Source organism: Mytilus edulis, chromosome 7, assembly GCF_963676685.1.
Source record: "Mytilus edulis chromosome 7, xbMytEdul2.2, whole genome shotgun sequence".
Taxonomy (NCBI): Eukaryota; Metazoa; Mollusca; class Bivalvia; order Mytilida; family Mytilidae; genus Mytilus; species Mytilus edulis.
The window spans coordinates 4,192,024-4,264,112 of record NC_092350.1 but is presented as its reverse complement, the minus strand read 5'-3'; the positions used below and the strand labels follow the sequence as shown (position 1 = coordinate 4,264,112).

The window sequence follows — 72,089 nt, the reverse complement described above, 5'->3', positions numbered from 1 at the left end:
CAATGCACCGTTGTATATACATTATTACATGAAGGCTAGGTATTCAATAAAAACAAGGTATGTCCCCCGATTCGCTATTTAATTTAATGTTTATTGAAGCCATGAAGGAAATTTGATTCGCCAAAATCTCATCCTGGGTAAAAATATGTTTTTGTATGAATTATCGTAATTTCTTAAGTCGTAACATGAGTTTTAATTTAAAACAAAAATGTTTTTTGCAAACGTTTTTTGATCTGCAGAGGCCTTACACTTTCAATATGCCATGTTTTAAATTTGAGGCAACTGTTGACTGGGCGTTGCTGTGTTTTTATAAATCCATGTGGATGCGCATCTGCAGCATGCATTAATGTCGGATTAAAACGATAAATTCTGATTTTTTTTATTACCTAGTAGACAAATTCGGGATAGTTGTTCCTATGACTGTATGTCGTCATGTAAATGCACAGCAATGTATATTGCATTTACGATCATGGAGGAAATTTACAGTCGTTTCTCAAATAAAATGTACTGTAAACAAATTTCAGAATTTTATAAGCGATATCTCATGCATTCCTGTGAATACTGTACGACGTTTTCCTGAGCTGTTCATCATCTTGACTTTACAGAGAATATTCAATCTGAAATACGAGATATATCAGAACGCATTAATGAAACTTGTCAGAACTGGTTCCTCTTAACAATGTCATGCAATTTGAAGGTACATGATATATAATAAACACAATTTTACAAAAGTACCAAAATATGTTCTATATATATATTACGAAGACTGTTCTGAAAACTCAAAATCTATTAACAAGATAGATATCCACATCTAATCGTATGCCCTTGATGTCGGATGAGCGAAATCAAAGTCAGGACTTTTTCTATTACCTAGGCAATCATTGAAGGGATGATCCTGTATGTACGCTGTCATTTTAATTAACATCAATGGCTATTTTATGTTACAATATTAATCATTTGACGAACTTTGCTATGGTTTATACACGTACACTCTTAGTAACATGACCTATCATTTGTTAAGGTTTTAAAACATCACCAGCGTTCCTGTTGAAGATAAAATCAGAAATGTGCCTCAGGGCCACGAAATTAATAAAGTGTCATTTTCATTTACTAATGGGTAAAATTTACCATTTTGAAAAAGGACAAATAAGTTGTCATATATATTAATTTTATATTTTTATAAGTAGTTTTATCAATTTATCATATGCTTTACTAAAACAAAGACTACTCTTGGTCAAATATTTGATTATTGCATGGTTTGTCAATGTACACCAATACGAATGATCAGTTTCACAAAAACTCGAACGACTAACGGTGAAAATGGTATAAGGATCATCCTTGTGAAAACGGTTCCTTGAATGTATTGAGTCACCATTGCGTAAATTTTTATGATTTGAATATCTAAACAAACGAACACATGTACATAAAAACATTTAAAAAAACCAATTTAAAATCCAATAAAATTTAACATAGTTTTGCCGTCAATTTGAGTTTCAAGCTCCTGAATATCAAAAACGATGGAGAAAGTATATTCCATATCCAGGTATTTAATATTTTGCTACTAAGGTAGGTGAAATTGTACTGAGGTGACCGCTTATGTGAAACTCGAAGTACAAGTCAAAAATTGGGCAGATCAAGCAATGTCTGATGTTTCTTTGATCCTCTAGTTCTGGTGAATAAATGAATGGAAATCAATCAGAAACGTGTGGATTAATAACAAAAAGAACATCACCAACATATCTGAATGTGAAATTAAAGCCTCGGTCACACCTTACCTGATAGCACGAACGGACGCATAACAGATGAATATAAAAGTTGTCCGTTGACAAAATTGTTATCCGTTGGGAGTACGTTGATTTACTGACCAAATAAAACAGACGCGTAACAAATGCAAAACGGACACACATCGTATATGCAACGTACAAGAAACGGAAACATACCGGACAGAACGGATGTCGAACGTATACGTACATCCAACGGACGAGTACCGCATAAAACGGACAGCTAACGGAAGCGTACCAGATAAACCGTATAAACGAGATATTCGGAAAAATTAAAGGCAACAATAACATGAATAATAAAACATGTTAATTGCATAAATATTCAAAATGTTTCTGTGTAACTGGTTTTGGTTTGTTCATCAAAATAAGTATTCATGAAATAAATCTAATTGGCATTTCTGACGCAAAATTTTTCGGACATTTCATCCGTTGGGCGTCCGTTCAAAGTTTTGAACATGCTTAAACTTTTCCATTGCGGACAGAACGGACGTCGACGGATAAAACGTACGCTAAACGGACATGCAACGAATATGGACAGACGTCTAACGGATAAGAACGGACGTCTAACGGACATGAACGGATTGAAAAAAAGTTATCCGTTAAACTTCCGTTTCATATAGGGATTGGTGGTATACACGGTTAAAAAAACGGTTTTGATAGAACTAATTTCAAATTTCAGAGAAAGATGGGGATATAATTTAGAGTTATTATAGAATCAGCATATGGTTAATACCACTACACGAGTAAACAGTTTCACAATGTTTCTGTATACCCTTTTTCGCTGCTTATAGAATCTTAACCAAGCTTATGGACAATTATTTCTTCGAATATATAGATGAGCTAGAAAGGCTAGGTATTCAATAAAAACAAGTTATGTCCCCTAAATCGCTTTTCAATTTAATGTTTATTGAAGCCATGAAGGAAATTGTATACACAATAATCCCATTCTGGGTAAATGATATGTTTTAAATTTGAGCCAAATATTTACTTGGCGTTGCTGTTGGTTTTTTTTCCATCTATGCATCCGTATACATGTAGATGCTCATCTGAAGCCTGCATAAATGTCAGATTAAATAGACAAATTGGCTTATGGAAGGTATAAGACTTTTTACAATGATTGGTTGTATGTCAAATTTCATTATTTACATTATGATGTCAACAAAAATGAGGAATGAAATCGTTTTGCTCTCCAAGGAAATAATTACCCGCTGTACACACAAGGATCAAATGAATCAGATACGGGACGATAAACATAGTAGAACACAGTCAACAGATAAGACAGCGATGATAGCAATGGAACAATCAGGACAAACCTGTCCACATCAGATAGAGATAAATACGACGGTAGAGCAAGACCAAAGCCATTCAGAGATAGAGATGAATACGACTGGACAACCAGGACAAAACCGTTCACATGAGATAGAGATGATTACGATAGAACAGCCAGGACATTGCTGTACACATGAGGTAGAGATGAATAGGATAAAACAACCAGGACATAGCCGTACACATGAGGTAGAGATGAATAGGTCAGTACAACCAAGACATAGCCGTACACATGAGGTAGAGATGAATACGATAGAACCACTAAAACAAAACTGTACACAAGAGGTAGAGATGAATACGATAGAACAACCAGGACATAGCCATACACACGAGATAGAGATGAATAGGTCAGAACAACCAGGACAAAGCCGAACACGATATAACCACTGAAACAACGCCGTACACACAAGTAGTAACGATAACTGAAGAAGATCACAACCTGCTCACATTGTTAAGTTATACATGTATTTTACCTTAGTTCATTGTTTTAGTTATTACTATGTCACAATGTGAATTGTGTTTTTGTTAGAATTCCCCGTTGAAAAATTAGAATTAAAAACAAATTATATCTCGGTAATTTTACCTTGACTTTAAGGTTCCTTTTAGACACAACGTTGCTAACATTTCTACGGTTTTTTAACATCTGCATTCACATGTTTAGATATAAGCATTTCAAACGCACGTAATTTTTACACTCTTTTGGCAATGAATTAATTTGTATTTATTAAATCAGTCTGATAACTGTAAATACCCACTTAATTTTCATTTTTCATATAAATATTTTGACACATTGTTGCACGCCTGTTTCAAATCTAAAGTTGTAGGTTTAAGCAAATAACTAGACAAAATATTATATCCTATTAGTCCAGACAAACCTAATTTGAACCTGAAACTGATTGCATCAGAACATATTTAAGTTCTAATATATAGCAAGCCCCAAATATACACAGAAAAAAGTCCCGAAAAATCTAGCTTGAGGAAAACACAAAATCAGCATTTTCAATTTCTTATGGAAATTAACATTGGAAAGGTAAAGAATTCTGCCAAATTTAGTCTATTTTTTGTCAGTTTTGGTTGATTTTCTTAATAGTCATGTAAAATATGATATTTTGATGGGGTTATAAGTTCGTATTTGACAATTCATTTACAATTCTGCTAATGAAAAGTACAAAATCGAAGTGTTATGTGTATTTTTAATTGAATCAATAAATGAATTCTTTATTTGCAAAGCAGTAGTTACATGCTATAGCAACACAAACATATTTACATTGTGACAGACAATAAACAACAGAGAACAATATAATAAGATATTACAATAGACAAATGATCAACTTATAATAAGATATTACAATAGACAAATGATCAACTTATAATAAGATATTACAATAGACAAATTATTAACTTTTTAGATGTGATCAGATTTCAAATAATTACATAATTTTCCAACTAAAGATCTAGATTTTGTTTGATAGGTTTTGTCACTTTTGGCCACGAACTTTAGAATTGTTTTGGCACATGTTTCATTAAAGAAATTGTAAATTTGAAACAATAATGTCAATGTGTGGTATTGTTTATATCTGTAAATTATATTTGTGCAACATCTACCTTGTTTAAAGAAACTATCAACCTCAAAATGAAGAATAGATGCTTAATTCCTATTAATCAATTTGAGATTCTTTACCTTGCAATGCTGAAATATCTAATAAATGGTCAACTAATGAATTATGAAATCTAGGTTGTAGCTTGATACAAGATATGAAAGCACCTTTAGAGTTATATGTTATACTCTAAAGACAGCTTACATTTCAAGAATCAATACATTCTGTTGAATAAGAGTTATAATTTTGTATCAATTTTTTATTGATATTTCTGGCTTTTTTGCAGAGTTATCTCCCATATCAATGCAAATCTCCATTGGAATTTTAAAACTATGATTTTTTAGTTTCCCTTAAGTTAGATTTTATGGGACCTTTTCTGTGTATATTTGGGGTACAGATTGAAACTTAAAAAATCTTCTGTTACAAATACTTCAAGGTTTTGGGTCAAATTTGTGCTAGATTGACTGGAATTAGTAGCATATAATATGGTAATGTTATTACGTTGCACAGATCCCAAAACTGATCGGAATAAGTGTACATCAAATGCAAAATTGAGATTTATTGAGGTCAACGAGAAACTAATCAATCCTTTACAAAAATTCAAATGCAAATCTAAAAGCTTTTGTGTAAGGTGAAATATGAGGCACTTTACATTTACATGAGCACCTGATTACACTCCCAGTTTTTAAGTGGAGGTCTTGTTGTTTCTTATTTATTATTTATAACTGTTGATGTAAATGTCCTTTGGTTTTGTGAGTCTTTGTTTACTCCTTGGTTTTGATTGTTATTGTCTTATATCATTTGTTATGATTTAGTTATGCTTATTTTTTTAAAGTAAAATTTATAACATTTTATTTATTGACTGTATTGATTGATTTTTATGTTTCATTATGTAGTTTTTTATTAATCTGTCACATGCATTCCGTGAGTGAAGACTATTATTGGTCAAAGATTCGATTATTTCCAGGTATGTCAATGTAAACTTACATCAATATAAAAAAGAAGATGTGGTATGATTGCCAATGAGACAACTCTCCGCAAGAGACCAAAATGATACAGAAATTAACAACTTTAGGTCATAGTACGGCCTTCAACAATGAACAAATACCATACCGCATAGTCAGCTATAAAAGGCCCCGAAATGACAACGTATAACAATCCAAACGAGAAAACTAACGGCCTTATTTATAAAAAATGAAAGAAAAACAAATATGTACCACATAAACAAACGACAACCACTGAATTACAGGCTCCTGACTTGGGAAAGACACATAAATACATAATGTAGCGGGGTTAAACATGTTAAAGGGCAGTAATAATCAGTTTCAAAAACATCTTACGACTAAAGGTGATCATTCATGTAAGTATAATGATCATGACTTACACTCACATTCATTCTTGAGATTTTTGGTTAAAATTATCACAGAATCCTTCTAGTAAACAGTCCCCTGACAATATTAAGTCATCACTGCGATTCTCGGTGTCGAACTATTATTGAGATACATTGTACATCACAAGACATGTATAAACCGCGAAACAGAAAAGTTTGATATAAAACTTAGTGATGTTTAACAAACTGTCAACACCGCGATCAATGTTGTCAGAAGCTATATAAAGAAACCTAGTAACTTGGCTAAGGTGTCAAAACTTGTAGATTTTACTTAGGTTGAATTGTTTATATTATATTTGGAGTAACACATGAACAATCGGCTCGCATTTTACAAGAAAAAAATTGAAATCGACTAACAACCCGGTGAAACTCTATACTGTATATCTTTATTATGACGTGAATTGTTAAATATATAATAGTTTAAACCCGGATGTCATGGTTTATGTAATAGGTTTAAGTTTTAGTTTAAGTTTAAGTAAAGTGTTGGTTTCACTTACTGTGGATTCATTTATTTTCTGGATTGAGTTTAATTGTAATTTCATGCACCTTTGACTTCGTGATTTGTCAAAGTGATGAGATAACTTGAAACCTCGTTCAATAATTGAATATGCAGTCTTATCAATACACACGCAAACCATGAAAAATAGGTATTCATTGAATGATGATTAACCTACAGTTACTGTTTACGTCCATTTAGAAGCCTTTTCACCAGAGCCATATGACTTAGAACTTACACAACAGTTACTGTACGTCACCGTCCTGTGACAAAGAAAAATTGTCACATTGCATAGCCCCCTGGCATAACAAAGCAAAGCATGATTCAAACAAGAAAACTTACGCGTTGGTCAATATTCATAAACGAAAAACAGAATTGACAAATAACAACAAACGACAATTACTTTTTACTCAATAATAGGCTTCTGTCTATGTATATGAACATACAAAATGAGCGAGGTTATGATTGGGACGCAGCATCTTCCAGCTTACCCTGGTCAGTTGTACAACAGTACAACACATGAACAAAATGTACAAAACAATTTACATACACAAATACGATATATCGGAACAAATGAAACCATAGAAGTAAATATTCCTGCCTTAGAACAGGCATATGCAGAATGTTGTGGGGTGAAACAATTTGGGAACTCACCTTCTCATCCCCTAAACCTCGGAAAGTGGTCCGATAGCACAACAACATTACACACCATGATAAAAAGCAATAATTTGTGTACATTATGAAGTGAAATTCACATCACTAAATTTTAAACAGAAATAGTGATTGCCATGATGTCATACGAATAGATGAGTCGGGTTTTTTCTGGTTAGTGTTGTTTTTTGTAATTTTGTGTTTGTTTCATTTGTATAGTTATCGGCTCACATTGGCCATCGTAGTTTTCCTTTAAGATTTTCATTTTGAAGAGCATGCTCTACATTAAATTATGTATTTCCTACAGTGGAAAGAGGGACAACCGACTAAACTTACAATGAATTAATCCTAACTACACACACCAAAACAATATGATAGAGACTGAATTATGTTTGTATTATTTAATTACATAATATAATAAACTTATACTTTAAGGTAAAATTAACTCAAGATAAAAGTCATCGCTAAAATGGAATATACCGTGTATTGCTTCACCAGTGGCTCTAATAACATCCATGCAGAGTAAACTATTTTACAGATAAAAGAGTAGACATATAGTTTTAGGTCACAAGAGTACAACTATGTGTAATGCATTTTCCTTGGGATACCAGTGGTGTTCCATATACGTTTCTGTGAAAAACAATTCCGAGTCCAAAAAATGGATAGCAATTCATAGAACTAGAAATGTATTACATATGGACAAAAGTTGACCTGAAATGCTTTAGGAATAAAATAGTTTAATTTTAAGAGAGAATAATTGTTTTTTGCTCATTCTTTAATATATTCTAAAATATACTTTCTTCACTTTATTGAATATAAAGTTTATTTTCTTGATTTTCTACACTTAAATAACTGGGCTTTTAATTAAAAATGATGAAAATTGTGCATCATTCAATCCACATTCACCCAAGTACCACCTTGGGGTAAAATGTTGACGGTGAAATGTCGGTGTGAAATGTAAACAATAAATTGCGCTATTTAACCTATGATTGAGCATTTACAATGTCTTTTGACCACGAAGGCTGGGAGCAAAATCCGTTCGAAATAATGAACCTCTACCGAAGCGACTCAGCTTATAAATGGGGATGTAAAGTTTGCATTAACTTGATAAAATTCAGATATATCGTACTCGCAAAGTATCAGTTTAGATGTTCATAAGGCATACGTGTTTGAAAGAAACATGCATTAGAAAGAGTTGTACAGTCAAGCTAGCGATAAAATATTAATCTCATAGTTTTAACGGTTCGATGTATAACTGTTTTACTTTAAAATGTGCATGTGTTTTATAAAAGATAAACTAAGATGTTATTTTACATTAATAGGTGTGTTAGACAAATGAATACGTTTGACAAACAACAAACGTAAGTCAAGAGACGAAAACATTTTAAAATGTCGTCTCAACAGACGTTTTGGTTATTTCTATCATAAACATTTTGCATTCTGTAAAGTCAACAGTAAAGACTTCATTATTATTTTCAGGCATATAGATTGTGTGCTCATCCTACCAAACAAGCCCAATTTTAAAACATAGGTTTATTTAATATTTAAGACTTTGACATAAACTCGTATTGGATAACAGTGAGTCTGACATTTTTACCCGTGGTCATTTTTCCTGTCTGGTATTTCAAACCCAATGGAAAATTGAACGCACTTGTTTAAAATAAATATACATTGCAACGAAATAGTGTACATGACGTTTTCTTTTTAACTCGGAGGTGTAAAGTAAGGAATTCAATATACCATGGTAGAAAGGTCAAAATATCATGGCTAAGAAAAAAGGTCAAAATATCATGGCTAAGTAAAAATGTCTAAACATCTTTATAAGCATGGTTAATATATACAAACTACTTATTGGAGCATGTTATATAGAAAATTAGTCCTGATATCTATGATGAGTTTATTGACTATATAATGAAAACGGGTTAAAATAGGCATAATTCTTCTATTTTGAGGTGTACAAGATGGTTTCCTGATACCATGTCAAAAGTGGGGGTCTAAATACCATGGCTAAGTTAAAAAAAATTCCAAAACAACCTTATAAGCATGCTTGATACATAGCAACTACTTATTTGATTATTATAACTATGTACAGGAATTAGATTTTTTTTTAAATTGGAGTTAAATCAGTGGGGTTCAATTACCTTAACAGGTGATCAAAAAAGGTCTGATATATGAAAAACATGTTGAAAAAGATAGTTTGTCAATGTATCTACGCCCCTCCACTTTTTTACCATGGAAAATTGAACTAGGTTAATATGCTAGGGTTTCAACTAATCAACGCGTTTGAGGCACATGGTGTTGTGTTAACGCTCCAATAAGTATTTTGAATGAAATTATGTTGGTATAGACTTAAGGCAACCTAATGGTATGTTTTGTACATACTTTGAAAAATTTACTTCCCCTTTCGTATGTTGGATTTTTAACCTATAAAAAGCTTTAAAATGATGCATAATCTTCTTATAACTTTCTAAAATGGAAAAATGGGGCCAATTTAACAGGGGTGTTGGAATTTTTCGTACAAGGTGTATTGAATTTATCATGGAGGGTTCAATTTCCTATAGCAGCATTTAGAACACGGGATTAATTTTCAATGGCGTTCGTTCAAAATATCATATGACACCGGATTAAACATATTTGTGACCCTCACCACTTCTTCCCTAAACATGGCCATATGTTCTGTTCTTTACAGCACTATTTCTTTTCTATATTGATACGTGCATGTTTGATTGCTCAACACCCTATCTACATGATACGTCCCTTTTAGTAACAGTATCTAGTATATTAATTTTAAGTCTCTCGTTTACATATTGATTTACATATGGATCTTTGAAAATCCTTAGTTCATCAGTCAGTGAACAACAACACCATACCGCAAAATACAAAACATGGCAAAATATCAAAGAATTCAAACGTTAAAGGCAAACGACAACCACTATGTAATAGTATCCGACTTTGAACATGCACATATATAATCTGGCGGGGTTAATAGGTTTGTCAGCGCTCACGTTGCACTTATTTCTGAACTTGGAAAGAAGTATAACACCACAATATAATAAAAATATTTAAAAACCGTATTGAAATGACTTGCCTTTTATATTGACATGAAACACTCAATTACCCGAAACAACGAAAACAAAAAGGAAAAAATACCAATCTTATAGTTCTAGTTAATAAACCTAGTTCAAAGCCAATAAATCATATTTTCAAAGAGTTAAGTGTATTTTTTGTTTTGTTGTGTTTTATAACCATGTGCAATTTTTCTCCTCCTATTTATATAGATCGACACTTAAAATATAAACACCTTTGAAAAAATCTAATGACAAAACTGTACAACAAACAAACGATCATATAATACAAAACAAAAGAGGAATGTTTATAAGGGATAAATTGAACCAATACTAGTAATATCCCAATATGGAATGTTTGGATTTTTTTTTTGCTTTTGATTTGCACTAAGGTTTAGTCTCGCGCATGGATATACATGTTATCTCATCCATGTGTCATCATAGATACCAGGATAGATATTTTTATTTGCACCAGACTGGGGTTCCGTCTACAAAATCCTCATCACAGACGCGCGAATGCCTTTTTTGGAAATATTATACACCAAAACAATAAGACAAGGTAGACAATGACAAAGTGGAACTACGATTTGATAGTTTGATATCAATTATTTATTTCATTCAGATATAAGAAATGCTGAGAACATTGACCAATGGACACCATATGCATTTTCAACAGCTCCATTGTGATGGCGTATTGTCAGGTGTTCCCCCTTCTTCAAGTCCATTACGGTATTCAAAGAACCTTGTGAATATCCAGTACTAAACACTCCAACATTTGACTGATCATTCCTCCATAAGTGACAGTGTAGATGTTTTCCTGAGTCAGACATCATAGAACTTGACACCAAATATAAACCATTAATTGGTACTGTGAATATACCTGTTGAGGGATCATAAATGTCTCCGGTGTTTAACCAGACTTTGTCAAATTTAATGATTTCCTTTGCTGCAAGAGTTTTTTTATTAGTCAGTGATGCAGTAAATGCAGGTCGAGTTGTCCTTGTTAGCCCTATAAAAATTAAAGATAAACCAGAAATCATTCATAACAAGGAACATTTATAGAAAAGGCGAATTTTCAATATTTTCTGAATCGACGCAATAAAATATAAAAATAGTACGGTTTGAAAATCATAGGCAAACTATTCATAAAAAGCTACAGTTTCATAAACTTTAAATAACTTTAAAATTAAACGTACCTTCAATTTCAGTGTTTTGTTTTCGAGATTTACATAAGAAGTCCAGCAGGTCTTCCGATAAACCATTATCTGCAACACAAATAATTCTCATAAAATGTAACAAATACTACGCATTATTTTAACAAAATGAAAAAAGGATTGTCAAAAATACTGATAACATGTTTGGATTACTCTGTTATTCAATTTGATAAAACGTAGAAATTTAGGCTGATAGAAAGATTTGTTCGAGGAACAAATTATACACAGCAATTATTTAAGTGATGGATAACATGAAAGCTCAAAACAAACGAATTATCTTGTTATAACTGAAAATAAGTAAATATAATTAGTGACATTTCACTACGTCTTGATATGACTCTTCCTTGAAGTGGCTGACAAAGACGTTTATCGCTGAAGACAGGCAGTACAATGACACGTTTTATTGAGCCCCATACAGTATTCAGAATTATAACATGTTCCTGCAAGCAAATAAAATATAAATATTTCTTTCAATATTTGTGTATCATAATTGCAATAGAACCATTACAAAGCTACAGTTTCTACTATACTGCAAGACCGATGTTTTTATCAATTATGTTTACCTTTCTTGCAAGCTGCTAATATTTGTCCCATTTGCATGACAACTATCATAAGAAGTATACTGACTGCAGATTTCATCCTTGACAAGACTGGGCTGGAAAATCTATGGAAAATACCTGTTACCGATTAGAGGCAGCAGGCTGATGTTATATAACTGAATTCCTTGTTGAACTATTTGACAAACGATTTAAATGTAATTTGAAACTTTGACATTTGAAATACATGCAAATGAAATCAATATGCATGTTTAATATAGATTTAAAGAAACAAACAAACACGTCAAAATTTGAAAAGAGATGGTTTTCTTTCATTCGTCTTATCTTCACACATAATTGTAAAATTAAAACGCATCTTCTTATGCTTTGTTGTTGTATATAAGGCTAAGCCGTAATTTGAAATATTCATACGAAAGCTGATTTTTTTTTAATCGTTAATTTTACAATATACCAAATATCATTTTTATTTTCTAAAACCTATCATTTTAACCAGTTGGTTAGCTTTTCAATTTTACAAATCTGACTGCTCGAAGTTTAATTGTCAAACACATTTCATCTAGTATCTACTCTATATTTCTTTCACGTTTTTTGTTATTGTGTTTTTTTTAATGAAAAGAAATTTCTGTGCATTTAAAATTGATCCTGCTGTTTTTCGGCACCTTTTTGTATAGCGAACATCCGGATTTAATTAGATGACAATTACGAGTTTTTTGTAAGTTAGAATAATTGATTGGTATTTTTAGACGTTTGTAAACCAACAAATGTATATGTTTTATTTTTGTGGTCAAGAACGAAATGAATCGCTTCTAGTTAGAATTTAGTGATAGGCTTTCTGATTTCAATCACAGCTATTGCACAGCTTCGAACTAGTGCCACTATAAAGAAAAAGTGTAATATGATTTCCTTAATGAGACCGAACGACATAGATATTAACAACCAAAGATAACCGTACTGCCTTCAACAAGAACCAAAGACCATACTGCATAGAAAGCTATATAAATTAAAAACGATTCAAACGAGAAACCTAACGGCTACAAACAAATTTATAACACAATAACAAACGACAACCACTGCAATATTTACAGGCTTCTGACCTAGGACAGGCACATACAAAATGGGCGGGGAATAACATGTTACTTGCCCTTATCCTGGTACAGTGGTTCACCAGAACCATACAAGAATTGTACAGTTGCCATTATTTATATCACAATGTAAATACAGTAAATATTAACCATGAGATTAACCTCAATTTGATTAAACAAACAGTGTACTACACCGTCATGTCATTTCAGCATCTATCCTGGTAAGGTTGTGTTTGTTGTGATTAAACCACGGTATACGGTATTAGTATTCAAGTTTTTGTATGTTAACACAAACAAATCGTTACTGCTCATATATAACTGATATTATATTTAGAAATGATTACAAACAGATTGTTGTAACTGTATAAAGATAATTTTGTAAATTCTCAATGTTATCTACAATTACAATATTTTTTCTCAACTTAGTAAAATGAAATTGCAAGACAAGGCATGCCCCACTTAACCTGTACTGCTTTCAGAGGTTACAGTTCTTTCATGGTATTAACCATCAATAACACATACGAAGGTCGTTAACACGTGTAATATTAATCATTGATGTAAGTGTTTAGTGGAGAATTTGTCAAATACCCCATACTAACACAACAAATCAAAGACATGTTTCTAAGTCAGCGGAAAATGAAGGGTAATTACCATGAATTAAAGGGAAGTAACTCGCTATAATCTAAACAATCTTTAAATCATTAGGGAAAGTACCGTATCTTGTAACGTGCTGTTAGTTCATAAGGAAAAGTCATTTGACAAACGGTTATGAGTTATACAGGGAAGATAAATAAATCTTTAAAGGGGACTTAATATCAAAGCAATCTCTTCAGATAATCTTATGTTTTCATGTACGTTAAAGTACATTTGTATAAGCGTGTTTTCAATCTAAACAACATTTACTTAACTAAAACGTTCAGAAAAAGCAACAAAGGAATACAAAACCAAAATCGTAATGATAAAAAACGATGTTCAGACAAATGACAAGTAGCCATAAGAGCTGTATATTTTATATATGTAGCGTTTTTGTTTTTTTGCAAAACATTTACACATTATAATTATTTCTGCGTTTTCGTTTTCGTTTTATTTTGTTTTCCTTGTTGATTTTTTATTTGGAACCAATTACACATTGTTTTGCAAATGTATTGCCTTAATCTAGACATTGTAGTGTCCATGTTTAGTAAATTCTGTTACTTGTTATATCATCCTCTTTCCTGTAGCTTTGGAAAAAAAGTAATTGCCGACATGAGTAGTATCTAAGGAAAAACGAACAGCATGATATAAAATAAAATAACAAAAATACAAAACTCTAAAGAAATTCAAATCGGAAAGTCACTTACCAGATGATCAAACGAATGGAAAACAACTGTCATATTACGAAATTGGTATAGTCAGATAACACAACTTTATAATGCTACATGTATAAAGAGAAATATAGGTGGGGTAAATGACCGGAAACGCATCATGAAGACAGATTGTATTGACTTTTGTTAACTTTTAGTTCAAGTCGTCATTTATTTCGCTATATATAGTACATAGTAATCTTCATTACAAGTTTCTTCTGGAGAGTAAACAAACATTTGAAGACAGCTAAGAATGTTACTAGTTGACATTGAATACCTTTGACTGCCTTTAGTCATACGATGAAACAATTTATTACATATAAACCAGTCAGTGGTAATTATTGGAACCTTTGTGTGTCAGGACTTGCCAGAAATTTATGTTGTTAATGTATTAATTAATTCCGTGGTTCAACGTTAAATGCAAGATACAAGATACCAATGTCTTTCATCTTGTCCTTTTATTCTCTTTGCATACCACTTTAATGCTAACGTGCCACAAATCAACATCTTTATGGTGAATTCAAAATGATATTTTTATCAATAACGTCTTTTCGATAGAAAGTGTATTGTTCATTAAAACTATTTGAAAATGTGATAGGTTGGTGTGTATTTTCACATTATTTTTCAGCTTTGGACGTGATAAATTCCATGGAATTTTTATATAAAATGTGTGTTTAAATATTTTGAATGAAATTGTATTAAAAGAAAAAAAATAGTCTGATACTAGATAGCACATAACTTATAAAAACAATACGAACAAATAATAAATTAACAAAAAATACCGAAGAAAAATGGCAAAATCAAAATGTCAAAAACATCAAATGAATAGAAACCGAGTACAATATTACTGACTTGTTACAGACATGTTTGTAAATAGAAATTGGTGGATTAAAACTAGTTTTAAAGCTAGCTTAACCTTTAATCTAGGTAAAAATTTAAAAAAAAATAGGGATACAGCCCGAAATTGTGTTATATTCAGAATCACTATAATATTATAAAACAAAAATAAATATGTCAACAAAGAAATACCAAAAGGCATATAGACAAAGCACATAAAACAGAAATGAAAGACAAGAATACAAATTTGCCATATCATAATAACACAAAAACGGGATGTTTAAGTACCGAGCCACGTCAAAGTTTTAGATTTAAAACTGAAATGTAATGGCAATAATTTTATAATTTTATAATTCATGTGAGATTTAGCTAGCTTTCAAACCAGGTTTAATTCACCATTTTCTACATAAAAAATGCATGCACAAAGTCAGGAATATAACAGTTGTTTTCCATTTGTTTGATATGTTTGCCATTTTATTAGAGACTTTCTTTCTTTAATTTTTCTCTCACTCAGTTGAGTTTTTTTCTGTGATATTACTTTTAACAAAGACAAATTAAGATGATAATTGTGACGTCACTTTTATTGCGTTGAAACAGTCGTTTGACGAACAGTTCGTGGTTTATTGTGCTGTTTTTGTGTGCTGTCATTGGTTGTTTTACGTGCCCGTTGTTATTCTGTAGTAAGCATTTCGAAATGTACTAGTGTATTGTTTATTTGTGTACTTTTCTATCCTGAAAGTTCTTACATTTATTTGTACTGTATTACTGTCATGTAATATCTCCTTTTAGTGGTATATTTTACTTTGCCATAACGGCGCGAGGTATCAACACAAGTTTTACACACCATTTTATTCTTAAAATGTACTGTACAAAGTCAGGAAAATGGGGCAGTGGTAATTTAATAGATCGTTTCTGTGTGTGTTGCATTGTCATTTGTTTTGTTGAACTTCAGTTTTTCTGTTGTTTCGTTGTTTTTCTCTTATAGTTTACGTTTTTCCCTCGGTTTTAGTTTATAACCCAGATTTGTTTTCTCGTAATTGATTTATGACTTTTGAACAAAGATATAGAATCTAACATTCAAGGCAATCATATTTTATTTGTGAACTTGATGCGGAATATTTATCAAAAAGGTCTTGGTTTCTTTCTATGTTCTTTTGTATAACCTAGCTATGGCCTGATTCGTCAACATAAAAAACCTACTACTATTAATAATAACATTAACGGTACCAATTTTTCTGCACCAGTTGCGCATTTCGACAATACATGTCTCTTCAGTGATGCTCGTGGCCAAAATATGTAAAATCCAAAGCTTATATAAAAGATGAAGAACTATAATCCAAAAGTTCCAAAAAGTATAGCCAAATCCGTGAAAGGAATCAGAGCTTTGCATGTTTAATAAAACAGGGCTGATCAACAGAAACACCACGTAAAACCGAGGGATGATCTTATAGATTTTGCAGTTGTATCGTATATTTTACAAATGAGAGTTTGGTGTGTCATAGGGTGAAACTTGCATTTTTATATCTTATCTCAGATCCGTATTTAATTGCCCACATAAATTTTCTATAGTAAAGAGTGTTAAGTATTTGACCGTTAAATTTAATGTATAATGCAGCTGTGTTTTAACTGGTATCATTTCCAATTAGAAGCCGTATAATTTATGTCTCTGTTTGTTTATATTCTGTCCCTATAGTTGTGTGGTCTGGGGATGAATGACAATTTTATGTGTGAGAAAGTGATGAAAGTAGTGAAGGCCTTCACGAGAATAAAACTGGGTAAATGTTGAGATGCGGGAGGGTTGAGAATAGTTAACGAGAGTGCCTTAGAACAGCTCCCGCCTCCGTGACATTATGGTGGCCAGCGGCGGGATTTACTTATTTTGGATTTATTTTGGATTTAATTAATTTAACATTTCGGACTTAACTTTCAACTCTACAATATGCCGCCCAAAGGACGATCAAGAAGAAATAGATCGGAAGATGACGAAATTGAAATACGGACAAACTTAAGTACATTTAAACCATCACCTACTAAAGACATTGTGAAACCTACTATATTTTATGGAAATCTGGACGAAGATATTGACAGTTGGCTGAAAAATTTTGATAGAATTGCTACTGCAAATGAATGGAACCGTGAAAGAAAATTAAATACGCTTCCTGCATTTTTGAGAGACCGTGCAGCGGAATTCTACGAATCTCTAGAGGACGACAAAAAAGGAAGATATAGCAACATTATGTGAATCCCTTAGGACAAGATTTATGCCCAAGGAATTACAATCATTGTATTACAGTAACCTTTTCCAGGCAAGACAACGTGAAGGACAAAATGTTGAAGATTTCGCTTCGGAAATTAATAAACTTGCAACACGCGCATATTCCGATATGAAAAGAGATCAGAAAGACGTTCTGATTAAAGAACATTTTATTCAAGGGCTCAAGCAGGACATTAAACGATTCGTCATGTTATCGAATCCTACAACATTTGAAGAAGCGTTTAGGTCAGCAAAAAGAGAAGAATGCAACAATACTTTGACAAATCGGGACAAACAAACAGTTGCAGCATGCGCAATAAGTAATAACAATTTGGAGGATAACATTAAAGATCTTTCTGAACAAATGAAAGTGTTGGCAATGCAAATGAACAATATACCTACGAGAGGAAGAGGTGGTTTTGGAAATCGTGGGAATAGATTCCAACAATCAAGAGGACAAGGAAGAGGACGAGGATATGGAAGCAACAGAAACCTACGAGCATCAGACGGTAGACCAATTTGCAACTACTGTATGAAAGTTGGACACGTAGAGAGAAGTTGTGATGAGAAGAATTCTACTTATGCGTTGGGAAACTAAGAGCTGCTTCCTTAATAGGAGGGAAGGCAGCAGGAAAGGAAAGGAATCCTCCTAATGTATTTGGAAATAGAAATTTCGGAAATTCGTCTGTCGCGACGTCTGTTCTGAATGATTTGGATATTAGTACTGAAAAATCTTGTCTCGCCAAGGTTAGTTCAGATGTGGTAAAGGAAAATGTTATTTCCGATGTTGTAAAGGAAAATGTTATTTCCTGTGAATTAAATCCAAAATTTTGTGTCGCCAAAATTAGAGGATTAGTCAATGAGAAAAGTGTTTTAATGTTAGTTGATACGGGATCAACAGTTAGTATTGTGAATGATTGTTTTGTTAATAGGAGGGATGTATCTGAAGTAAATAATGTTTGTATTACTTCGGCGTCAGGTGATAAAATTGAAATTATTGGAAAAGCAAATGTAGAATTCAAGATTGGAAATAAGTGTAATTTTGTGTATAGTGTCTACGTAGCTAGTAATTTTTCTTATCAGTGTATTATAGGATTAGATATTCTGTGTGATTTTTCATGCAATGTAGATTTAGGAAATAATTGTATTGTGTTTAATAATGAGGAATCCATCAATTTTGAATGTTTAGAAGATATGCAATTTTCTGAAAGAGATAATTTACAGTATGATTCTATGAATGGAATAGATATAGAAGAAAGTATTAATGACAATACAAATACATTCAATATAGATGAAGGATTAGATAATAGTGATCAAGAGAAATTAGAAATTCTTTTGAAAAAGTACAAGTCTATATTTGCATTTTCTGATAATCAGCTTGGAAATACTACATTGATGGAACATTCGATTGATATTGGTGATAGCAAACCAATCTATCAACGTCCGTTTAGAATCCCATTCAGTGAAAGGGGTTTGATAGATAATAAAGTTAAAGTTTTATGTGATCAAGGGATTATTCGGAAGTCTAAAAGTCCGTTCTCTGCTCCGATAGTTTTGGTTCCCAAACGTGATGGATCGATAAGACTGTGCATCGATTATCGTCGGATAAATGAAGTTACGAAAAAGGACGTATATCCGATTCCGAGAATTGACGAAATGCTAGATGCTCTAAACAAATCGAAATACTATACTGTTCTAGATATGTGCCAAGGATATCATCAGGTACCTGTTAAAGAATCCGATAAAGAGAAAACAGCCTTTTCATATTTTGGTGGTCACTTTGAATTCAACTTTATGCCGTTTGGATTATGTAATAGTGCGCCGACGTTTCAACGACTTATGGATACGCTCCTTTCCGGATTATTGTGGAATTCTTGTCTTGTATATATCGATGATGTTATAATCTTTTCTGAAACCTTTGAAGAACACGTGAATAGATTAGAAAGTGTCTTTACTAGATTTCAAGAATCAGGATTAAAACTCAAGGCGAAAAAGTGCTTCTTTGCAAAACGGGAAGTCACTTTCTTAGGACATTGTGTAAATGAACATGGTATTTCACCTGATAAAGAGAAAGTAAGTGCAATCAAAAACTTTCCGAAGCCAAACAATGTTAGTGAACTCAGAAGTTTTGTAGGATTGATATCATACTATAGGAAATTTATTCCTGACTTTGCAAGTAAAGCAGACAGTTTTCATAAACTTTTACGGAAAGGTACGAAATTCATTTGGGACGAAAATTGTGTAAGAACCTTTGACATGTTTAAGCAGGCCTTGACACAATATCCCATACTACACTATCCGGATTTCAATTTGCCTTTCCTATTGATGACAGATGCTTGTGATACAGGTCTTGGAATAGTCTTGGCTCAACAGGGACCAGATGGTGAAAGGGTGATCGCATATGCAAGTAGAACAATTAAACCGAACGAACGTAATTATGCGGTGATAGAAAAGGAAGCTCTAGCTATTGTGTGGGGTGTGAAATACTTCAGACATTATCTCTATGGAAGAAAAGTAACAATTATAACTGATCATAATCCATTGAAATGGCTCATGAACATTAAAGACCCAGCTGGAAGGTTAGCACGTTGGTCATTGACCTTACAGGAATATGATCTTCAAATTGAACATAGAGCCGGCCGAAAGCATCAAAACGCAGATGCACTATCGCGAATTCCTCCTATTGCGCCATTAAGAGACAATAAAATTGAAGATGTTATTCCCAAACTTTCGATTGATAGACTTTGTGAAATGCAGAGAAAAGATTCAAATTTGTTTGCAATAATAAACTACTTGGAAAAAGGAGAACTGCCGGACCAGTCATCGAAAGCGCGAGAAACTGTGATTTTATCGGATAATTATGAATTAGACAATAGTGGTATTTTATATCATTTATTCACACCGGGATCCAGAAAGCGACGACAATGTTTAAGAAGACAATTAGCAATACCAAGATGTTTAATTGATGAAATACTGTATGCGTGTCATGATGATGCCACAGCGGGACATCTATCTCTAAATAAAATGTACACTAAGATTCAAGATCGTTTTTATTGGAAAGGAATGTATTCTGATGTCGAATTTTGGTGCAAATCTTGTGTTGACTGTGCAACTAAGAAGACTCCGAAACACCGACCTAAAGCGCCATTAAATCCATTACCTGCAGTTTCAGGGCCGTTCGACCGTGTTGCAGTTGATGTACTTGGACCTTTTCCACCAACATATAACTCTAATAAATACATATTAATATTTAGTGATTATCTGACAAGATGGCCTGAGGCAATTCCTGTGCCTAATGCCGATGCTACCACTACCGCTAAAGTATTTATAGAAGAAGTTGTTTGTCGTCATGGTGCGCCGAGACAGCTACTATCAGACAACGGGAAAAACTTTCGATCAAATCTTGTTAAAGAAATTTGTAAACTTATGAACACAAAGAAAACATTTACAACAGCGTACCATCCTGAGACTGATGGTTTAGTGGAACGTTTTAATGGAACATTAACTGCTATGTTATCAATGTATGTTAGTGGACACCAGCGTGATTGGGATACCTTTATTCCTTTTGTTTTGTTCGCTTACAGAACTTCGTTACACGAAAGTATACAAGAGACTCCGTTTTTTTTAATGCATGGCCGTGATCCTGTACTACCAGTGGAAGCAGTGATGTGTCCGCCTACCATAACGTATACCTCGAGTGACGATTACAAATCAGAAATGGTAACTAGACTGCAAGAGGCATTTACACTAGCCAAAGACAATTTGCAGGCAGCGCAGCGGAAGCAAAAAGAACAATATGACTTGAAGTCTGATGTGATTAATTATGATATTGGTGAAAAGATATGGGTTTTTAATCCAAGTACAAAACCAGGACTATCAACAAAACTGTTACATAATTGGCATGGACCATATATTATTATTGATAAACTTTCAGATGTGAACTATAAGATTCAAATGTGTGATTCGAAAAAATCTGAACAAACGGTACATGTTAATCGTATCAAACAATTTGTTGATCCTGATGATAGGCCCATTACAGATGACGGAGATATTGGTTCGAACATTGATTCAATTGAAAATAATGACAATACAATGGTCAAAATTTTAGATACAATGAGATCACGAAATGAGTCTAAGAGATTAGAAAAACATTATTTTGTACAGTATGAGAATGGTGAAACCAAGTGGGTAAAAGAGAATGATATTAAAGATTTTGCTATTATAAATGATTTTCATATTTCGAATGAGAATGCATAGACTTTGAATTTGTTTAAATGTGTTTTAGAAAAAGAAAAAAAAAAACAAGATATAATAATAAAAAAAAAAAAAAAATAATAATATTATTGTGTATGTATATAAATTCATGATGTATGAGTTAGAGTGTGTGTGTGTGTCGGGACGTCACAGTTAATTGGGGAGGTATGTCATAGGGTGAAACTTGCATTTTTATATCTTATCTCAGATCCGTATTTAATTGCCCACATAAATTTTCTATAGTAAAGAGTGTTAAGTATTTGACCGTTAAATTTAATGTATAATGCAGCTGTGTTTTAACTGGTATCATTTCCAATTAGAAGCCGTATAATTTATGTCTCTGTTTGTTTATATTCTGTCCCTATAGTTGTGTGGTCTGGGGATGAATGACAATTTTATGTGTGAGAAAGTGATGAAAGTAGTGAAGGCCTTCACGAGAATAAAACTGGGTAAATGTTGAGATGCGGGAGGGTTGAGAATAGTTAACGAGAGTGCCTTAGAACAGCTCCCGCCTCCGTGACAGGTGTTATCATATATTCTACGTCTCTGTCATTTGTCCCTACTGAGACTATGACGCTATTGTTATATATTCTACGTCTCTGTTATGTTTCACTACTGTGAATTTGGTGTATGCAGCTATTTTGCGTCTCTGTTATGTTTAACTGTCATATATTCGGCTTATGTTTCGTGTTTCTATACGAAGGATTTTTTATCATGTTTTCAGATATGAGAGTTTGACGTCTCTGTTTTGCTACTGAGATTTTGATGTTGTTGTCAAGTATTCGACGCCTCTGTTTGGCTACTGAAATTTTGTTGGTATTGTCAGATATTCGGCGTCATAGTAATCTTTCACTGGTTAACGTGTGCAAACTCTGAAACAATGATGACATAATGCTACTATTCATTTGTATAAAAAAGGGAGACTGACACAAACAATTACATGAATAGCACTGTATTGAGTTTTGGGAGTTTGGTGTAGATATTTGGCATTTCTGTTATGTTTCGCTAGCTACTGAGAGTTTTGTGTTTTGTTCATTTATTTTAGGTCTCTGTTATGTTTCGCAACTAATTAAAAGTTTGATGTCAACTATGTGGTTTCTTTGTTATGTGAACTTTGGTTTTGTTTTCAAATATTCGAACTCCCTGTTATGTTTCGTTACTGAGACTTTGGTGTTTTTGCGTCAGATATTCGACGTACCTGTTATGTTTCACTACTGAGGCTTTGGAGTGAATGTCAGATAATCGGCGTTGCAGATGTGTTTTGCTACTGAGATTTTGGTATTGTTGTCAGATAATTGGTCTCTCCATAACCGAAACTTTGATGGAGTAGAAAACATTCGCATCTCTGTTTTGTTTCGTTATTAAAATTTTGATATTGTTGTCAGATAATCAGTGTCTCTGTCATGTTTCACAACTGACATGTTGGTGTTGTTTTCAGATATTTGGCACTTCCTTTATATTACGTTACTTAAGACTTTGGTGTTGTTGTCAAATATTTTGTGTTGTTCAATTTAGTTGAATTCATTTGCAATTAACCCTTTTTTAGTTTTATACACGACATCGTTAGATCACGATAATAGTTGCAATAGACCCATGCAATAAACGTGTTTATGTTAACCTTTTAGTAAACTTGAACTGTTGGGTTTTGGAGATATCACCGATTATTGTAATCTTATATATTTGTACAATGTGTATGTTGAATGGATTACCTAACATACTTGTCTGTCAGTGTTATTCAAGGTTTATTCCAATAATTCGTTTTTGTGTGTGATCTATTTTGAAACAACAATGTAGTAATGACGTTTTAGTCTTGCCAGATGTCATGTGATGACAGGAATTGGTCACAGAGACATAATATATATCACGTGTGATGATCCGAACACATTATAGCTTATTATTAAGACAAAACATTCATGATTCCCTGGCATTTATTTTGAACCATTTTTTCATGACAATCTAATACAAAATGCATATGCCAAAACTATCTTTATTTACACCGAGTGTCGGATATACAAAATACAAAATACTAACTATAAATATGTCTCGTTCAACTTAATCACAGGCAGATCCCGATAGGTGCAAGAAGGTCCGGGTCTTCTGTCGTTTGGCCGATCATTTCATTATTTTTATGAGGGGTGCATATGTCCTTCAATTTACAAAACAAAAAAGTTTTAAAGGTATACATGTTTTCAACAAAACCATCTATCCATAGCATAAATATGTAAGTTATGTTCTGGATATAAGCACAGATGAAGAGAGGGCTTTTAAGTTAATACCTTAATTCATTATGTAGTGCCATTTAATACAGCAAAGTAGTATGCACTTTATTTTGTTCATTGATCCTTATCCTTTAAACTAAAATGTTGCCTTATTATGGTCGTGCTCTTTTAGATCAACCAATCAAATTATGATGATCTCTTCTAACTTTATTACAAAAGATTGGATATATTGTATAAATATATGACATATAACTTCTCAACTCACTTGCCTGTTAATGAAAGAGATGGTGTGTTTTGATGGTCTTTTCTTCTCTTCGACTTTTTTTCAAGGAAGAACTTTTCTTTGACAAATGCTATGAACAGTCATTGAAGCTTTGTTTCATCTTCTAAGCTGTATGGCATGTATGTAAATAAAATCTGCAGGAAGTCTACATACCAGTTCTCATAATTCAGAGTTATGCTTTGTCTACCTATGTTAATGTCTTATTTCATACCTTCATAATTTGTCTTATGAACCCACACAAACACATGTGTACATACTCATGTTTACATTATTGTGTCGTTAAAATATAGGATTCATTTTATATTGTAATTGTAGACAGATGTAAACATTTTATTATAATACATTTCATACATCAGAACTTTCATGTCATCTTTTATCCGATTCTTTACGAATTAAAGAAGATTTCGGGTATACGCCAAAGTACTCCGTTCTAGTGTTCTAAAATGAAAAAAAAAGCAGATGATAACAATGGTATTATCAAAACTAATTTGTCGAAGAAAAACGGATAATGCCATGACAAAAACAAATGAAGGACGAAAAGATAAAGAACGGTCTACAAATTACTATAAGGAAAACAAAAGATCCTCAAGCAAAACAAGGGACGATTTAAGTTGCTTTGAAAGGATTGGCAGAATCTGATCAACTAGTAGCATCCGTCGTGTCGTTCATGGCTATCACAATCTATGGCGGAAAAGATGAATACAATGTGGAAATAATAACATGCAAATGGCCAACGGTGACAAAAGGGAACCACATCATGCGTCCACAGAACTTTTAGTCCATGTAGAACATGGTGGATTTAACCTGATTTTATAGCTAGCTAAACCTCTCACTTGTATAACGGTCGCATCATTTTAAAGGAAAACAAACTGTATTCCGTTATGTTAATCTAAAGTGCTAGTCAAAGAATATTTGACAAAACATGTTAATGTTCTGCTATCAATTTTATGACTATTTGAGTACATTTAACATCCTACTCATAGTTTTTCCTTTTCTGTTTGGCTATTTTTAACATATTTTGTTTAGAGCGTCACTTATTAGTATTTTGAAAGACGAAACGCGCGTCTGGTGCATTTCAATAATTTCAATCCGGGTTTTGGCCACCCAATGTGCTTATTAATTTGGGTATAATAATCATTTTGTATAATGACGAGCTAAAGTACAATTCACGTAGAAACGTGTTACTCTCTTAAAACAATACAATATGAAATAACTGTCATTATTGCTTATCTTAGAATATTATTGGGTATCATGCCTTTAAGCTATATCAGTGTTGTGTTTTATGGAATATTAATATCACAATTGTATCTATTAATCCACATTACCATGCAATTGACCACTTGAAGCAATGTTTTATCTTACAGAATGGTCGTAAAATGTATACTTTGGTTATTTTATGCACTGTATCTTGGGTGTGTTTTACTTGATTCTTAATGGAACCATAGATCTATATATTATGTGTAACAACAGACAAACAATTATTCATTAAATACCAAAAAAAGCCATTACGTCACCCACAACATCATAACACTACAACACAAGTCTATACAAAAGTCCTTACGTCACTCACAGTATCATAACACTACAAAACAACTCTATACATGGTTGTGTAAATACCACTACAATACAAGTCTATACATGGTTGTGTAAATACCACTACAATACAAGTCTATACATGGTTGTGTAAATACCACTACAATACAAGTCTATACATGGTTGTGTAAATACCACTACCATACAAGTCTATACATGGTTGTGTTAATACCACTACAAAACAAGTCTATACATGGTCGTGTAAATACCACTACAATACAAGTCTATACATGGTTGTGTAAATACCACTACAATACAAGTCTATACATGGTTGTGTAAATACCACTACCATACAAGTCTATACATGGTTGTGTAAATACCACTACAATACAAGTCTATACATGGTTGTGTAAATACCACTACCATACAAGTCTATACATGGTTGTGTAAATACCACTACCATACAAGTCTATACATAGTTGTGTAAATACCACTACAATACAAGTCTATACATGGTTGTGTAAATACCACTACAATACAAGTCTATACATGGTTGTGTTAATACCACTACAAAACAAGTCTATACATGGTTGTGTAAATACCACTACAATACAAGTCTATACATGGTTGTGTAAATACCACTACAATACAACTCTATACATGGTTGTGTAAATACCACTACAATACAAGTCTATACATGGTTGTGTAAAAACCACTACAATACAAGTCTATACATTGTTGTGTAAATACCACTACAATACAAGTCTATACGTGGTTGTGTAAATACCACTACAATACAAGTCTATACATGGTTGTGTGAATACCACTACAATACAAGTCTATACATAGTTGTGTTAATACCACTACAATACAAGTCTATACAAAAGTCCCTACGTCACCCACAGCATCATAACACTACAATAAAAGTCTATACATGGTTGTGTAAATACCACTACAATACAAGTCTATACATAGTTGTGTAAATACCACTACAATACAAGTCTATACATGGTTGTGTAAATACCACTACAATACAAGTCTATACATGGTTGTGTTAATACCACTACAATACAAGTCTATACATGGTTGTGTAAATACCATTACAATACAAGTCTATACATGGTTGTGTAAATACCACTACAATACAAGTCTATACATGGTTGTGTAAAAACCACTACAATACAAGTCTATACATGGTTGTGTAAATACCACTACAATACAAGTCTATACGTGGTTGTGTAAATACCACTACAATACAAGTCTATACATGGTTGTGTGAATACCACTACAATACAAGTCTATACATGGTTGTGTAAATACCACTACAATACAAGTCTATACATGGTTGTGTAAATACCACTACAATACAAGTCTATACATAGTTGTGTAAATACCACTACAATACAAGTCCATACATGGTTGTGTAAATACCACTACAATACAAGTCTATACATAGTTGGGTAAATACCACTACAATACAAGTCTATACATGGTTGTGTTAATACCACTACAAAACAAGTCTATACATGGTCGTGTAAATACCACTACAATACAAGTCCATACATGGTTGTGTAAATACCACTACAATACAAGTCTATACATAGTTGGGTAAATACCACTACAATACAAGTCTATACAAAAGTCCCTACGTCACCCACAACATCATAACACTACAATACAAGTCTATACAAAAGTCCCTACGTCACCCACAGCATCATAACACTACAATACAAGTCTATACATGGTTGTGTAAATACAACTACAATACAAGTCTATACATGGTTGTGTATATACCCCTACAATACAAGTCTGTATATGGTTGTGTAAATACCACTACAATACAAGTCTATACATGGTTGTGTAAATACCACTACAATACAAGTCTATACATGGTTGTGTAAATACCATTACAATACAAGTCTATACATGGTTGTGTAAATACCACTACAATACAAGTCTATACATGGTTGTGTAAATACCACTACAATACAAGTCCATACATGATTGTGTAAATACCACTACAATACAAGTCTATACATGGTTGTGTTAATACCACTACAATACAAGTCCATACATGGTTGTGTAAATACCACTACAATACAAGTCTATACATAGTTGGGTAAATACCACTACAATACAAGTCTATACAAAAGTCCCTACGTCACCCACAACATCATAACACTACAATACAAGTCTATACAAAAGTCCCTACGTCACCCACAGCATCATAACACTACAATACAAGTCTATACATGGTTGTGTAAATACCACTACAATACAAGTCTATACATGGTTGTGTATATACCCCTACAATACAAGTCTGTATATGGTTGTGTAAATACCACTACAATACAAGTCTATACATGGTTGTGTAAATACCACTACAATACAAGTCTATACATGGTTGTGTAAATACCATTACAATACAAGTCTATACATGGTTGTGTAAATACCACTACAATACAAGTCTATACATGGTTGTGTAAATACCACTACAATACAAGTCCATACATGATTGTGTAAATACCACTACAATACAAGCCTATACATGGTTGTGTAAATACCACTACAATACAAGTCTATACATGGTTGTGTTAATACCACTACAAAACAAGTCTATACATGGTTGTGTAAATACCACTACAATACAACTCTATACATGGTTGTGTAAATACCACTACAATACAAGTCTATACGTGGTTGTGTAAAAACCACTACAATACAAGTCTATACGTGGTTGTGTAAATACCACTACAATACAAGTCTATACGTGGTTGTGTAAATACCACTACAATACAAGTCTATACATGGTTGTGTGAATACCACTACAATACAAGTCTATACATGGTTGTGTAAATACCACTACAATACAAGTCTATACATGGTTGTGTAAATACCACTACAATACAAGTCTATACATGGTTGTGTAAATACCACTACAATACAAGTCTATACATGGTTGTGTAAATACCACTACAATACAAGTCTATACATAGTTGGGTAAATACCACTACAATACAAGTCTATACAAAAGTCCCTACGTCACCCACAGCATCATAACACTACAATACAAGTCTATACATGGTTGTGTAAATACCACTACAATACAAGTCTATACATGGTTGTGTAAATACCATTACAATACAAGTCTGTATATGGTTGTGTAAATACCACTACAATACAAGTCTATACATGGTTGTGTAAATACCACTACAATACAAGTCTATACATGGTTGTGTAAATACCATTACAATACAAGTCTATACATGGTTATGTAAATACCACTACAATACAAGTCTATACATGGTTGTGTAAATACCACTACAATACAAGTCCATACATGGTTGTGTAAATGACGACTACCTGGAGTTCGTGCTTAAAAAAATTATTTTGTTGGTGTCTTTCTTAGACTAGTTTGTAAGAATATTGTGATTTTTTGTTCAGTTGTGTTGTTTGTCTGTATGTGTTTGTTTGAACAGTTTTGGTTGCTTGGTCCTAATCATTGTCACATCAACCTATCATATCTATTTAGGATGCTCAGCCAATTGTAATAGGACGAAGCTTAAATAACTGTAATACACATGGGAGGTTATAATATGTTTCAAAACAGGTTTAACCCACATTTGTCTTCCCATATAGCCTGTACCGAGTTAGGAGTATGACAAAACAGGTTTAATCCACATTTGTCTTCCCATATAGCCTGAACCGAGTTCAGGTTTAACCCACATTTGTCTTCCCATTTTTCCTGTACCGAGTTAGGAGTATAACAGTTGTACAAGTTCCATTGGTTCATAACGTTGGATTTTTTCCTTTTTTTATCGACTTCCCCTTTTTGAATTTTCCTTGTAGTTCCCTAATTTTGTAATACTTTTTTTAACAAAGAAAATAGACAATGTGTATTAAAAAAGAGGGACGAAAGAGTCAACTATCGACATAAACTCAATAAAAAGCCAAATAACAAAAATACCGAACACCAAGGAAAAAAGAAACCGGAAAGTATCCCACCAAATAGCAACATTAAAACCTCAACACACATCAAACGAATGCAAAGTAACTGTCACACTTCATACCCGGCACAAACATTTCACCATGTATATAAGGGAAGATTGAATCTGGCCTCACAGCTAGCTTACCTCTGAGGTAATTGTGGATTGTACATAAAATATGATTATAATGACAACAATGTTTGAGCAAAACAAACAGACACAATAGGGAAAAATGTCATAAATAGGGGTGCAGTAGTCAGCATTGTTTTATATTCTTAATGACTTTAAAAAATGGCCCCCCAAAAAATAACAGTTAAAACAGTTCAAACGGGAGAGCCAACGGTCTAATCTATATAGAAAACGAGAAACGAGAAGCACTTATGAACCACAAAAACGACAACTACTGAACACAGATTTCTGACTTAGGTCAGATGCAATCAAATGCAGCTGTTTTAAACGTTTTAATAGGTACCAACATTCACCCTTATCTGAAACAATAGTGTAATATCACAACATAGAAAGACAGACTATACAATATCAATTGAATTTGTTTACGTTTTAATAGGTACCAACATTCACCCTTATCTGAAACAATAGTGTAATATCACAACATAGAAAGACAGACTATACAATATCAATTGAATTTGTTTGTTTGTTGTGTTAGACTCTGATGTGTTTGTTCTGGTGCTTTAAAAAATCTAAATTGACCTCAGTTATGTATGTGGATTTTAACGACATTTTCGATCATTGCATTAGCATCTATAACTAATGCTTCGTGTTTTCTTGCTGAGGAGCCTGTTAGGATGTGCAGCACATAAGTCACATGTAAAATACATTGTCACACTCTTGTTTGTCGGGATGAGTATAATTATGTGAGTATGCACGGTTGAATAAAATTGAGAATGGAAATGGGCAATTTGTCAAAAAGACAACAACCCGACCAAAGAGCAAACAATGCACGTATTAAAATGTCTAACGTTAATACCTAGTGAGATGTGTCCATTTTTTATGATCTGATTACCTGTGTATTCCTTATAAATACTAAAACAACTGTTAATAAAACAACGCACTTTATTACCAATTTGTTTGCCTCAAGTATTTAAAGGATTAGGGTGGTTTTTAACGATTTCGCGCGATCGACTACCCATACGCGGTCGGCAATCATTTAGAAACTGTAGTGTCGCGGTTTCATAATTAAAACACAGTTTTTGTTCACTCATTCTTTATAATTCAACTTCCGTTATTCTCATAGAAATGCATTGTCGCCAAGTTCAAAGATGCAAACGCGCGTTCGGCTTGATAACATATGTGCGAGACATTCCATATATATTACCTACATCAGAAATTCACAATATTATTGTTTGATGTAACCCATGGATCGTATTAACAGTGAAAAGACTGATACTTCATACAGAATAGTTTACATTTCCCTTAAATTATAGTGTCTCTAGAACTAAGCGACAATTACGTGTTATGGCTTTGATGTTATGATGGTGAGGCGGTGATTTGTTTCTTACCATGTGGTAATGCACTGTATTGCATGTACAATGTATCCATTTATCTCCATTTACATACAATGCATCCTTAAATCATAGAGTCGTTTTGGGTCCACCTGCTTTAATGAATAATTAATCCAATTATATACATGCACATTAAGTCCGGAAACTTAAGTTACAAATTGTAACAATAAATATTTATGCATCATACCTATACAAACATCTTTACATGTTTTGCCAATAAACTTCTTTACCTAAATACAACAAGTGATTATCAAATTGAGACATTTATTCAAATACTTGATCATTTAACAACGATAGATAATGCATTCAAAATATGGAGATTCCCAAACTATATAATTGTAAAACAAAAGAAGACGTTGAAAGATTGCCTATGAAACAACTTCCATCACGAGACCAAAACGGTGTAAACGTTTTAAATTAAGGGTCAACATACGACCTGGCCTTGAAGTCATAAAACTTTTCAGTCAGTTTTTTGTACTCATACTCAAAAATCAACCAATCAAAATGATGGATTTCATGTTTCGAGCATGATTTTTGTGCTCCGAGCACTGAGCAAAGTTATATGACTTCAACCCCTTATGTATTGAGCTATACCAAACCACATTAAAAGCAATTTGACATGACAAATGTTAAACAATACAAACAATACTCTATAACGACCTGATTTATGTAAAAAGTAATAAGGAAAATCTAACTTGATATACACAAAAAATCATTCATTACAGGCTCCTTACATGGGATTACATGCTTGCGAGTGCCTAAACCTTCCCGTGCATAGGAAAGTGGTGTAAAAGCACAACATTATAACAAACGGACAAATGGATTTAAATCTTCAGAACAGGCATTGAAGTCATAAAACTTTCGAGTCAGTTTTTTGTATTCATACTCGAAAATCAACCAATCAAAATGCTGGATTTCATATTTCGAGCATGATTTTTGTGCTCCAAGCACTGATCAAAGTTTTATGACCAGTTATTTGAAGCTCAAAATATATTTTTCGATGGAGTATAATGTGAAGTGATGTTTGTCTTTTCTTGATTTCCTTTCTTCAATAATTTTGTGTGGCCTTCTTCGACTAATGATTTTGATTTAATACATGTATTGATTATCTTATCTATATAGATGATGTTTTTTCATTAAATAATTCAAAATTTGGTGACTATGTTGAATGCATATATCCCAGCAGCGCCTGCATACGGAGGATATATCTCCCAATTGCTACGATATTCCCGGGCTTGTATTTCCTATAGTGATTTCCTTGATAGATGGTTGCTACTCCAAGGAAACCATTGAACCAAGAGTTCAAATGGTGAAGTAGAAAGCAGGCCTTCATAAATTTTACGGACGACATCACGAGTTGGTGGACTGTTAAGCAATATCCGTTTCACAGATGATATCGTATATTTTCTCTATATCGTAACTACAATCCCGTTCCCTTTTCACGAAAGTTACCTACCCAATTATCTAGTTTTCTATGTTGTGAGTGTATTTTATGTACTATTATTTGTCTGTTTGTCTCTTCTTTTTTTAGCAATGGCGTTGTCAGTTTATTTTCAATCTATTGAGTTTGAATGTTCCTCTGGTATCTTTCGCCCCTCTGTTATCGCTTTGCTATCTTCAATAATATTATATGACCTATTTCGACTAACGGTTTTATTGAATACGTGTAATAAGTTTCTTCGCGCTTCTCTTTTCCAAGTTGTGAATGAACTTTTTTCAGTGGGGAAAAACACTAAAGACACAAAGACTCATCTTTATGAATGCTAATTCAAAGTCAATCACAACGAATAAAATATGCATGCATCCAGCAAAAATATCAATAAGTACAAATCTAATGGATTTAGTATAACAATGTCATAAACACGGTCTGTTATGAAAAAATATTAACTTGGGCAATGCCAAGTAACCACAATTGTTAATAACTACCTACAATGTAGCCTTATCAAACTAGTTATATCTAAATTTATTAATAACACAAACAAAGATAATAGTACCAATGAAACACTATTTAAAGATATTGTATTAATATTTGTTGATTTACAGGCCATTTGTCATAAGTTTTCAATTGGTATAGCCAAACTTCCAAACAAGATCTGTGTGTTTATATAAAAAAACAAGACCAGTACCGAATACGGACCTGCGTCGCTGCATGCAGTTGATTGAATTCACACGTATAATGATCATTTGCAGACCATATATCTGTATTATTGACGTCAAATTTAAAAGAGCCAAGACAATTTGACGAAAATCTTCATTGTGCAATGAGTGATGTTAAATTTCAAACTATCGCAATCAAAGAAATTGCTTCAAGGCATATGTAGGAATTACATACGTGCAACTCCACATTATCAATCTGTATACCACTACTTTTATTAGAATAGGGCAGAATAAATCAAAAGGACAATCAAAATTGAAATTATTAACTGGAAGAGAAACCGACAAAGCCATGAAAAAAACCCGTTAAAACAAGAAAAAGTAAGAGAGTCGATGAGAAATGAGAAAATATTAGATCGATTATTCAGCAGGAAATTAGTTAATTAACAGACGAAACTATAAAATAATGTATGCTATATCAGCTATAGTGCTACTTTGGTACTGTAAGACAGGAAACACCTGCTAGAAGGTTCCTCCCGAGAACTATCTTCTTCTGGCAGCATGATTATTGTCAATCACTTTTATAAATTATGATCGGTTTTCAGATATATATATATCTATTTTCTTCATGCAAACTTCACTGTAATATCATCAAAGATGCACCTGTGCCTATAACAGCAACACTTACAGATATGGAATATAAAAAATATAAAATCAAGCAGATGCGTTGATAAAGGAATTTGATACCACCTAATAAAATCATGGGAGACAACCGAGTTAATAAGAATTCAAATACTTTAACTTCAAACTTCGTTCAAGATATTATGTTAGTTTACTGTGAACGTTTGAACAGTGTCTTCTTTAAGATAGTCCTTTAATGTTTCATGTATATTACGATTCTGTGTTTTTGGTGTTATGTAAACAGTAAAATAACAAAATATCGAACTCCAAGGAAACATCAGAACGGAAAGTCTATTATCAAATGGCAAAATCAAAAGTTCAACACATCAAACGAATTGTTACTTTACCATTGTAATAAAACACATTTGAAAATGTGCCACATTGTTAATGGTATGCTGTAAATTAATTTATATTCTGATTTCAGAGGCCTCTATAAAGTGACAGTGTGTTTCTATACTGACATATGGCTTTACTGTTGTATAATGAGTCCTTTGTGACATTTATCCCTATATTTCTTGTGTACTTATCTGTTATACTCAAACTCCTCTCTAAAGTATGTCTGATTCTATGGTGTGATGTTGCTTATCTTTTGTCATATTAAGTCATCTGTAAAGTGTGCCTCAATGTTTCTGATGAGCTGTTATTTACTGTATTAAAAGAGGGACGAAAGATACCAAAGGGACAGTCAAACTCATAAATCTAAAACAAACTGACAACGCCATGGCTAAAAATGAAAAAGACAAACAAACAACAGCACACACGACACAACATAGAAAACTAAAGAATAAACAACACGAACCCAACCAAAGAACTAGGGGTGATCTCAGGTGCTCCGGAAGGGTAAGCAGATCCTGCTCCACATGCGGCACCCGTCGTGTTGCTTATGTGATAACAAATCCGGTAAATAGTCTAATTCGGTAGGTCACATTCAGGAAAGGGAAGGGGATTGTAGTTACGACGTAAGGAACATATCCGATATCATTTGTGATACGGTTATTCCATAACGGTCAACCAACTCGTGATGGCGTCCGTAGAATTTACGAAGGGATGATTTCAACTTCACCATTTGGAACTCTTGGTTTAATAGCTTCCTTGTGAGCAGCAACCCTCTATCAAGAAAATCATGATAGGAAATGCAAGCACGGGAATATCGTATCAATTGGGAGATATATACCCCGTATGCAGGTGCTGCTGGAATGTTGCTACTTAGAAATGGAAAGTTCACAATTGGAAAACTGAAATCATCTCTTTTGTCGTAAAGTTTTGTTTTCAACCGACCCTCATTGTCAATTTCTAGATGTAAGTCAAGATATGAGGCCGACTTAACTGTATCTGTAGTATCCTTTATCTCTAGCTCGATGGGATAGATGCGTTCCACATAGTCACCAAATTTTGAATTATTTAGTGAAAGAACATCATCTATATAGCAAAAAGTAGAGTTAAAGGACAGTGCTAACTTCTTATCTTTCTTCCTAAGAAGTTCCTGCATGAAGTCAGCCTCATAATAATAAAGAAACAAGTCGGCAAGTAGAGGGGCACAGTTTGTTCCCATTGGAATGCCGACGGTCTGTTGAAAAACACGTCCTCCGAACGTAACAAATATGTTGTCAATCAAGAAATCAAGCATCTTGATAATATCAGTTTCAGAGAATTGTTTGTTCGAATAAGAGTGATCCTTTACAAAGTAGGATTTATCCCTCCCTAAGACAAGATACTTGTATCTACGTTGGCCATTCTTTTTTACGAAGCAAAGCAATACCAACTCTTTCAATTTGTCTTTTAGTTTGGAATATGGAATACTAGTGTACAGAGTAGAAAAGTCAAATGTTTTAATACTGTTACAAGATGAAAGAGAGTTAGATTGTATGTACTCTAAAAGATCTTTGGAATTCTTAAGTATCCACATCTGATTCACGCCCCCTCTAGAATAGGCAGTTTCACAATAACTTTGAAGCCCGTCTGTGATTGCTGATAAAATAGATGTTAATAATTTAGAAAGAGGTTTCGTGGAGCACTTGGAAGACCCAGCAATATACCGTTGTTTGTAAGGACACTTATGTAGTTTAGGTATCCAATTCAGTGATGGCAGATCCAGTTCTTCATCTTTGGTTGAAATTCCATTATTAAGTCTTTTAAGTCTTTTAAGTCTGATTTATGTTATACTATAATCAAAATCCTGAGTTTTAAGAACTTTAGCGATTCTGATGTACTGTAATTTTACTATCTATTGAGATTTCTCTTTTAAATGTGCTAATATATTTCGGTGTATTGTAACTCTGCTATTAGTTGGCAATAGGCACACGATACTAGAAAAAAATATGCATATATATGAAAAACAAATCTTTTATGAGATTTTTATACATTTTAAGTCATTGCTGTGATATCGAACTCAAAATAAAAAATAAACTGTAGTTCTATTTGGTTTAATTTACTTAAATGTTTTGACTCTATACCCTGTAAATTAATTGGTGATTATTTGGTTTTCCATAACAATGACATCTGCAAAGTTTTCACTGACCTCGGATTTTAAATATCTAGTTACACGTAATTACGTGTTGTTGTGGTGTAGTCTCGTTGGCGTTAGCCTCACATCTTGATACAACATATTGATACTAAACAAATTACATATTCTGTGGTTACCCATTTTCTTCCTTCTAATCTTCAATAGCCTAAATACATTTTAACAAAGAATTGAAATCATAAAGTACCATTAGCTAAAGGCTTTAACATGTAATGTCTTCAGTTAAGCAGTATACCATCATTATTCGCTCTCAGACAGATAATAGCATGCGGCCTATAAATCTGTTTAACAAATGTTTTGTGCCAGGAGAGCATTATTTAAACTAGACAGCAAACGTTCAAAAGTTGTCTTTAATTGTAATTTACAATTATTTATTGTAAAGCAGCTATATATTTTACTTTTTGCTTCATGTAAAATAAACCTGTTGAATGATATGACTAAATTGAGATGAATCTGTAAAATTTCCCTATACTGACAACGTGTACAATAAGAAATTAATCGGATACAGCATTGGAAGTGTTGGAAGTGTGGTAAGTTTTAAAACACCTTGGATTTAGTCTTAATATGTTAGTAAATTATAATAATGATATATTTTGTTAAGTGACCAGAATTTATACATTGAAAGGAATTCAAAAATAGTTTGATCATTTCATAGCTTCAATAAGAATGACCCAGCTTTAATAATGTATAAGATTGTGATTCCGCTTCTAGAAAAAAAGTATAATTGAAGATGATTACAAAATGTGTTTTATTAGTAAAATACCTGCATAACAAGACATATAACACGGTATTAACAAGTATACAATTTATTGAAAGACAATGATAATATATTTACACAACTATCGTTTAATAAATGCTGCTAAGAGTTGTACGTGGGACAATGTTCACGCATATTTACAACGCCGAGGGGAAACTAGTAGGTAACTTTAATCCAGATAAATTTACAAACCACAAATAAACTCTCCCGTCATATTCTCTGTTTGCATGAAAATATCAACTTGAATCCATTTGGGAACTGATGACTTCTTAAAAAATCACATACTGTTTCAAGAGGACGAAAGAAACCTGCGACTAGAAAGATCATTATACACTTCCGCTTTAATATTTGAACGATTATGGGAATTATTTATACTTTAAACAAGACATACGAACAACTTAACAACATGTTAATTAACTGCATTACTTTTTCGTCCGTAGACTTTTCTGACATTCCAATACTAAAATTCCGTTAACATAAGACCTATATACATACATGTTTATGTAGCGTTTTTTTAATGGTAATCTTTTTCTAAAACAGTAACATAAATCATTTAACAGTAGGTATGAAAACAGCAATAACAATAGGATATTCATTTTGTGTATATGCATGAATATCATTCAATAACTAACACATTAACAAGGAACTAATAGTCTTGTAACTTGGGGCTCTTTATAGCTTGTTGGTCGGTGCGAGCCAAGGTTCCGTGTTGAAGGCCGTACCTTGACCTATAATGGTTTACTTTTATAAATTGTTATGTGGATGGAAAATTGTCTCATTGGCACTCATACCACATCTTCCTATACCTATTGTGAAATAATCCCCTACAATGCCGCTCATACCACATCTTCCTATACCTATTGTGTAATAATCCCCTACAATGCCGTCGGTGATACTGTTCTCTCTTCTACTGTTTTTGTTTTGTCATCACCAAATTGTTGGCTAGTCTAATCATGATAGGACTAGTGACTTAATAGCCTTATCTTACTTGAAAATATAAATAATGATAATTCAAACTATAATTCTATTGAGAACTGTATCAAACATAAATGCACAAGAAGCCTCATATAAATAGAGGCAACAGTAGTATACCGCTGTGCGAAATTCATAAATCTATAGAGAAAAAACAAATCCGAGTTACAAACTAAAACTGAGGGAAACGCATCAAATATAACTTTAAATAAGTACATGTATATGTTATTTGTGCTGTTAAGTATTCTTTCAAATACTAGTGTCCATAACACTATATGTAATACGTGCACATCGTTTTGGTAAGAATATCGTACCTTCTTTATGCATGTAAGACAAAATAAAGAGCAAAATTAAAAAGAACTTGTTTTCGAAAGTAATTGTTCCTGGCGAGATCCCCAGCATATTTGTATAATGTCAAGATTTTGCTTATACAAATATGTCACTAACAGTAGGGCAATCATTGTCTCACTTATAACAGATTGGTTGGTTTTCATTGCTATCACAAAAGGAAGGCTGGGGTGGAGATTGCTATCATTGAAGAACTTGATTGGCTACTACATTGTAACAATAACTTTTTATGACAGCTAATGTAGTTGCCTTTCCTGTATATTTGAATTATCTCCCTTGGTATATTTCAAATCACAACCTTGCATTGAATTCATAATTTTCTTACCGATATAATCAAGTTTTTTTTTTTTAAAGATTTGCACTCAATAATGAAGTCGAGTCTCAGTGTTGTTCCGTTTTACGTATTTTCATGAAAAGATCGTCTGCGGATGGTAATGTTAGTTCTTTACAGCTGAGTTTCCGACTTTTATTTTTTGTACATTTTTCGTTAAATTCTATCATGATATCATCAGCCCAGTCAGAAATAGTCCAAAGAGGAATGAATATATACTGACTTTTTTGGTTACTCCATGAATGTGTCCCGAGGCCAGCGAGTCGGAGGTTACTAGAGTGACCTATATAGAGTGGAGATCCGTCAACTGATGTTATAGCATCGTTTTTATTTCCTTTTAACACACCACAGATATAATCTTTGTCGTTAGCACATCTGTGATTAACTTTACCCTTTCTTATTTTTAATTTGGTTTTCGGTTTCTTGCCATCCAGTCGAATTGAAACAAAGAAGACAGGTAAAACTTGTGAAAGCGATTTGAATTGTTTCTCTGCGATAATACACTGCTGTTCCATTATAGGAGACGATTTCTTCTTAACGAGACGTAGAAGAGCAATGTTAAACTGCTGCATACCGAGTGACAGTAATGGGTGTGGTACTATGTGTGATATTTTATACGACGTTTTACCACGTCCTATTTTAACGTGTATATCTGCATCTGTGAGATACCTAAGGGCACCTGCAGGTACTAATGCCCAATCTGGGGTCAACAAAGCGCCATCAACAACATAATCTCCACGGTTCCTAAAGACTGTCACGTGTTTCTTCATCATTTCCTTCCCAACTGAACTGTAAATAATAATACATGGTATTAATGAAATAGTACTGGTTATGGTCTCAGTATATAATATGATATAATAAATAATATTATATACTGTATGACTACCTTCCTTATATGAATAAAAAAAAAACATTCGATATGAAGAGGAGCATAGATAGTTCCAACAGCAATGCTGATGATTTGTTGATAAACACGTCCTGCAAAAATATGCTTTCAAGAAAATCAAACATTTAAATAATTACCCTCTCTTAAACTAGAACTTTTGTTGTTGATAAAATTGATGTTTATAGTTTATAAAGTGTAGAACTTGAAAGGTCAAACAATTTTATGTTCTTTATAAGGAAACTTATGTAAAAGGGGGACGAGAGATATGTAATTTAGGGATCCACTAATGTGAAGGTCCATTCTTTTTTTCAATTTTGTTTGAAATTTCCAAAGAAACATGGAACAGACCTATGATCATGATGATTATTAGAGGATCTTTGAGATTTATTCTGTAGTAGGTGTCTTGGGGTATATGTATATATTGATAGGGACTTCAGTTTTTTTTTAATTTTCTCCGGAAATCAATATTTTTGTGATTATTCTTTTTTTCAGTCTGACTCTCCAAGTGAATTGTCGCTTTCTAATTCCTTTATCTTGAAAATAATATTTCAATTTTGTCTGTCCGTATGATTGACGAAAAGGTATGTAGTGTGTTCATTTTTAAATAAAACATAATTGAATTATATACAATCATATGCTTTTAATTACTAATTACAAAACCATGAATTCGTTAAAGAGATTATTTCTAATGTTATCAATTAACGGCTACTGGAGAAGCACACTTACATTGCATTTATATTTTTTCAACTTTTATTGGGTTTGTTATATTTATTAGTTTTGAATGATTTGCTATTATGTAACGGTTATAAATTATCTTGAAGTTCGTTTTTTTACTTTACTGTTAGATTTACATTTATCAATTTAAACATGTTTTATGCTTACAGGTAGACATAATAATAATTTCAAAAGTACAGGTTGAAGACTTCGCTATGATCTTGGGTTATATTGTCCAATATAACGGTAGTGATAAAGACGAACGAGGAACGTAGGGTAATAAGACAAAACACTTTGATATTACACATTCGCAGTAAGTTCAGAATCTTAATGACTATGAATAATTGCCTTACCAAATCAGGAATATGACAGTTGTTGTCTATTCGTTTGATGTGTTTAATCATTTGATTTTGCCATTTGATTAGGGAATTTCCATTTTAAATTTTCCTCGGAGTTCAGTATTTTTGTGATTTTACTTTTTTTTCAGATTTCCTACATCAAATCAGAATTTAAACCAAATTATTGATTATCATTTTCGCCATTTGTGCTGACACGATTTAGAGACGGCAAGCGACACACGTCTTCCTTGGAGGACTCGCATATTTGTCTGTTAAGAATTAAATGATATGACATTGATTAAGTGTATAACCAACTCTTTCATATACATTATTGACGGGAATACTATCACCTTGGCCAACTGAGATATATAATTATGTAATCAGAAAGAATTTGACATAGAGATATATAAGCCAAGGCACTACTATACGTCTTTGTATATTTGACATAGAGATATATAAGCCAAGGCACTACTATACGTCTTTGTATATTTGACATAGAGATATATAAGCCAAGACACTACTATACGTCTTTGTATATTTGACATAGAGATATATAAGCCAAGGCACTACTATACGTCTTTGTATATTTGACATAGAGATATATAAGCCAAGGCACTACTATACGTCTTTGTATATTTGACATAGAGATATATAAGCCAAGGCACTACTATACGTCTTTGTATATTTGACATAGAGATATATAAGCCAAGGCACTACTATACGTCTTTGTATATTTGACATAGAGATATATAAGCCAAGGCACTACTATACGTCTTTGTATATTTGACATAGAGATATATAAGCCAAGGCACTACTATACGTCTTTGTATATTTGACATAGAGATATATAAGCCAAGGCACTACTATACGTCTTTGTATATACATAGAGATATAGAAGCCAAGGCACTACTATACGTCTTTGTATATTTGACATAGAGATATATAAGCCAAGGCACTACTATACGTCTTTGTATATTTGACATAGAGATATATAAGCCAAGGCACTACTATACGTCTTTGTATATTTGCCAATGTCTTCTTAATAATTTATATGATTTACATTAAAAAACTTATGTTCATTTAATCAATGTAACGTTTTCTCTCCGTTCTTGAAAGGAAAGTTATCGGTAATTCAATTAAGTAGCATATGCTTACATAATATTATATTCGTACTTTTCAAGGTGGTATAAGTGTATGAACAATATGAAGGAAATCACTTTTTGTTTGTTTTGCGTTATACGTATAAATACCCTTCTATTCAAAACTGGGATGATAAATCCAGTGCTGTGTATGAGAGAGTGTCATATATAGTCACTGCACGGTAAAAAAAAACAACCTAGCAACAACTATATGAGATCTGAAGGTGACTTTGGCCCAACTGACATATTGTACATATTGTTTGTCTGATCCTTACTATGCATGAAACATTTGCCAATGGACATAATACAAGCAATATTCAACCAAATAGATATTATCCGACTTCATTTAAATCTATTCTCATCAACTTCAGGTTGTTACATACTGTATATTTATCAAATACCAAAGAACTGTCATGGAATCGTTTTTGGAGGATCAATTTCGAGAAATATCCTAACACAATATTTTTACAGGGGTCAAATTGCATTTTTTAAAGCAAAAATTACCAGATTCATGTAAAAAAAATATAATGTACTACTATTTACCGTCGTCTAGCTATCGGTCTTTTACTGAACACGCCATCTTTACACATCAGAGTGACGTCCTGACTTGCGTTAACTTTCTGGCTACAAGTCATGTCTTCATCGGCTAGTTCCGAGAACTACAAGAAATAAAGTTTACATTGAAATACCAGTTAACAACCTACGAATAAAATCTGGCGTGCAGTTTACACGAATATTCCTCATTCCAAACTAAAAGACAAATTGAAAGAGTTGGTATTACTTTGTTTCATTAAAAAGAATGGCGAACGTAGATTCAAGTATCTTCTCTTTGGGAGGGATAAAACCTATTTTGTAATCACTCTAATTCAAACAAAAGGTTCTCTGAAACTGACATTATTAAGATGCTTGATTTCTTGATTGAGAACATATTTGTTACGTTTGGAGGACGTGTTTTTCAACAGACTGTCGGAATTTTAATGGGAACCAATTGTGCTCCTCTTTTACGTTCCGCTATAAAGATGATGTTCTCTCACTTAATAATACAACTTTGTTGACTGTGTTGAACGAATCTATCCCATCGAATTAGAGCTAAAAGGATACCACAGATACAGATAAGTCTGCCTCATATCTTGACTTACATCTAGAAATTGACAATGAGGGTCGGTTGAAAACAAAACTTTACGACAAAAAAGATAATTTCAGCTTCCAAATTGTGAACTTTCCATTTCTATGAAGCAACATTCCAGCAGCGCTGCATACGGAGTATAATCTCCCAATTGATACGATATTCCCGGGCTTGTATTTCCTATCATGATTTCCTTGATAGAGTATTGCTGCTCAAAGGAAGCTTTTAAACCAAGAGTTCCTAATGGTGAGGTTGAAATCATCCATTCCTAAATTTTACGGACGCCATCACGAGTTGGTTGACCGTAATGGAATAACGTTTTCACAGATGATATCGGATATGTTCCTTGGCTCATGTCGTAACTACAATACATTCCCTTTTTCACGAATGTGATCTTCCGAATTAAGACTATTTACCGGATTTGTAATAACATAAGCAACACGATGGGTGCCACATGGGGAGCAGGATCTTATTACTCTTCCGGAGCACCTGAGATCACCCCCAGTTTTTTGTGGGATTCGTGTTGCTTAGTCTTTAGTTTTCTATGGTTGGTCTTCTGTACTTATTTGTCTGTTTGTCTTTTTATTGTTAGCCATGGCGTTGTCAGTTTATTTTCAATCTATGAGTTTGACTGTCCCTCCGGTTTTTTTTTGTCCCTCTTTACTATAAAAAATAAATGTTATTTTACAGTATCGATTATAATTTCAGTATATCATGAATCGGTTTTAGTCAAGACAAAGTTATCAGAGATTTCTTACAGGTAAAATTTTACAAGCCCTAAAGCCGAGTGCCTACACAGTCAGGTTTCAACGTGGAGAAATAAAACGCTATATACACAAACTTATAACATATTAAATTGTCAATTGCATATAAAGCATGATATGGTCACCATCTGAATCTCTAAATGGAAACACTGATTACGAAGTATTGATTCCTCACAGGAAATCACAAAGCTCACATGGTCAACGAATAACGTTTTCATAGCTATTTTTTTCTCAATGTCACATTTAGGCTGCTAGTATTCAGCATTGAACATATTAAGTCCACACCTCGCTACACGTGCAAATACTCAACGACTTAAGCTAAAGCTTGTAATTGTGTACGCCATCAGGCACAATTTGTCTACGCAAGATTTCCAGATAAACAATCACCACAAAGTTCGGACAGAATCTCTGCGAGATTACTTTCCATACTTCTTTCTGAAACCGTTACACCCTAGCTTCAATTAAACTCAACATGAAATTTAAGTGAATATTAACCATAAAGCTTAACTGTTATAAGGTCTGGAAAAATTATAAATTAGCAGTACAAACGCATAAAATTGTATTTAGGAAGTGTTGTTATACATATTTACCTTTGTACCATGAAGTTTGGGCGGAGATTTACACATGGCATCATTTGACGAATCTAATCTGACATTCTTTAATGGCTGTACTACCCATTTCAGTCGACAGTCACAATCCCATGGGTTATTGTCCAAAGATATGATAGAGGAACGACCCATTATGTGTTTGATGTTGGAACTTAAGGTCTGTAAATTGTTGTTAGACAATAGCAAGTCTTTAAGTCGTAGATACGCTCCTGATGGTATATCAATCCAAAACAAATGATTTTTACTCAGATCCATTACTGTTAACTGTGCCATATTTGTTACAAATGAGAAATTAAAACTAACTAGTTTATTTTCTTTCAAATCCAGCGAACTCAAACTAGGGAGTGCTCGAAATGCCAGTTTATGTATAGAGTTAACTTTGTTTCCTGCCATTAGAAGATCTTCTAATTTATCCAACCCAAGGAATGTATTTTCACTGATAGATCTTATTTTATTGTTAGATATATCTATCGAGTACACATTCTGTAGATTTGAAAACATACCATTGTTAAGATCTCTTAACTTATTATTGTTCAATGTTAAAGTTTCAAGGTATATAAACGTTGCCATGGCTTGAGGGTGAATTTTCCTTATGTTATTGTTTCCAAGCTTCAGTGTTTTCAGTCTAGGCATACCTTTTAATGTTTGAGCATCTATCTTTTTTATGTTATTTTGTTCCAAGTTCAAAAGTTTCATTTTGGACAATCTTTCCACATTAGAAGTCATAAATGCACCATCATCTATCCCACTTATGAAGTTATTATCGAGATGTATCTCCTCAAGATTCTCAATTCCATATGCGATTCCCTTTTTAAATTTCAACATTTTATTATACGATAAATCTAAGATCTGAAGTTGTCTCAGTACTGAGAATGATCCTGTTTCAATGGTGCTTATATCATTCCGGGATAAATCTAACTTTTTCAAATAGCGAATAAAATCAAATGTTCCATTCTTAATCTGTACCACTTTATTATTGGATAAAAATAACTGAGAAAGAGAATCGAGATCGTTCAAATAGGACGAGCGGATTTCAGAAAGATCATTTGTAGATAAATCTAAGCTTTTTATATCCCGCAAATTATCGAAAGCACCGTTTTCTATCTTTTCAATGTGATTTGCGGATAGTAGTAATTCCTCAAGATTGAATAAATTAGCGAAGGATTTAGCAGGAACATTAATAATGGCATTTCCTCTCAATGAAAGACTTCGAAGTGAATAAAGGTTTTGGAACCATCTCGGTCGAATTTTCCAAAGTCTATTTCCGTTTAGTAGAAGTTCTTGTAAGTTTACGTTGTGATCAAACGTTGCATCGTAAAAGTCTGATATATTGTTACGGGACAGATCAAGTACCTGTAGATTTACGAGCGGTTTCAGCACGTCTCTTGGCAGCATTTTTATTTTGTTCCCATTTAAATATAAAGATTTTAGTTCTGTGAGGTACGTAAATACCGTATAGGGTAAGAACTTTATCATGTTGTCAGACAAGCGAAGTTCCTGAAGGTTCCCAAGTCCATTGAATACTGCCGCAGATAGATGGCGTATATTATTGTTTGTTAAAGACAAGATTTGGAGACTTCGGAGGTAGTGAAATACTGAGGGATACATTATAGCAATGTTGTTTCCCGACATTATAATTTCTTTGACTGACACGCTGTCCCGGAATACATTTCTGTTGATGTACTGAATCTGAGTTTCGGAGATAAGATGGCGGTCCGTATGGCGCGTACCACGTGATCTCATACTACTGCTGTCGCCATACACAGTGAGCTTTGTAGCATCTGTAAAATAAAACATATTTTGAAGAAAAAATTATTTATATATAGGAAGTCATAACGAATATTAAAATAAAATTAAACAAAATCAATCACTTACGTGACCCAATGGCAAGAAATAGATGTAGATTAACAAACAAAAAATGAAGAAAAAAAACTCAGTTGCAAAGAAGGTACTCGACAAAAAATATTGAAACAATATAAACTTAATTAATTATATAAATAAAGACTGGTATCAAGTGGATCATTAGGGTAAGTGATGTGTCCTCTAAGGAGAGCAGGAAATTCTTAAAAACTGTTTCATAAGTTCTAAGGTAGTCATACATGTATGTATATTGGGCGCTATATGTAGTAATGTGTATTATTTAGGTCGATATTTTTGTTTGTAAAAAATATCCGCTCTTGATTTGAGACAAGACAGGTGACATATTTTTGTTTCCTATCCGTTTCAACATTGAACTGTAAACTTAAAACCAACAAGATTTGCCAGTCAGACATTTTTACATAGTAAACCTTTTGTAAGCTAAATTTTGTATGTGGATGAATCAAATTCATTTTACTATGATAAAGAATAGATCAGCATTAACAGCTAGACCAGTCATTCGTCCGATTATGCACGGAGAGGTAAAGGTTTTAAGGTCACTGCCAATAGACAACATTTATCATATTTTATCGATGTTTAGGATTTGGTTTTTATATTTATAAATTTTATCAGGTTGTCTAGAGATTTGATAATTGTAATATTATATTTCCAAGCTGTTTATTTTATACAAAAAACTGTTTTATCAGTCTTATCACAACCACATCAACTGTAGAACGATGTTTCGGGGTTTCATTTTAATAGCTAGTGATTTTCAGATAGACATACGTTGAAATATAATTGTGAAAACAGACGTTGTCAAAAATGAAAAATAGGCTTATTACGTGTTAGTATAGAAAATAAAATAGCGTGAAACAAGAGAAGATAAAACTTTTTGTTGTCATATTTTGTTGGTAAAAGGTTACAATTATTAATAATCTGATGTAGCGAATGTACTTTTCGCTTCAGCTGATTTTTCATCGCAAATAAAACAAACCAATCAGTACTTTTGCACAAAAATGTCCCACGTGTATCATTTGAATTTAAATTAAGCTGAAAAGATGACGAAAGATAAAGCTTGTAATAAATAAGAGCACTCCCGAGCAGTAAAGTTTTTTTGTTGAAGAAATGCAAACGCTCATTTAGCATCTGCCATTCTGCTGTATGATAACATATAATATTCTATGATATTTACCAAGGTATTATACTCGTGAAATGTTAGCATTACGTTTGGGATCATATAAACAGAATATTTGTTGAATAGATTAAAATAAATTTGAGAATGGAAATGGGGTATGTGTCTAAGGGTCAACTACCCAACCAAAAAACAAGAAAACAACCCACGACAACCAATTGATCTTCACCACAGCGACTTAATCCCGCACCGAGGGGAATAGTTGGCTTCAGTATAACCGTACAGTGACCAGTGCAATATCGTTCTTTGTTCTATGGTGGATATGTATTTCTGAATTAATGGAGAAGTGGGGTATAGTTAAATGAGACAGCAACCCAAGTAAAAACACCAATGGAATTTCAGGAGGTACCTTTCAGCCTTAAACAATAGACAGGTGTGTAACATATAAAGCTCTAAAGCATCCTAGCCGAGTCTACCTACTTTAAAACTAATTTTAAAATTGATATCTGTTCAAGTCATTTGTTCAACTGTACAATTTTATTATTTAACAAATGATAGATACACAATGATTTACTTTAAATGATTTCTAAACAAAACACATTACAACATTAAAATTGATTTTAATATTAATATGTTTATCTGTGTTGCTCATAAATAAATCATTCATGGGAAATTATTTTCTATTCTCAAGGAATCATTTGTATTTTTCACACACCGGTCTTGAAGTTTTCATGAATGTTTTAAGTTTCAAGAATTTTCCCTAACAGCTACCACTTACAACGTCTTACAAGTTTACAGCACACCCATCCACTCTCATAATTATCTAGCATTTATTTAACCTTTATTTGCTTTGGTCGTCTTGATTGTTACACAAAAGTGTATAATCCTTTTAACATATGTCCATATTTATTTTTGCATTCGTCAAATTCGTAAAAGGAGTATTCACGTGTCCAAATGACACTTTCGTATTACTTCGTGTACGAGGAAATGCTATCTATGTCTTATCTACGTCCTATCTTCGTTTAAATATATTCTTTACATGTTCAATGACACAAGCTGCTATTTTTGTATACGGAATATTGACATGTTCCAATAACATGTTCAATCTTCGAATATACCGATAATTGACGTGTTACAATTAATGAATGTCTATTATCTATTTTGAATTTATTGAACCATAAAACTAATGTTTGACTCTTCACATTGAATAATCCGCGAACCATAAAACTAATTAGCGGATTATGTAAAATGTGAAGAGTCAAAAATTAGTTTTATGGTTCAATAAAATCAAAATAAATTATTGCCATTCATTATAAATAAATTTCTATCAAAAATAAAGCTCAAAGAACTTTTTATATTATATATATATATTAACAATAACAACGTACACACATGCTGGCGTATGAATACATGCACAACGTCAGAGTGGGCGTGTCGCCTTCAAAATTGACAACATTGAAAATAAAACTAATAATTTTAACCAATCAGAAGACAGTAAATACACCAAATTTATTTATTAAGAAATAAAAGGCAGATAATTGTATAGAATAAGTAACAAATATATTTTCAGAAAAGAGGAACGAGATTATATTTCAATTTCAATTTTTATTTCGTTTTCATCATTATTGAATGTTTTTGGGAACTAAAATGCACTGTAATCTCACCAATCACATGCTTATTATTTCGATGGTTCAATTTTGGAAACAGATAATGTTTTGTCATCAAAATCTTCACAGAGGATCTCTCGCAGTGGGATATAATTACTTGTATTGTATATTATTACATACATGTGCAAGTTGGTGTAGGTGGACGTATGAATTATCATCACTCAAGAAAGAAGTTGCTAATTCATTACTGTCAGAACCATTTATAAGAAAGGGTTCAGACACCTGTACATGTAATATACAGTCAGGATTCTACTTCGTCAAAATTATCTCCCCATTACGCCAGTTAATTTTCACAATCGTAGAAATGGAAGCCATTGTAGGGATGACGCGCTGCCAATTTTGCTCTTGAAAACCGATGAATTTATATGCATAGCACCATTAAGATCCTTATATGTCAGTTGTATTTTAAAATACAAATGTATCTACTAGCTAATGAGCATCAGTTAATGATCTTGGTTTGCATTGATTCAACTTAGAATTATTGTCTAATCGGTTGTTAGGTGGAATTTTTGAAAATTCATAAATATTTAAAAAAATTCTAACTAAGTATTTCGTGGAAAGGCAGAATAGATTTTTTTAGTGGTTGAAGACTTTAAACCTTAGTTATCATACACAAAAAAATATTAATTTTCGAAGATATGCATTTTCATCATCCAACTTGAAAGACTGTCGTCAAGTACTGTTAGTAAAAAAAATAGCTATTCGAACACACCTACTCTGTTTTTATGATTCATTAGATAGGTATTTCACTTGACCCATATATTTCATCTTTTAGTACCGCGATTTTTCAGGTTATAAAGTCAACCTGTAGCTTTGATATATAAAAATGATAGAATCCGAAGCGAGATGATGTATCAAATTTTCTTGCTTTGTACGTTTTCAAGACAAAATATTCAACTCAAACACGCCCTAACATAAAAAGGTGCACTCGATTTTCTCTTTTCGATACAATTGTTACCCATTTTTTAGAATTTTTTCTTGGGTCACATAATGGAAGGGCAGACACGAAAATTACTGAACTTATAGATTGATATGTTCTCCATCCGTGGTATTTTTTTCAAAAAAATCGGAGGTTATGCATTTTCTACATCCAACTTGATAGATACCCATGTCGTCGACATGATATCTAATTGTTCTGCTTAACTATGTAATAGATAAATTGAAACCTTATGCAAATGGCGTTTTAAAAATAGAACACTTCTTAATTGAGAAGAAAATTGTCATTTTATTTGTTTCTATTAACTTTTAATTTTTTTTTTACTATTGTAAACATTACAGTTAGCATTTATCGCCTTCTCTAACGAAGTGCTTCGATTCCTTTTTTCTATTTCAACCGGGTTTCCGCCTGTATATATGTAAAGCCACAATGTTAATGAACCGTCATTAAGATTGCACTTATAATTGTACACGCTGTTATGTAGGGTCTCTGTCATGCATCCATTACCGTGTTAGAATGAAAGGTCTTTTGTATTCGACATAAATATGACAGTAAGGTCTCGCATACGAACTTGAAACGTGAGTCCACAAAGTCAACATGGAGCTTATGTTTAAATGACTGCACAAGTGGAATCATATATCAAAGGTCTGTTGCAGGATTTAAGCTTGTGCATGTCTTAAGTTCACAGAGCAAATTTGACTAGAACAAAAGTGGTTGGTAGGATTCAAATTTCAAAGATTCCAATCTCAATAGATGTACAGCAAGGTTAAAACAGAGACTGGTGTTTCATCTCAGTATATCAATCTCAACTCTCTATCTCTACGCTGACTTTTTGTGTGGTTTTAAATCAACAATTACTGTATTTCAATAGTACTCAATCATATTATTGTAAACATTCAACATTGTTTGTCTGTTTAAATGTCTCTTGACTTACAAGGGTGATAAATGATAGCTTTTTGTTTAGTCTCATTTAGTAGTCAAATAATTCCGAGCACAACTTCTTTACGAATAGATTCATCAATCGGAATGACCTAGTCCGATTAAGTACTATAATGGATCTTTGGTCAATGTCAAATAAGAAGATGTGACATGATTGCCAATGTGACAACTTTCAGTTTTTACCCAAGCAATGGTTTGAATGAAACATCCCAATTATATCATGAAACCCTTGTTCAAGGAAAACCTCCTCAAATTAACTCCGCTCACCACGAGGTCGAAAACAAAGAAAAAACAGAAAAACACTGTTAGGTTAAAACAGACAAGCCAATGATAAGTAATTATAGATCATACAGTAGTGAACAGTAATTGAACTAACATGGTTAAATAAGAAACTAAAAATTGTAAGATAAACATCTTCCTTTTGGTCACGTGGCGCTACGAGTGTTTCGGTACATTTGCATGCTTGGCTTTCTTTTTTGTGACTTTGAGCATTCTTGATGATGGTTAATCCATGCTTTGGACGCATAGAATGTAAAAAGTGTTAGTAACATTAAGTACTAGCATCGAGCACTAATAAAAAATTTGATATGTTATGGCTTCGACATATTACAAATTTAGGCAAACTTTATGAAACCTATAATTTTTTATTTTTTATTTAGAAGTTTACATAGTATTGAGAATATGTTTTCCCCATGCATGTGATTGATTGAGTATGTATGTATATTAATGTGGGACATCTGTTTTTTTACATAAAAAAGTACAGATCAAATATGACAAAAATACCCAAGACATACAGATATTATAGAAATAAAACCATTCGTGTTTTAAATGAATTCGATGGATGTGTCCTTATTTACAGTTGCACAACATTTTCGGGACCCCCAGTACCTCTAGTTTTGAACATTGAAGACTCCAGCTTCATCTTTCGAACAGTTATTGAATTGAAATAACTACAAGAAATATACAACTGCACCTATCTGTCGGAGTCACCAGGTATTCTACATATTTCACAGTAACTAGCTTCTGTTAAATAATTAGTTCTGGTAGAAATAATTGTTATCTATAGGAATAAATGTCTGCTACGTTTCAGGTGGGCATAGTTTTGTTTCTATGGTATTTTTCTAAAGAGCAATACAATCATAAAGGTTAAATAGAGGGTAATCCAATCAATACCTTTTGTAAAATAGCCGATAGAAACGATACAAAAAAATACAAAAAATACAATGAAACATAACCTTTTTTAATATGTCATACCACATATCTTTATTGTTACATTTTTATATGTCATATCACATGTCCTTATTTTTATATGTCATATCAGATGAAAATTATACAAAATCTATACAAATTGAATGATTTCTGTTCTTTTATGCCAAATGATATGTTAAATACAGGTACTTTAAATGTTTAATGACAATATTTAATTAGACTGTCAATTGCTGTACATTAATCTTTTTTTACAATTTTAGGTGTCTTGAAAGTTTATAATTGTACTTGTTTTCAATAGTTTCTTAATGTTGACTGTAAAAAAAAATCTCCAAATAGCTTCATATATCTGCATAAAATCATGTGACATTTCTTCAGATTAGAATTATAGCTGATTCTCTAACTTTTATAACTTCTATGCATTTCTTAATTTTCTTCATCATTGAATTCCTAACATTAGAGCCTTCACATATAAAAAGAAAAAGACTTGGCAATACTGTTGATGATAATGAGACATTGTTCCACTAGATCAAAATGATGAGTATTAGCATTTACAGATCAGTGTACAAATCTTTTAGCAATGACCGGCAAATCATAACGAATTAAAAGCAAGCTATAAAAGGCCACCAGCATACTAAATATCAGATAATACAAACGGGAAAATTAACGACCTGATTTCGTGAAATAGAAATTAATAATAAACGTAAACCAAACATGATATACCCCACCAAACGACAACAAAGTAGTAAAATATAAAGGCTCCTGACTTGGAACATAGACATATACACACGAGTTATGTCGCGGGTTTGAACATGTTTGCAAGTGCCAACCCTCCCACTAACCTGTAGGACAACATAAGAACAAAGTATAAAAATCAGTTGAAAATGTTGTACTCAAAGTATACAATAAGCCATTTTGAAAAGAATTATGATACAAAGTATCAATATGAGAGTACTCGCAATACTTGAATTATATACGTATTGTGACAAACATTCGGCCCACATTGAAAGTTAGATTGTTAATTTCATTTTCTGTAAAACGCATGTATTCTTTCTCATATCAAAGAACGTGAGTAACATATAAACTTCATTACTAAACTTCAATAATATCTTTTTCATTGTAAATTCATATAATGATTTTAAATCATTCATGAATGGTTATTTTTATGAATGATTTTTTTTTTCTAACTTATTATTAGTCCGTGTGTGATCTAAAGTTATAACAAGTCAAAAGATTAAAGGTGCTGAATTACATAATAAAATAAATTGTACACGATAAATATTACAGTTATTGTGCCAAACGATAACTATTACAGTTATTGTGCCAAGTTAATTCATTCAAACTGTTTAATGTGTCTTCTGGTTTAAGAAGGTAGATAGTTCATATTATCATATGAAGAAAATGAGATACGAGATTGCAAAAGTAAAATAACAAAAATATCGGTACTACAATGAAAACTCAATACACAAAAGAGGTGAACATCAGTATTTTCAATATTGCATTATATATACCTTTATTTCTCAATAAACCATTTACATTGGAATGGTACAGAAAACACATATCATTAATAACAAATCAACAAATCAACATATTCAATTTATATAGAGGCAACAGTAGTATACCGCTGTTCAAAATTCATAAATCGATACAGAAAAAACAAATCCGGGTTAACAACTAAAACTGAGGGAAACGTATCAAATATACATGTAAGAGAACTACGACACAACAGAGACACAACACCGAAATATGTATATATGTGATTTCTGATGATTTTTTTTTTATATTCTGTAATCGTAATATAAGTCCCATGTCATATTATTCCGTTTGGGTTAAAGATAATCGCTGTTACAAGACGTTTTTTCAGAAAGAACAAGTTAAATTGCGAGCGTTTGTTCACGTATGATACCCCCGATATAAGTAATAGATGTAAGAACGAATCACACTATAAAACATGCTCACAGAAAGGTTCATACAGAAATAAGGGAAATCACAAAAAACTTCAACTCTGAGGAAAATTGAAAACGGAAAGTCCCTAATCAAATGACAAAATCAAAATGATAAAACACATCAAACGAATGGACAACAACTGTCATATTCCTGTCTTTGTACAGGCATTTTCAAATGTAGAAAATGGTGGATTGAATCTGGTTTTATAGCGCTAAACCTCTCACTTGCACGACAGTCGCATGAATTTCAGAACGCCTTGAATTGAAGTTCCTGAAATAATGTAATTTACTCTGTATTTATAGGTTGAATTCGGTCTTCATCCTGGTATTGTAAAAAAAACATTGCCATAATTTGAATGGCTTCTAATTATATCATGCACAGTAGCAAATATTTTATATATATATCTATTTAAATGATATTTCATAAAAAAATCAACGAACAGGATTTTACAAAGTGAGTGATGATCAGTGACTGGCGGTAAAATCTTTCTGTATGTTAGTAAACAAGGCATGTCGGGAGAACTAAGAAGCTTTGGATTACAAAAGGTCATCTCGACATATCACTGCACTATTCTAAGTAATTTTATTTCTAACAATAAGAGCTTAAACCATGTCTAAAAGAACATTTGATAAATACTTTTAATGCGACTATTTACTGATCATCAATATACTTATAACTGATTAAATTTATAATTTTAAACTATCGTGATACTATCAAATGTGGTATAAATCCGACTTATTCTCGTTGTTATCTCTATCATGGATCAGGGTTTATACTTAAAAAGAAGATATTTTGGGTATACGATATTTGGGTTTGCTCTTTGTTGTTGTACGGTGACCCATACAGGCATTTGATTACACCCATGCCATTTGGACTTGTGAACTGTCGAATGAAATCACACAACAACTTCTTACATGTATTTTGATGTACGTTAATGAGACAGCAACACTACGACACAACAAAACACGAAAGAAAAGATATCGAGGTTTACACACTGTCTTCAACACAAAAAACAGTGTTCACTTTTTTAGTCCTGAATCTCCCCGACTTGAGACAAAAGGCAAAACATTATAGCAGAAATGACCACAGATGTGTAATAACATAAGTTAAAGCTAACGAATCTTGAGCACATCCTATTAAAGACCTGCTGTAAGACAGGATTGCAATAGCAAACACAGACACAGTTGCAAAAACACTCGTTTCTAATAGAAAGTGGGATTGCATATATTTTTGTACTTTAGGTACCTATATTTTGTGATAGAGTGTGTTGAGATGATATCAAGTATGGTATTAAAATCGTAACATCTCTATACATTAAAGTCCTTCTATGTTTTATTTCCTTGGCTTTGACTTTTATGACATGTTTTAGTTACGTAAGTGCAGACATCAAAGGGGATTTATTATTTCTGATTTAGAATTATATGCTGTACTATCTATAAGCAGAAACAGATTTAGATACGTATCTCAGAATTAATATTCAGTTCGAGTAAACACGTTTAAACCTAATGTCTTGACTGATATAGATTTAACATATGTTCTCAAGTTATAGCGTTTGGCGTTTTACACACAGAAAGCAGATAAATGTTTAACCTACAAGAATGATATTCTTTGGTGGAAATAACGTAAATATTTTCTGTTGATCTGACGACTACACGCTCTCTATAATCATATCCTTTTTAGGTATTAAAGGAGAAACGCTTTTACGAGGACTCGCAATGTACTTTAATAAAACGTTGGGTTCTCAATATTTTTGCTTTTATCTTTGCTTTTTAATATTCCAATTTCATCTTGATTACATGGCCGCATATGCATAAGGACATCAATGGATAAACTTGAGTTAATTTGAAAATAATGGGCTAAAAAATACACAAGTAAGATGAAGGCAAAAAACAAATTGCGAGAAAAAAAACACGGAAAACTGCAGATTGAGCAAAACAAGCACATATATTTGACTTTCAAAAATTCGAATTTGTTTTATACTCTTTTTTTAAATCAATATCTATGGAACGCCTCAGCTGCCTTATGATAACAATAACTTTATCATTAAGGGTAGAGATATATCATGAAGAAAATGTTCTATGCTATAGCGGCATTTGACTATAATACTCTGTCAATTTGCTATATCAGTAAAGTAAATTTATATACTATAACGGTATTTGACTATAATACTCTGTCAATTTGCTATATCACTAAGGTAAATTTATATACTATAACGGCATTTGACTATAATACTCTGTCAATTCGCAAAGGATCAGATATGAAGTGTTGATATAGTGCAGTATTGTAACTGCGTTTTTGGTAAAGAAACTTCTTACGAGACTTTACTTTTCTATGACAGAAGCACGAACAGAAACAAAAGGCCGAAATCAACTTTTCTGTCTTAGAACCCAGTTAAGATAGAGTTATAGCATTATAAATTAAAATTTATAGCATGATTGCCAATGATATACACAGCTATAATTAATCAGATACGACCTTCAACATTGAGCAAAATCACACATACAGCAAGCTATAAAAGGCCCTTACATAACTGAAAAAAAACAGTCTATCTCAGAGTCCAGTTTAAATAAAATAAAATAAAATATGCCATGTTGGTAATAGTACAACTATCAATCATATACGACCTTCAACATTGAGCAAAATCACACATACAGCAAGCTATAAAATGCCCTGATATAACCGAAAAACAGTTCAAATCAGGTTTGTTCACAAAATTATATTTAAAAAAACAATAATATTAATGTTTCTTGTGTTGTGAAGCAATGAAATGCTATCGAGTTCGACTTGTACAATACAGTAAAATTGAGAATAGAAATGGAGAATGTGTAAAAGAGGACAACAACCCGACCAAAGATCAGAAAACATACGAAGGCCAACAATGGGTCTTCAACACATCGAAAAACTCCCGCACCCGTAGGCTTGCTTTATCTGACCCTAAAACAATATGTGTGCAGATCGAGGATTTGACGACATAAGCCAATCACTTGAAAGAAGAAGACAGTTAACAAATCAGTACCAGTTTATAAAAACACAAAACCTATGCCTTTCAAAAGTTTCAAAACTGAACAAGCGTTACAAATACATCGGTTGTTTATTACGAAGACATTTTAAATTGAAAAAAAAGGAAATAAAAGAAATCTGGCAAGTTGAGGCTATCATTGGCGATTTATTTTTATGCCCCACCTACGATAGTAACGGGGCATTATGTTTTCTGGTCTGTGCGTCCGTTCGTCCGTCTGTCCGTTCGTCCGTTCGTTCGTTCGTCCGTTCGTTCGTCCGTTCGTTCGTCCGTCTGTCCCGCTTCAGGTTAAAGTTTTTGGTCAAGGTAGTTTTTGATGAAGTTGAAGTCCAATCAACTTGAAACTTAGTACACATGTTCCTTATGATATGATCTTTCTAATTTTAAAGCCAAATTAAACTTTTGACCCCAATTTCACGGTCCACTGAACATAGAAAATGAAAGTGCATGTTTCAGGTTAAAGTTTTTGGTCAAGGTAGTTTTTGATGAAGTTGAAGTCCAATCAACTTGAAACTTAGTACACATGTTCCCTATGATATAATCTTCCTAATTTTAATGCCTAGTTATATTTTTTATCTAATTTCACGGTCCATTGAACATGGAAAATGATAGTGGGAGTGGGGCATCCGTGTACTTTGGACACATCCTTGTTGTTTATCTTATTCTACGAAAAAGGTATTTATTGAATAACATTTGTCGTCGTATCAAGCGTTGTAATTAGTTTATGAATACATCCACTCTCGTCATTATAAATATTAGATTAAGTTTTTTGCCATCACCGTCTCAGCAGTGTAAAGAGATAAAATCATACAAATAGCTTGCTGATTGTTTATATTTTGTCTCAAGGAGTACAGAGTTAATTGGTGTTTCTAGAAGCTGTCTCCATTAATTAATACTTATAACATATGCATCTTTTGTATATAAATCATCTATATATACATATAACATATGCTTAATTGTTGCTGCAAGACATCATTGCAAGGGTACATTACTATGTAAATAATCAGTCAGATTTTATACAGTTTGCCAATTGACATGCATTTATAACGCGTAAAAACGTGTAATGTGCATTCATTGCATGTAATACAATGATAGCAATGACTTGACCTGACGTAGCAATTATAAAAATTATTTCTTAAAAATAAATTTATACTAGATACATAGATTTTTCAAAATATGTGTAATTTGCATGTTGAATATTAATTTACTACAATCTTTAAAATAAGACATGATGCCTATATACTATATACACATTATGGGATTGATTTCGTGGTAGTTATGTTAAAATGTTTGTTTCCATATTCCTATCAATACATACCTCATTGCCATGCAATTATACCACATCTTTTTTTTTATATATTGTCATCTATTTTTTCACCATGAGTAACACGATGCGTGATGAGCATGTTCTGTTAAACCACCTGACACAACTGAGATCACTCTGGTTTTGTTTAAGAGTTCGTGTTTCATAGACTTCAGTTTTGTAATTGGAGTTTTTTAACTTTCGTAATTCTGTTTTTTGCCCTCTTTTTAATTTCAATTTCTTTTCGACTAATGAGTTTCAGCTGTACTTAAGCTATATTCCATCTCTTTTGTTGTCAATACTAATGCACCTAGATTCTCTGTTGATGAAGTTATTAAGACATTATGGTTCCAACTCCCACATGAAAAGTTGACCATATTGGATATTTCTATTCTTTTTTCTGTCCCTTTTGGTCACAGAGCTACACGTGTATTTAAGTATGTATACATCCGGGGATTTCAGATACTTTTGATTTGAGTTTTCAAGATGAGAGGGAATACAGAACAGGAAAAGCTTTTGTTCTGGTGTGTGATGTTATTTACTTGTTTGTTGTTTTAAATAAAGATACAGTTCAAGTCAGTTAAATTTAAATATTGTGTCGTTCATATACAATGTTGAATATAAACGTTAATTCAGGACCAATTTTACATTTTTTATGATGTGTATTGATAAAAGGAGGACAATTTTAAGTTCAAGAACTGTTTACCAATGTTGGTTATTTGGATGATAGACTGCAAAACTATATCATAAATTAAGTCGTGCTCTATAAAATACACTCGCCATCATTTTGACAGCTTTAAAATAAATGGATTTTTTGGTATCTAATTTTAATCTAATGCAAAGACGCCAAGGGGGAAAGCTTTTTTTAACAAATATTTTCTAATTTTAAATTTAAAACAAAAATGCTACTGAGTTTGTCTGTGAACGTACTGTGATACTTGTCAAGGTAGGTATGATTTGATTGCTTTGAAGCTTGAAGTTTTAATTGATATCCGGCTGGAATTACATAAGGATATTTTTCACCAATTTTCAATTACATCGTTGCATTTATAAAAACCCTCAACTAATCTAAAAAGATCTAATACTGATAAGATAAGAACGTTTCAGCAAGTTGAAGTAGCGGATAAGATAATATTTATAATTGATCGATGAACTTGAATTTGATTTAACGTATGTCTTGTCTTGTCTTTTAACCACCATTGCAAACCGCGAAGAAAGTAAAGGCGAAATTATAGATGAAAGAAGTTAGATCATTTGTATATTTCGGAGTTTAGTATGACGTCTATTATCACTGAACTGGTACCCCTTTTTTTAGGGACCAGCTGGAGCATGCCTCCGGGTGCGGGATTTCCCCGCTGTATTGAAGACCCAGTGGGTGCCTTCGGCTTTTGTTCTATGGTCGGGTATCTTTAACATCCCCATTTACATCTCAATTTTATTTAGAAAACAAAACATATAGGATAAGGGATATAACGTACACGAAACTGCATATAATTTTTCACCAAACATTACCGTGTTGTATGTTTTGTTATATATCGAATTCTACATACGTTATAATTACATAATTGCAGTTAATATGATTTAGTAGCAGACAAATGTTTATTTAAACATCTGTGATTAATTTATTGAAGTGTCAACTTTTTTTTTTATTAATGTTACGACTTTTTTTATAAATTAATCAGTGATGTTAATGGTTTTATACAGTTGTAGAAAAAAAGGTACCTCGAATTGGAGCTCTACTAACAGTGCAGTGGGTCATATTTGAAGGACTCAGAGTTTATATTAAAGGCATGAAAAAGATGATCAATTTTTACAAAAACTTCGAGAGAAACTGAGAACGCCATTATGGCATAGCAAATACTAATGATATCATATAGAGACCCACAAAACACTATGTACACATAGTAAGCTACATATTGAACAACACGATACCCACCTAAACCTGGGGTTGATCTAAGTTTTAGTTTAGTTTAGTTTAAACATATTTATTTATAGTGGATTGGGAAACAAGTTTTTCAACTTATAATAATCCCTTCCAACTTTGCGGGTGCGAGTGCTGCCTTGTAGCGGCATTAGCCTGCTCTTTTTCGAAATCTACATGGGTGTCTTTAACGTGCAAGAGATATGGCTCTCTCTTAACACGGGTCAGCCATTTATCGTCCCCTTCCGACGGACTATCATCGTTACCTCGAGACCATACTCGCAAATGGTGTCAAGGGAGAGCCGAAAATTCAGTTCCTGAAATTTTCATCCTAGACAGGAATCGAACCTTTGTGTTAGTAGTCCGATGCACCAACCACTACACCACGGCTCTCTAAGGTGCTTAATTGACCAATACAGACACTATTGGTAATATTTGCATGTAACCAATTCAATTCAGAAAATATATTATATTGTTGTTTGCTCAATATCTAGTATTGATATGTTCGTGCATATATGAGGAAAAGAACAAATGAATAACGGATGTAATAGGTAGATGTATGCAACTGACCATCCAAGAACTCTTCGAAAAGCTGTTTCAATGCCCCCATTTTCTACACGAGGAGGTGGTGGATTTAAAGTCCCCGATTCTGACAGGACGTTTATATGTTTAACTACATCCAGCATATTAAAGGAGCCCCTACCCTTCCGTCCACACATTACTACAAAGGAAAGCTGATCATTTCCTCCTCAGTTGAAGTACTAGCCCGAGTGTTCCAGAACCATTGATATATTCAAATTGAGTAACTTTTGTGTAAGATTGTATGGAATGAAGACAACAACATAATGACACATACAATCAAAAGCAATTTGACTGAATATGAAAGTAAATGGAATAAAACCATTAAACACACACGTTCAATGAAAAAATGTGAAGAGAAAACAGGTGCGAGTTTGTTTTCAGCCAATATACCCTACTTAAAGCAATAGTACGACATATACATACTAAAACCATGAGAAGTTAGCTGCCACGAAAATGATGAGAATAAATAGATTCGTTCCTCTGGCGACCTATCATCATGATGTTTCACATTGATACTGCATCATCAATTAATGGACATATGTTATATGCGAGTGTTTAATGCATCGCTGATTGCAGAAACCTTAAATGAAATATCTGGCAAATTAATCCTATTCTAAAAGAGCAAACGTTTGTGAATTTTCTTTTAACTGTAATGATTTACAAATTAAAGTACATGTTAAAGTGAAGTTTGAAAAAATACTAAGTTAGTGAAATCGAGATGTCTCTGTATTTTGTAATGATTTCTTTTATAGGAATTTTTTTTTTGTTCTTTTATATATATATATCTATGATTTTATTTATAGTGCAAGCTATATAAAATTTTCACATACATTTATACAAAGTCAATCAGCCAGCCTCCAAAGGCTTACGAAGCATTGTCAATTAATTTCTATAATTAGCGCTTCAATTACATGTAATTTATATATATTTAATGTACAATAATAATAAATTTATCTTACAAGTTATTAATTAAGATTTAAGGAAAATGGGGGTGTCAAACAGAAATAAGGGGTGTCACTTCTTGGAACAGGTATATGTGCCATAAATTTTAATATAAAAAAAAAGTGAAACAAAATTAGATTTATAGTGTTCTCGACATATATTCCATCAAATGTTTATCAAAAGTTTTTGATCTTGTATGTGTGGTTGGCAATTGTCGTTTGATGCACCACCACCATCTATTATCTATAATATTTTCAATATTTCAATTATTATAATATGAGTGAGTTATCGTTTCATTTGTTTGATCATTTCATTTTGACATTTGGATAGGGACTTTCCGTTTTTATATATATTTTTTTTTTTCAAAGATTAAGATATTATTTTTTATTAATGCATTGAATTATACCACAAACTGTCCTTGTATTCACCGTCTAAAACATTATTGAAATATTTGCAACTGAACATTCAGCAAACAAAAGCCAATCCCTCTATTCAATTCATCATCAGAATATTTTTTTTATCATTCACCAGGTTACAGTATTCGGGTCTGTTTATCATAAACCCAGTAAATCGGTTATAATCTTCGGGTCAAAATATCTATGTAATCGTTTCACCTAACACGTTGAACTACAATGATGTCGTTTAAATGAATATTTTATGAAGTATTTATTAAGATTATGAACTGTTATAAACTCTAATCCTCAATCTTGTCACATACTTACTGAAGTACTGAAGATACGTCTAACAATGGCAAGCTTTGTATAGAATATCTTTATATGTTAAATAGATGGTTCTCAAGGAAAAAGGTCAAAGCCCTCTTAACCTTTGAAGTTACGTGTATATAGTAAAGAGGGTGTGTATGATGCTAACTGAGGTCATTGTATATTCGACAAACTTATATATGTCAATGAACTAAATAAAGGCGGGTACAGGGGACCCTGCCTCCTCCCTTTTCGTGAGAAAAAAATGGGTTTATATAGATCACTGTAACGTGACTGTAGCGGTCCCCTTAGGTCAGTCAGAGGGGTCGGGTCCCCTTTTAAAAAGTTTTGGATTTGCCACTGACTAGACTTGCTTAGATTTATTGAAAGTTAAAATACTACATTATTTAAATTGCAACTGAATAAATGCTTTCAATTTTTGCAACTTATATATACAATATGGAACATGTAAATTTGTTTGGTATCCATCAGAGCCTCTACCCTAGCTTATATATCCAAATAGTCTACATAATGATTTTGTCGAGGTTTTAACGTTGCACTCGACTTAAAATTCAGTCTGAAGTATAACGTTCAAGTACTACATCCAGGTCATGCCGTTTGGTTTATAAGCACACCGTTATTCGTGATTTTAGGATTATTATTTGTAGTGTAAAGGACACTGTTAAAACTAAGATATTTTCAAGTTGTGGTCGCTTTTTTTCTATGAGTTTTTAACTGTTAATTCATTATTTCTTATCCGTTTGTTTAAAACGAAAATAGCAATGCAAATAATGAGATACTCTGCTGTCCTAAAATTTAAAAAAAAATTGAAATGTCAACTATGTATTGCTTATGTTTTCTCAGTGTTGAAATCACGTGAAAAAATATTGAATTCATTGAGGGCATGTCTTTGTAACTAGTCTATCTGGCAGGCATATTTTTATTCTTAATTTATAATACCCATACACATATATCTATACAAGACGATATGATGGATATCTTTTTCCTGAACACTCGCTTTTTTATTGCTATTAATAAAATCTTTGAAAGCTGAACCTGGACTTATTTGCTTATTGTACGTGGATTATGTGTTTCCAAATCGACGGGGTAGTTAATTTCTCTTTTATCTGTACATCTAAAAAAAAATGACTCGGTGAAAGTCTAAACAGAAGCAAAGGTTCGACTTATGACTACGAACTATGTACTGATAGTCACCAATCTGAGTTTCTCACCTGAGGGTATCCGTGCTGGAAGCTCTCTTAGTCCCTGACATACCACGGATCTTCCAGTCTCGTCCTGTTCCGTATTTTGCCACGACTGATCTACATTCCAGGAATCAAATAGCCCTCTAGCAGACCTTTGATTTAGGTCCATGCACCGGCAATGTAAAGGACAGGCCTCCAGATGAGCACTATGATCTCGGACATACCGTCTCGGGTAGGTATTATATTGGAATGATCCGTGTAAAAGTAAAGCAAGAAATAGTAACTGTAGCAAAACAGATTTCATATTTACGGCAAATGCACATCCAACAAATAATTAAAGATTTTTAGTTTTTCCAATTTGATTAAAACACAAGAAGTTATATCACTATACATCCCTAGAATAAGAACAGTAAAATTGATTCGCCTTCATTAGAATTATCACAGTAGAACATGCACAGTACTTATCCTCAGTTACATCTAAAGCGTACATTATTTTTTCTCGATAATAAGTGTCGGGAATATGTACTAATAACATAAATATTATAATATCAAGCTTTTCTGTCAATCATGGCGGGAAATCACGCCCACAATTTTCTCTTCATCTGTAAGTGTCTGTTTCACATAGCGGTAATGTAATTTACATGGAATGTTATTGGTTTTCTAACAATACAATTATAAAACACGTAAAATTATATGCTTTATACCAGTAATAATGAGAAAAGCTACAAAGAACTTACAGAGATTAATGACACGACAACTGGTATCATTCTTTGTATATATTTCAATCAATTTTAAAAGTTTACGAGACATTTACACTTGTTAGTATCGTATAAGATGTAATTGGGAGGAAATTAAGACGGTTGAAAACACTCAATTAAGTTGTTATTGAACATACATTTGTAAGTCATGATGAAGTGATAAATTGAATTCTAATGGAGTCTTTACACATATTTGATCGCAGTTTAATGAAAGTAAGAATGCAAAAATAAAAGTTCCAAGATTTGAACGACTTCAAACATTACATTTTGAAGACAGATAAATATAAATATGAATCCACCATGATATCAGTCGAATTATAAAGTTTTATAAAAACAGTTTGAGATGCAGATGTCTTCCTTAGCAGTATATCGCTGGTAACGTAAAACGTAAGTGAACAAAATACAGAGGGATACATAGTCGTTAAAAAAAAGTAATTGGTAATGCAACATCTAATTCTGCTGATTTATAAGTGGTTTGTTCTGTACATTTTATGTATATTTTCAGAACGAGGCCCAATTATGCAAGATATATGCAAAAAATATTCTGCAAACTAGCTATAGCGCAGAAGCTCGAATTATCGCCTTGGATCCGACATTACTATATAAAACCATACATATACTGTTTTAGATCTAAACTTCGAGACGAAAAAAATTAAGGCAAAGCAATACTTAAAAAGTTTGGTGATATATTTACTGCAGTTCTGAATTGTTTTTTTTTTATACAAAACCTGATAACAAAAAGTTATAGGCTCAATGTTATGCTCGTGTCTGTAGTGAAGTGCTGGATTTCAATGAAGGTTTCTTATCTAATACTGGGCAGCGTTCAATATCGTAGTAGTTAGTATAGCCTCATCTATGTAGAACGTGTTTTGAACATGGAAGTCTATCAAAATGACGCCATGATGAATACCCTTTGCGATGACATTTTGGATTTTCTAAATAGAATAAATGATTTAAAGCTATTTAGATCTATTGTGTGGCTAAAGAACAGCTAGGCGAATTGTAGGGTTCTGTTGTCAAAATTTACGTAGCCGAATGCAGCAGGTATGATTTTGAACGCACTTTAGGATAAAATATATGGTCAAAGTTTGCGTTACCACAGGTTTCTTACTAGTAGTACTTGAAATCTTCACTACGTTTTCCCTTGACACAATGATTTTGTTTGCAAGTTTGGATGTACCTGTAAAAGATTTATTACAAACGGGAAAGCACATTTTGTGATTTACGATGATGTTGTTTACCGAGCCTGTAAATTAAGATATGATCCCACTAAAATTATCGTGTTGTTCAATTAACCTTTTCTAAAGGTTACCAATTCAACTTTGTTTTCTGTAAAAAAAAAATGCATTTGTAAATATTACATGTAGTTATATGCATATATTAAGTACATTCAAGGTCTTACAGTCTGTAATTACCTATATTTTTGGCTTTGTACAAGGACATGTTTTTCTTTGTCTGTTTATGCCGTCATTACGCTAAATCTATTTAATATTGGATGTGTACTGATTGATTTTTCATAACTGTCGATTAGATGTAAGTAGCTTTCAGTGACTGCAAATTTTCTCAGACCTATAATTTGTATTTTTGTTATGCTTTTTATGTATTTTGTACTTTTATGATAGGTAAGCCCCTTTCAGTTGATTTGTATAGTTTATTCTTACATTGTATTGTTACACCACTATTCACAGTAAAGGAAGTGTTTTTCGCCAACAAAAGAATTGTATATGTCCGTCTGTAGTCAGGAGCTTGTAATATAGTGGATGTGTTGTACATAAATTATGCCGTTTTTTATTTTTATGTTTGAAATGATTCTTGTCATTTCGGGTTCCTTTATCGCTTACTAGGCAGTATTTGGGTTGCTTATTGTTGAGGCCGTACATTGAACTTTAGTTGGCACTTTGATGTCATTCGGTCTCTGGTGGAGATCTAGAATTGTCTCATTGGCAATTATATCACATTTTTTTTTATCAACATTGCTTGTAATTGGACTGCCTTTCTACAAACACTTTCTTATTCCCTTTGTAGAAAAGCTTTGTCACTTTAAAGCACTCGTAAACAATTTCAAACGACTGATTCATTACAAAAAACAAAAATAGAAGTACCCAAGGGTCATTCAAACTCACAGCAAGAAAGTCACTAACGCATGATGGAAAACACTAAATGCAGAAAATGGTGGATTAAACCTATTTTTTTTTCATCTAGCTTAACCTCTCATTTGTGTGACAGTCGTCTTAAATTACATTACACTGACAACGATACATGTGAACAAAACAAACAGACACAATATGTAAGACTGTCACAAATAAGGGTACAACAAAACTCTATGTACAACAGCAACACGATACCCACCAAAAAAACTGGTGTTGATCTCAGGTGTTACAGACGGAGAAGCAGATCCTTCTCCAAATGTGGCACCTGTCTTGTTGCTCGAAGCCCGAAAGCCAGTCTTAATCTGTTTTTTTTTACGACCAAGGATTAAAACGAATAGGAAGTACTATAATAGTTTTTGATTTAAATTTTTGAGAAAAGCATTGATCATTGATCGTTCCTGGACGCAATCATATAGCGACACTATTACTCCGACACTACCAGAACACGACTAATCCTCAAGGTCCTTACTTCATAGATGGTGCAATTATATCAGCAGGTTGCTGAATCGTTGGCGCCAAACGCCTGATTTAGTCTTTTCACAGATGTGTGAATGGGATTGCTTTGTCTATTTAAAGCACTCGTAAACAAATTCAAACGATTGAATCAATCAAAAAGAAACGGAAGATTACAAGGGGCCATTCAAACTTGCAATCAAGAAGACACTGACGCATGATGGAAAACGCAAAACGACAAACTTGTCAATAAAACATAACAGAGAATATTAAATACGGGACAACACGAACTCGTCTCAAAACCGACGGTTACTGTCGGTGAGAAAAAATATAATGTGCTCTTTTGATTTCTATTGTTTATTAAATTTTGTTGAGTGAGATCAAAATACATGTATAATGTTCTCTTTTGATTTCTATTGTTCATTACATTTTGTTGAGTGAGATCAAAATATAATGTGTCCTTTTGATTTTTATTGCTCGTTATGTTGATCATGTTGAGTGAGATCACAATGTAATGTGTTCTTTTGGATTTCTAATGTTCATTTTGTGAGATTTAAAAATGAAGTGCTGTCTAGGTTTCTATTGTTCACTATGGTGAGTGACATTAAAACAAGATTTTTATTGTTGAACAACTGTTGAAAACCCAGACTCTGTGTCACCTTCAAAATACACCCTTCTCGTTCCGTTGAAAATAAAAAGGAAGTGCGATAGTTTTTACAAGACTGAATTTACAGATACAACTATATTAAACACTAATATTTTAAAAAAAAGATTGAAAAAATACTCGCCAAAGACTTAAATCAAATACATTAGAATTTCACAGTGTAAAATTTCTCCATATGCTATTTTTGTGCGTTTACGGTAACACGATATCTACTCTATCACAGGTTTTCTCTTTCGATTGGTGAATTCCATTTTCATTATTATGCCAAATTAACAAAATGTCTGTTCTCAACAGAGTTTTTGTGAGAACAAAATTTGTTGTTTATCCAATTTGTATTATTGAGAATGCTGACTTGGACCCACCATAAACATACATCTGTTGAGCGTTTTTGACATACACCGTGTCATTGGTCTGTAGTCGTTCTGCAACAATGACGGTTACTGTTATAATATACGATTGTGGATGCCTGTATGCCGTAGCTACTCTTTGATTATTCTTGTAAACATGATAATAATATCCAGCAGCATTTGCATTTGTAGCCACATAAACAGATATAAGATATAATCCGGATTTCTCACATGTGAATTTCCCTTCATTTCCGATTGACGTTATGTCGTTAATTCCATGTGAAGTATGAACTTGTTTAAACGGAATAACTGCTGAGGATGCTACTGTTTCACCAGATAACCAGGCAGATAATACAACTGAAAAAATAATGTTAAGTTGTAAAGTAAAACATAGGCTATGACTAATACACATTATAGGATGTTCGATAAAAGATATAAAGGAGATGTTGGGCATAAGTGAATAAGACAACCCAACAACAACAAACATCCACATAATATTGAGGACAGCACATGTAGCCTTAGCAATAAATAGGTGTCTATACAATACAACGATCTGAATCATTCCGAGGCTTAAAAGGTGTATGGTTTATTATTGGAGAAAGTAAGAAACAATTCTGATTATACCAATGTTCTGAAGGAATTAACTGTCAATCTTCTTATAGGTTATTAAAGTTGGTCTTCATGGTGGGCATTCTAAGATATCAAAGCAACAACAAACATTGGAATCTAAAGTAGGTAATCCAAAATGACGTCACCTAACCGAGGTCCATAATGATTAAATCATTCCCAAAACTTTTTTATTTATTATAACTGCAGAAAAAATATCAATACGTTGATCCATCCCAATCTATGTTCAATTTGCTTTGGGTCGTATATTCATATGAATGAGAACAGATGCATGTATTTGGTCGGTTGACGAAATCATTCGAAGCAAAATTTAACAATAAAAAACAAACTGTAAAACTTGCAGAATTATTCTAAAACAAGTTTTTGACGATAGTGTTTAGTCCTCATAAGTGTTTGGCTTTGCGTTTGAATAGTATTGAGAAATCTTTTTTCGGACTCTGTTTTCGGTAATACCCATTTGGCCTGTCTCGATACTTGTACATCCCGTTAATGTGTTTGTATTATCTTTCTTTATTTGCTGGTGTGTTTTGGTGCGTCTGGCGTAAGTGTAACATTTTAGTCCTGGTATCTATGATGAGTTTATTTACAACTACTGGGTCGAAGCCACTGCTAGTGGAGATTTATTTCAGCGAGGATATCACCAGCCCAGTAGTCAGCACTTCGCGCGTTTGTAATGATGGCTGTATTCCTATATAAAACAAGGTTCAATCCATCATTTTCTACATTTGAGAATGCCTGTACCAAGTCAGAAATATGACAGTTGTTTTCCATATGTTTGATGTGTTTTGTCATTTGATTTTGACATTTGATTATGGACCTTCCGTTTTGAATTTTCCTCTGAGTTCAGTATTTTTCTTATTTTACTTTTTTATACCTTTATAGCCACTCTATATGTGAAACCGAAAAAAAATCAACATGAAAAGCGAGTTTCACTTCGTACGTAGACATAATCGAAGAGTTACAATAACTAGTAAATTATCAAAATAACGAAAAACATGTTAACATTAAACAACCACTGACAAGGTCCCTAACTTTGGACATCACATCAGTTCTTACACAAAATATAAAAAAATTAAATCATTTTAAAAACTGAAAGCATATCCAGTTTAGACTGCCTCAATAATCAGTTATGAAAACACGTTTGCATTAATTTAAAAGTATACATATTTTTATTAAACCGTTATGAGGTTTCATTCAAAAGTTGAAGGTCGATTTACAAACCGGAAATGGGATACAATCGAGCGTCGATTTAGAAACGTACATGAACATGACATCATATCTGATGCTAATGTGAGGAACGGACGTGGATAAGAGGTCGGACGTCGATTCGAGTCTAACATATACAAGAGTGAATGTTTGTTTGACTAAATGCTTAAAATCAAAACCTTTACATTTGCTGATTTGATAAGTGAGCTTCACAATCTACACTTATAGATGTTATTTCAATTTCCAACTATTTTATTAAAGAATATTTTAGTTGACATTCAAATTGGACAAAACTAATTATTAGACTTGTCATACTAAAAATCTGAGCAAATTGCAAAATCCTTTTCAGGAATGTAATCTAACGTTCCTTCATAATAGCTTACCTCTATTTGACATTCTGTCTAATTTTGACAATGTGTCATTCAAACCAAACTGTAAGTGCTGTACGTTATTCATCATTTCCTTTTTAACGGCTGCAATACTTTGGCTTATTGTATTATTGATATTGCTCTCGAGGTTATGCGTTTCATTTTTCATAAACACTTCCAATGATTTTAATTGATGATTTGTAGCTTCAGTTTTATTCACTAAGGCCAAGACATCCTGCTTCCTACTATTGATATCGCTAACGACCGTATTAAGTCTGCCATATGATTTTTGTAGTTCGTTTTCCAAATGCAATGTCATATTGTCCGTTGCTTTAATTTTATTCAAGAGACCAATTATATCTTGCGATCTAGCGTTGGCACTGGACATTATTGTTTGTATAGATTGTTCCGTGTTTTGCACTTTAATTTCTAAATGATTGGTCTTATTTTCTAAATTGAAAACAGTCTGTAAATCTGCCACACCCTTCAACTGCTTTAAACCATTCATGTCATGTTGAAGACGTCCTGTGGTATTATCTGTGGTTGCTAGACGTTTATCGAGTTGTGCACATTGTAATTGTAAAGCATTGAAATCCTTTCGAAGAAAGTCTAGTTCATTTTGCAATCGGTTTGTATGGTTATTAAATTGGTCGGTTAGGTCTGAACCTTTACAATTACAATTACCTACACTGTCCACTTTACTGGTCAATTCCTGTTGAAGCCGCTGTACAAAGGTTTCTAGCTGTTCACGCGATTGTCGTTCTTCAACAAGTAAATTTAGAAGCGTTGTGAAATACGTATCTGACATGCTGCTTCCTGCTTGGGGAAACTTTGTACTACTGTCCAGTAAAAATCCATTGATAGACACAATACTTAAGATAAATAATACAAGTACTGGTGAAAACATCATTCTTTTACATACAATAAGAGGATTTGGTATGCTACACAGTGAGACAACTCTACAACACAGACCAAAGGACGTATAAGTTTACAATTTAATGATAAAGTCGACTGTTAAGATTATTGTACTACCTGTAGAACCATGTCAACACAAGAATGCAATACTTTATCTGTTTAAACTTGTCATATGTAAATATATGCTCACCTTAATTTTTTTTATAAATAAATAGGTATATTTGGATATGCTGTAATGTATTGAAGTGTTGCCAAATAATATTTACTCAAGATATGATTTTTTATTCACTGTATTAGTTTTTTCTTTCCTATTTCTGTAGCCTCTCTTATTTTAAGATGAAAATATACAATTCAAAAGACAAATCAAAAGCTAAAACACACCAAACGAATGGATAACACATGTCATATTCCTGACTTATTATTAAACAAAACAACAACAGAGATAAAGATAACGTTATTGCATTTTTATTGTTCTTTTCATTATCACCTTTGGTAAAAATAAGGGTTCTCATGTTTTCATATTTCAATAGGAAACCATAGTTTGTTCATAACAAAAATTTTATTCATTATTTGTG

At 32.7% G+C, this 72,089-nt stretch overlaps 4 protein-coding genes across 4 annotated transcripts; 1 reads left to right on the top strand and 3 right to left on the bottom strand.

Moving 5' to 3' along the window:
• Positions 1–10,921: 10,921 nt before the first annotated feature.
• Positions 10,922–12,199, bottom strand: LOC139482750 (complement C1q-like protein 3). The gene is made up of 3 exons (XM_071266819.1): positions 12,085–12,199; positions 11,504–11,572; positions 10,922–11,316 (listed from the first exon to the last, which is right to left on the bottom strand). The coding sequence occupies exons 1-3, from the start codon at positions 12,158–12,160 to the stop codon at positions 10,922–10,924; spliced, it is 540 nt and encodes a 179-aa protein (XP_071122920.1). The 5' UTR covers positions 12,161–12,199.
• Positions 12,200–17,601: 5,402 nt separating this feature from the next.
• Positions 17,602–18,192, top strand: LOC139482602 (uncharacterized). Its single transcript, XM_071266515.1, has one exon. It carries the CDS (start codon positions 17,602–17,604, stop codon positions 18,190–18,192), a length of 591 nt encoding a protein of 196 aa, XP_071122616.1.
• Positions 18,193–37,416: 19,224 nt separating this feature from the next.
• On the bottom strand, positions 37,417–64,840 carry LOC139529762 (insulin-like growth factor-binding protein complex acid labile subunit). Its single transcript, XM_071325640.1, has 4 exons — positions 64,054–64,840; positions 44,651–46,449; positions 42,714–42,829; positions 37,417–39,882 (listed from the first exon to the last, which is right to left on the bottom strand). The coding sequence occupies exons 1-4, from the start codon at positions 64,328–64,330 to the stop codon at positions 39,144–39,146; spliced, it is 2,931 nt and encodes a 976-aa protein (XP_071181741.1). The 5' UTR covers positions 64,331–64,840; the 3' UTR covers positions 37,417–39,143.
• A 2,997-nt stretch (positions 64,841–67,837) lies between these two features.
• On the bottom strand, positions 67,838–71,553 carry LOC139529763 (keratin, type II cytoskeletal 8-like). Its single transcript, XM_071325641.1, has 2 exons — positions 70,615–71,553; positions 67,838–68,755 (listed from the first exon to the last, which is right to left on the bottom strand). Exons 1-2 carry the CDS (start codon positions 71,507–71,509, stop codon positions 68,373–68,375), a joined length of 1,278 nt encoding a protein of 425 aa, XP_071181742.1. The 5' UTR covers positions 71,510–71,553; the 3' UTR covers positions 67,838–68,372.
• Between the last annotated feature and the right edge of the window lie 536 nt (positions 71,554–72,089).

Excerpts from the sequence above, each read along its gene's own strand:
- LOC139482750 (XM_071266819.1), bottom strand. The coding sequence starts at position 12,160 with ATGAAATCTGCAGTCAGTATACTTCTTATGATAGTTGTCATGCAAATG. Across the intron at positions 11,573-12,084 it reads ATTAGCAGCTTGCAAGAAAG|ATAATGGTTTATCGGAAGAC; the intron begins GTAAACATAATT and ends TTTGTGTTGCAG. Across the intron at positions 11,317-11,503 it reads ACAAAACACTGAAATTGAAG|GGCTAACAAGGACAACTCGA; the intron begins GTACGTTTAATT and ends TAATTTTTATAG.
- LOC139529762 (XM_071325640.1), bottom strand. The coding sequence starts at position 64,330 with ATGAAATCTGTTTTGCTACAGTTACTATTTCTTGCTTTACTTTTACAC. Across the intron at positions 46,450-64,053 it reads TCCAGCACGGATACCCTCAG|ATGCTACAAAGCTCACTGTG; the intron begins GTGAGAAACTCA and ends TTTATTTTACAG. Across the intron at positions 42,830-44,650 it reads CCAAACTTCATGGTACAAAG|TTCTCGGAACTAGCCGATGA; the intron begins GTAAATATGTAT and ends TATTTCTTGTAG.
- LOC139529763 (XM_071325641.1), bottom strand. The coding sequence starts at position 71,509 with ATGATGTTTTCACCAGTACTTGTATTATTTATCTTAAGTATTGTGTCT. Across the intron at positions 68,756-70,614 it reads AGACAGAATGTCAAATAGAG|TTGTATTATCTGCCTGGTTA; the intron begins GTAAGCTATTAT and ends TTATTTTTTCAG.
- LOC139482602 (XM_071266515.1), top strand. The coding sequence starts at position 17,602 with ATGCCCAAGGAATTACAATCATTGTATTACAGTAACCTTTTCCAGGCA.